General features: G+C 36.2%; 1 protein-coding gene across 1 annotated transcript; it reads right to left on the bottom strand.

Annotated features, from left to right (window-relative positions):
* Nucleotides 1–36,383: 36,383 nt before the first annotated feature.
* LOC145674021 (frequenin-2-like) lies at nucleotides 36,384–68,574 on the bottom strand. Its single transcript, XM_081743847.1, has 6 exons — nucleotides 68,489–68,574; nucleotides 65,718–65,766; nucleotides 57,340–57,429; nucleotides 53,013–53,091; nucleotides 40,113–40,201; nucleotides 36,384–36,545 (listed from the first exon to the last, which is right to left on the bottom strand). The coding sequence occupies exons 1-6, from the start codon at nucleotides 68,572–68,574 to the stop codon at nucleotides 36,384–36,386; spliced, it is 555 nt and encodes a 184-aa protein (XP_081599973.1).
* Between the last annotated feature and the right edge of the window lie 3,515 nt (nucleotides 68,575–72,089).

Genomic DNA, 72,089 nt, shown 5'->3' with positions numbered 1-72,089 from the left:
AACCCAATTTACTCCCATTTGGGTACGTACTTGAAAAATCCTTATCTCTTGTTTCCGTGACAAAATGTGTTCTCTCCAAATTTCACGTTAATATCTATGATAGTATGGCTTGGGCAATGATGGGGCGCCCACTTCTACTCTTTTACATCGTAGTGTAGTTTAGCTGTAAGCGCCCGAGGTCAATGGGTGTTGATTCAGAACCTGGATAAACGGAGATGGCACCCGTCGTTGATCGATCCATTGACTGGATGGAAAGAAAGGAAGACGAGTGTTTTTGTTCCGTTACCCGGGCATTTCCGTTACCAATATTGCACATTATATTGGTTATTTTCAATTACCCCATGCCGTAAACGTCGCCAACACCTAGTGGCCCACTTGCGGGTAAATGTCGATCGTCGATATAGCGACACGTCGAAGGATTGCCGCTAGTGTCCCACTGGCGGCAGGGTTTCGTCGAGTCGAAACAGATATCTCGAGTCGGGGTGTTGAAGTTACCATCGCGTAACAGCGAGGACTTCTTTTTAGTCCGCGATCCTTCGATTCGTCGCGGAGAATCGCGAAGGGACCAACACGAACTATCGCCAGTCATGTGCATGCGGCTATTAATATGTATTATTTTTTTCCTGACGAATTGTTCCTAAAGTGAGCTCCGGGGGTCAAGAATAACATCATGAAGTGAAAAATCTTGAGATAAGTGCGATAATTGAATGAATTCAGATGGCAACTGTCGTCGATCATTAGAAAGTGAGTATGGGAGAACTATGAAATAAAGTAAATAGACACGCATCATTTTGTTATAAAATTACATGGCGAACGTATTTTATTTTATCCCAAACAATTATCGTCGAATATACACGGTTAAAGGGGCACTCTGATTAAGCAAATTAAAAAGACCTCAACGATTTATCCCTTTACAAGCGACGTTTCATTTATCGCCTTCGTGGCGAAGTCGGAAGGACACCCGGCTAGTAATCATAAGATTGGTGGTTTGAAGCGCTTCCCGGATACTTTTTTGATACTTTTCCCGGATACCAAAAGTCATTTAATTGGACTTTGCACTTTTGCCGTGATGATCAGGCACACATAGTTGCATTCAATTTTTATATAATAATTCATATATTACAGGTGATTCAAAAATATATTTTTCCCACTAGTTAGCTGCTCTAAAAACTCACAGGGCGTGTGTCTCGAAAGCTAAGTAGTAAGTCCTGTTACAATTACAAATATCAATATCCAAAAGTACCTGAAGTTAAATATGCTCATCTCAGGTAAGTAAAAAATGAAATAGGAAAAAAACGGAGGCCTTGAAAGTAAAACGTAGACAAATCCACCAGTGTTCAGAAGATGCTGTCTCCAATGCAGTGAGCAGTGTCGGTAGGTCAGAGTGAGTCGATGGGTCAGAGTGGGTGATGGTGGGTCGGTGAGTCACAGTGAGTCATGGTGGTTCGCAGTGGGTTACATCCTGTTGACCCACAACCCACTGACCTACTTACAAATCTTGACCCACTCCATCGATTCATTTCCGTTATGTCTAATTCCCTTTCTGCCTGAAGGCCCTCCAGCACTTTGTAAAAAATATTTTGAATGATCTTATCTTTAAGCAGAGCGGGAATTCCCGTTCTGCCTAATCTTTGGAGACAGAGAATTTTATGCGGGAAGGGATCTCTTGGGGAAATGCAGCACCGAAATGCTTGACTCCTAGCTCTTTTTATGCAGATTGGAACTCATGTATATAACGAAGGCGGAGACAAAATCCAAAAGGTCAAAATTCTAAGGGAAATTCTAACGAGATGGAAAAATACAAGGAACATAATCATAGGAGTATGCATTGTATGTACCAGTGCACCTTGTATGATAATTTTCCCCTTCAATTGTCATATATTCCAGAATGTTATCTGTATTTTTTCAATTTGCTGAAATAACGTTTTTTTTTAAATGGAAACCCAATAAAACCAATATAATAAAATGTTAGATTGGCTTTGATTACTTTCACACACACCCATATGAAAAGTTCTGGGTACTTCTATTAATTATACATACAGGTATATTACATTTGAAATATGTTCAACATATTACTGTACGATCATTCGTTTTCATTACGAAAAGTAACTGTGATGTTATTTGATTTTTTGAAGACTTTCATCCTCACGCTACGTAGCATATAACAGTTTTTTTTTTTTAGTGTTGTATAAATATTTACTTATTTTAATTCTGGAATATTGATCAAAACTTTTTTTAGTAAAGATCAAAATGTGAAATATATAGCTACTTACTAAAACAGTGTTACGTGTTTTATTGGGTTTTCAGTATTTAAGAACATGTTGTTTCACTAAAGTGAAGAATTTCACAACATTTTTACATGCATGAAAGTTGAGGAAAAAAATCATCATCCTTTTATTGGGTTGCATCTATGATTCTGACCCTTGAATGTTGTCTGTTCTGTCAGAATTTTCCTTTCTTTTGTCCTCTTAGATATTTTCCTGCGTTTGTAATAATCAGTTTAAGAATTGTAATAGATTCTGTAAGAAAAATAGCTATATCTTCTAATTTCATCATAAATTTAGATGTTATTCTACTTATTTCTCTCGAAAAAATGACTAAGATACAATTCTGATATTAGCAGTGTTATTTGCATCTACTTTACAAAAGATGAGTGTGATTTAAAAAAGAACTGCAAGGAAATAGAAAATTGATTCTTTGCAAAAAAAAAAAAAAAAAAAAGATTTGGCATTGTAACTGAAACGAACACAACAATAACTTACCTTGGTCTAATATCTAATATCAAGTCATTTCACAGCAAACCTTTATTCGGATTTCCACTAACTTGTTTCCAGCATGCTGAGGTTCGCAGTATTTAAAATATACTACAGTTTATATGCTCAAGATATGTTTGGTTATATTTAAGCAAACAATGTAAGAGGATCCCTAAGGCAGCCCTTAAGAAAGTCTTAGTTCCCTACATCACAACTCCGTTTTTGGCATCACCTTATCAGCTGATTTGTATTCTGTATATAGCAGCAATACAAAATATCAATATCACATATTGAAATACTTGTATGTTTTTTGTCAACTTTCAATCAAATCAAAAGGTCAGATAATCGGGAAGGGAAAGGAATTTGTAAGATTTTGTTTCAGTTTGCAACTTTTGAAGGTGATTGCCTCCTGGGTTCACCAGTAGCAAATCAGCGTTCAGAACATGAAGTCTCTATGTCAATGTTGGAGGTAGGAAAGATGCCAAAGGAACCGAAGCTTAAATATAGGCGAGTTGAACAGAAAATCAAATCATTCAGAAGAACGCTGGAATCACGTGTAATAGGCTTGGTGGCTTACATAGATGTGGTTGCATACTGCTTACATTTAGTTAAAATTTAATGATGAGATCTTTATTTAAATTGTATTGGCTATATTAACAATATGTGGTATTTAGTATTGTTAGTATTTACATTGACAGTATAAATGAAATGAAATGAAATCTTTAAGTTTTACGTCCCACGATAATGCCGGCTAGGCTAAAGGAGACGGTGATGATGAGAAATGAATGAAATAGTGGAAAGTGGGAGGAAATGGTAGAACACCGAGAAAACCCACACATACGGTGTTTTTCCACCACAAAGCTAACCTGGCTCGAGCAGGGATCGAACTATGGACCACATGCTCCAGAGGTGAACGCTCTACCCCTGAGCCATCGCGTCCCTACTTTTTTTAAATAATATAAGTACGATATATTGCGTGTAGTACAGAATCATGTATAGAGGACAAAATACATGATCATGTATAGAGGTGATGCCGGAAACAGAGCTGTGACGTAGAAGACACAGGCTCTTTTTAGAAAAACAAAACAAACCGAATTATGCATCCTCTTGCATTGTTTGTTTAATATATAGCCAAACATATCTTGAGGATGTGAACTGTAGCACCTTTTATGTACTACGAGCCTTAGAATGATGGAGATGAACTACTGGAAAACTGAATAAAATTTTGTTGTGAAATGACTTGATATTAGATAGAATAAGTTTATTTTATGTTCGTTTCAGTTACAATGTCAAATGACTTTCTTGTAACTGAGTCAATTATTTTTTTTTTATTTATTTCTCTGTAAGTATTAAAAAATCACATCTTTACTAAAGTAGACGTGAATAACACTGCTAATAACAGAACTGTATCCTAGTCATTTTTCCAAGAAGAACAAGTAGAATAACATCTAAAATATATGATGAAACTTGAAGAAATAGTTATTCTTCTTACAGAGTCTATTAGAATTACTAAGGAAAAATTCTCTAGAAAACATCCCTTACTGTACAGAATTCCCCGTCTGGGTAGATTAGGCAGAACGGGAATTCCCGTTCTGCTTAAAGATCATTGAAAATATTTCTACAAAGTGCTGGAAGGCCTTTAGACAAAACAGGAATTGGGCAGAACGGGAAGACACCACTCCATCTCTGGTCTCAGTGCCAAAGAAACTTTTTTTTTTAGTTTAGCGTCCCATAATTATGCTCCGAGGCTAAGGAAAAGAGTATGATAATGAACAAAATGCTAAAACGAAGAAAGTGAGAGGAAACAAGAAAACCCACACAGATGGTGTTTGTCCACGCTTTTGTATATATATATATATATATATATATATATATATATATATATATATATATATATATATATAGTTTTAAACCTGTTCAAAACTGTGTTAAATCTCTACTTATTATGAAGTCATGTTTCCGACGACGAGTGTTCGTTACATCTCACTCTATTATCAAGCGACAAAAATGTTGAAAAAATGACCAAAACATATTTAGTATTAATTGATAGTTTACGCTGATGTTGTTCGTTACAGGCAACAGTGCTTATAGAGACCTCTTGGGTCTGTGTGGCCTATGTAACCATTGGAGGTGAAGCTGAAACCCCAGAAAGCCAAATTGCTTGTACGCTGATAATACTGTTCTCAGCTTGTCTATTGGCGCTGCTGTGGTTCGAGATTCTTCGCCCAGATGAACAAGTGGAAATGGGACAAGTGGAGCAAGTGGAACAAGTGAGTATATTAACATACGACTGTAAAGAAGCACACTTATTTATCAATGCCGAGCGAAAATTGATGTTCTTAATCTTTAGAACAATTGGTCACTATTGTATAGGTATAGTAGTGAAGAGCTAGAAGATAGAACTGAGTTGAGTTGAGTTGAGTTGATTTTAGTTTAGCGTCCCTTTCAGCAGCGAGGCTATATGAGACGTGGACCTACTGATTAACGTGGAATCCGAACCACATGAAAGATAGAACTGAATATTTGGTTCATTCTTGTAAAACTGTGATTTCTAATTGAGTGATCTGTGACGTCACAGTATGTGGCTCGTCTTCTCAGTGAAAGGGGTAGGAGTTGGGAGATAATCTGGCGTTGATAAAGGACAATGGTGACAGGAAAACAGGAACATCGATAAAGAATTCGTTCTTTTGCACTATACTACTCGTGGATAGATAGCAACATGTACACTGCCAGCACATTCTCTCCTACGTCATCCTCTCCTCGTTTCCTCATTGTGTTTTTCTCTCCTTTTTTCAGATTCTAAAACCACTTTTCTACGTCTTCCCCTCCCATCCTTTTTTCATTGTTGTTCTCTGCTTTTCTCAGATTGTAGACCCGCTCTCCTAAAACTCTCTCCTCCCCTTCTTTCCTCATTGTGTTCCTCTCGCTTTTCTCAGATTCTAAAACCGTACTTCTACGTCATACCTCCCCTCCTTTCCTCGTTCTGTTTCTGTCTATCTTTCTCAGATTGTAAAACCGCTCTCCTACGTCATCTCCTCCTCTCCTTTCTACATTGTGTTTCCCTCTGTTTTTCGCAGATTGTAAAACAACGCTCCTACGTCATCTCTTCCTCTCCTTTTCTCCTTGTGTTTTTCTCTGCTTTTCTCAGAATTTTAAAGAATGCTCCTACGTCATCTCCTCCTCTCCTTTCCTCATTGTGTTTCTGTTTTTCTCAGATTGTAAAACAACGCTCCGACGTCGTTTTCTCCTCTCCTTTCCTCCTTGTGTTTCTCTCTGCTTTTCTCAGATTGTAAAACAACGCTACTACGTCATCTCCTCCTCTCCTTTCCTCCTTGTGTATCTCTCTGTTTCTCTCAGATTGTAAAACCGATCTTCTGCATAGTTCCCTTTCCTCTTTCCTCATTGTGTTCCTCTGTATCAATCTCAGATTGTAAAACGCTCTCCTACGTCATTCTCTTCCCTTTTTCCTGTTCGCGTTTCACTCTGCTTTTCTCACATTGTAAAACCGTTCTACTACGTCATCCCGTTCCCTCCTGTCCATATCGTCTTTCTGTCTGTCTCTCTCAGCTTGTAAAACCGTTCTCTTGTGCCCCTCCCTCTCCTTACCTGATTGTGTTTTTCTCTGCTTTTCTCGGATCTCAAAATCAAGTTCGTTTGTCATACATTGACGAGATGGAAATAACTGTTGTAGAATGTCTAAAACAATTATTAGCCCAGTCAAATCAAATATCTAACGTGAACGCAATTATACTATTTTTCTTTATATGGTTGTTGCAATTATTTTCCTCATACCCCACTTATCGTCACGACTGATCCAACATTAGATAAGGCCGCCATCTTGAAAAAATACGGGCGAAGAGTTACCTCCATCCGGGTTGTGACTAGTTTCTCAAAAGTGCTAAATTTAGAAAGAAAGGGAAAAGAACAATTTAAAAGAACAGAGAATTTTATATCAAATAGAGTTTGCTTTTCAAGATTTTTGTCAAAACTTGCCATTGTGCAGAAATGATACACACTTTCCGGTAAATTGTGTTTAAGAAATTCCTGAGAATTGTCAGTTTCATGGGAATGTTCAAATACATTTAAGATTAACCGTAATCATTCATCTGCAAATGATGTTTTTATAAAGGTAACCAAGAAAGTTCTGTCGCTGTTTTAAGAGGTCTGTGTTCAATTGGCCCTCACACCATGAGTTGAATGCGAATTGAGATAAGGCGAAGATCAGTTGTTGGTGTGGGCATATTCAACATACTACCTGGTTGTGCCAGTTCAGTTATACCGTGAACTTGCGTAAGGACAAAGTGAACATGGAACCTTCACAGAGCGTCATAAGGGCGTGTATACTATACGGGTTCAAACTGGGGTCAAACGCCGCTGCAGTGAGGCGGAAGATATGACAGGCCTTTGATGAGGGTGTCGCGACTACGCGGACAGTGCAGCGGTGGTTTAAGTTTAAGGATGGTAACGAAACACTAGAAGACGCATCACGTGCCGGAAGACCAACACATGTACAAAATGAAGATCTTCAGGCAGCAATTGAGGCGAACAGTGGCCAGACATGTCAGGAACTGGGACTACAATTCAGTGTGAGTGGAGAAACTATTCGGCAGCACCTCAATCAACTTGGGAAGCACTATAAGTTGGGTCGATGGGTCCCACATGATTTGACTCCAACCAGAAGGCAACGCGAGCAGACATCTGTGTTTCTTTGCTGTCTCGTCTGAGAGAGGAGCCATTTCTGGACAGTGTTGACATGTGTTGAGATGTGGGTACTGTACGAAGCTCCATGACGCCGTCATCATTGATTAGCATCCCATGAACCGGTTCCAAAACACCAGCATTGCACCAGAAGAACGTCCTCCTGTGTGTTCGGTGGACTGCTCGCGGCATCGTGCATCGGGAACTGCTACCAGCTGGTCAGAGCATCGATGCAACTGTGTACTGTCAGCAGTTGAGCCGTGTTCAAGAAAAACTCAAAACACTGGAGCAGCACTTCTGAATCGCAAAAAGGTCCTCCTGTTACAGGACAACCCTAATCCTCAAGTGGTTAGTATGACCCGGGACATCATTCTACGCCTTGGATAGGAAGCACTATTGCATCTGCCGTACTTCCCGGCTATTGCACCGTTCCATTGTCACCTGTTGCATTCCTTGGACAATCACCTTAGAGGAACCGAGTTCAAATCCCTAGTAGAGGTGAAAATGCACTTGATACCTTCTTCGCTTCACGGTCCACCAAGTTCTACAGCGACCGAATCCATCGTCTTCCAGAACGTTGGCAGAAGGTCGTCGATGTTTATGGGACTATTTTTGATCTTCCAGATACGTCTTAGGTTACATATCGATGTTCGAAGGTGATGGGTGAAAAACCGAGAGAACTTTCTTGGTTACCTTTGTATTATCAAAGATGAATTTTAGGATAATTCTTGCTTCGGAGAAATATTATCAGTATATTTTGTGTTCTGCCATTTTAAGAAAAATGAAAACTCTTATGCTATTAATATCTTTGTATAATAATAATAATAATAATAATAATAATAATAATAATAATAATAATAATAATAATAATAATAATAATAATAATAATAATAATAATAATTCAGTTGTTTTAAATACAATTTTCCCGCATGTGAACATAATTTCTGGAGTTTGGGGAATTTAGGGGGAATTTTAAAACTCTATTTGATAGAAAATTTTCTGCTGTTTTAAATTGATTCAGTTTTTGAGAAATTAGCCAAAAATCGAATGAAAGTTACTCTTGTCTGACATTTCTTCTAGATGACAGACTTAGCACAAGTCGGATAAGTGAGAACTTTTAGTATATTAATAAGGAGTGAATTACAACATTCCTTATGAAAAAAAAAACAAGAAAAACAAAAAAAGATATTATTAATTATGTCCACGAGAACCAAATATAAGCGAATTCTACTTCGACTGGCCTTAGATCTTAGAGAAAGCTTCGTACTGGCCAATGATATTAGAAGACGCTGGTTTTATTACGAGTACTGTAGCTTTTGTTCATGAAGTTGACTTTGCTAACGTTCCCTGAGCAATGACGACGCCAGAGTTTAGCAACGGGCGGAGGACCTTTGATATTACGTCTTTCCATCCGAATATATTGTATTGTAAAATAGATGAAGTAATATAGAACTACCCTCAACGGCGGGGTTTCTCAACCTAGGGGGTAGGACCACTAATGGGTCGCGAAAGTAATACATGGAGGTCGCAGAGGAACGTAAAAAGATAAGTGTAAATTAGAATCTATATTTTTAAATATTATTTTGTTGTTTTTTTTTTTTATTTTGATAGACGTAGGGTAAAGTAAGGTATATTCGTGGTATAAGTAATTTCGTGATAATTTTTTAAGCAACTGTAGCAAAGATACTTATACCAGTAAAATTTCTATTTCTTGCCACAAGATCGAGCATGGATCCAGTTTCATGCGTAGGCCGGCGCCGCTGAGTCATGTGCACAAATAGGTTTCAAGGGAAACAAACAAGACAGAGGAAGGAATAATGTTTACATTGTGCGGAAGATTGTGTCACGTCTGTTATTTTCATGAGATAACAACGAGAGCAAAACGAGACACGTAAATATTGCTGTTCAGTTTCATAACTGATATATCAATTTAATTTTCTGCGGTAGTAGTATGTCTGTGTGTCGCTTTTTAAACATTTTAGACTCTTGAGAACACATGTAAATTTCTTAATGAACATTTGCATCTATGGACAAGTTGCCAAGTAGCTTGAAATCAGGGCTTCGTTTCTGCTAAGAAGGTCAAATTTTCGTAGTTATCGTGTTATAAGATAGTAGTCTAATAAATATAACGTGTAATTATCAGTCTGATTCTTGTGTAGAGGCTATCACGAAATTACCTTACTGTAACGAAATTGCCTGTCCTTCATGACAATAAAAATGTCTCGTCCACAGTATTCACATATTAAATTAACTGCGCGCGCAATTGAAAGCTCCATCAACGATAAATAATTGCCTAAAGCTTAGGTACCGAGTTCTGCCGCTAGAAGCGCATAGAGCGAATATTCCTGAGTCAGTACCGAGTGCCGTCGCTGAAGAAAGATTTAGATTTCTGAGCTCTCAGCATCTAAATCCATGTTAACCCGTCAAGTTTGAGGGATGACGCCCCTCGGCGAGCACACTATACGGGGAAAGGGAAGGAAGAAAGGATTGGGGAAGGAAGGAAGCGACCTGGGACGCATAAGTTAGGTACCACCCCGGCATTTGCCTGGTGTGAATGAGGAAAACCCAGGAAAAGCTCATTCAAGGTGGCTGGCCTGAAAAAGTGTTTTACACTTTTTCGACCGAGTGCCCCCACTGGGAATCGAACCCGGGCGCTGAAGAAGGTCAGAACTAGTTTCGCCAGAGTTTATAGTGACAACTGTTTTGTGTGATCGTCGTTTTCGTAATGACTGATTTTCGTAAACAGCGTGCGGCGGTGAAATTCTGCTTTTTGCTCGCAAAAATTGGAATAGAAACTCTTGAAATGTTAAAGACGGCGCACAAGAACGATGCTGTGGGGAAAACTCAAATGTTTGAGTGGTTTTACCGTTTCAAAAATGTTGAAAAAATTCGTTCAACCATCAACGAAGATCGACAACAGATCATTGAAGAAATTGTGGAACTGTCGGGAGTGTCTTGGAGTTCAGTGCAGCGAAATTTGATCGACGATTTGGGAATAAAAAGAGTGGCTGTCAAATTCGTGCCACGACTGCCGACTGCTGAACAAAAGCAAGGTCGCGTGAAAGCATGCTGTGCTTTGAAAGAAGAGTCCTGAAGTGATCCAAGCTTTTTTTTTTCTAGAATGAAAAGAGTCATGAAAGGAAAGCGTTTTTCTGATGTTTCTGAGGCGTTGTGAAGCATCAGAAAAGATGAATTCAAACAATGTTTTGAAAAATGGAATAAAATATTCGACAAGTGTATTAGTGGAAGTATAGAGTACTTTAAATTATTGAAAATTGATTGAGAGTTTGTGTTTAAAATCTGAATAAATAAGTTGAAAAAAAATAAGTTCGGTACCTTTTGGTACTCCCTCGTATTTTTACTTCTTTACTTATTCTTAAATTCAGCAAATAATATTAAAGAAATAAAGAATTGTTTAAAATACCCTCGTCGGTAACGAAAAAGAGTCGGTGGAAAATTTTGACATTGTTTTAGAGAAGCACAGAGTATACAGCAACTATAAGGAGATAAATAATTGACAATGCTCTAGACGGCGTCAAGGGAATTAGAAAGATTTAGCACTAATTGGCAATAGCTGTGTTCTGTTTGATGACAAATAAATAATTGAGGAATAATTTCGTCGACAATTAGGGTTTTATTCGGGATCCTTTGTTATTCTTTGCAGAGTTATTGGTGCGTAGAGCTTACACACATATACAACCGTAAGCGAAAACCAGCAATAATCAAAGATCTTATTACAAATAAGAATTACTTATAGCTGCAAGAGGCTGTGATAAAAGGGGTCATAGTATGAAATAGATTAGGGATATCTCCTTTACGTATACAAAAGTAGCTGCCACTAAAAATTTATCTGCCCCTACGTTTGACTCCTCCCTAAGAAATTAAAGCTGGCGTCATCACTGTCTCTGAGTGTATTGGTTTGTATCTCTTAGATATTAACATGGGTATTACTTCTATTACTATCATTCATTATTTAAACTGCATATTTACTTCTACCTATTGTTTTAACATTTGCAGGACGTTGTCTGTCTTGTTAACATTTCAATGTACGATTGTTGTTTAACTTGGTAGACACTTTGTGAACTATAAATTTAGGCACTGAGGGCCTTATGCAGAATCGTTTTGACGTGTGATTAGTGCCATACTAAAGAGTTCGAGCACCATATGTTTCCTGCAGTAGTCAGACCTTTAGTATGACGCTAATTGTACGTCAAAACGATTCTGCATAAGGCGGTGAGTATTCACTGTGACGGTGACAAATAGTCTCTATGCTGACTTCCTCATAATCTGCATCAACCAGTAAAAAGCTAAAATGGGTCACTCTAGCCTCAACTCTCCTCTCAAATGGACAAGAAAGCACGGTTTTAACCGCTCAAGCCGGTTCGACGTACACACGTACAGACCCTCATAGTGCTTGTAGAGGCGATTCGACGTACATGAATACGTCCCATGTAGCAATGACGAAATGATGCATATTCTGCCATCTGTTCTTTTGCCACATGAATGAAAACGCATGCCATCCAAGAATAGACTACAATGTGCTGTCAACTGTTGGTTTTCCTTCTTATTACATGAAATTATTCAATTTTGAGACATTATGCGAAAATTACTGTTTTACTGATTTAAAATTACCGCCTCTCGCTGCAGCAGATGGGTATTTAACTCCTGGCTCGGGAAATCATTTTAAGCAAGAAAAATTAATTAATGTGCTATGTGCCATAAAATCAGCTTAAAAAATATTTAATTCAAGCTTTAAATTTGAAGCAAAGGAAGATGTCTCATATATAATTTGAAAATTCCCTATTTGCATCAAAATATTAAAAAAAAAAAAAAAAATACTGCCCTGCCAATGGTCAAAACGAGCCAACCTTTCGTAAATTTCTAATTGTGTTTCGTATACTTATTTTAGGAAGCGAAATCCAATGAAACTGTTTTTAGAGATATCCATTCAAGAGGGAACGAGAAATATCTCAAATTTGGGATAAAAATAAGTTAAAATATCCAAACTTTGAGGTCATTTTTCTTGTGACTCCATGAACGGATGTGGTTAAAAATAGTTCGTGAAACGTGTACAAAATACCCAGTTAGAAATTTATCCAAGCGAGAGAAAAATCTTTCAGTTTAACGTCCCACGCTTATGTTCTTCAGGCTAAGGAAGACGGATGATTAGGGCAAGTGAATGATAATGAGAGAATTGGTGGAATGAGAATGTGGAAGAAACGAGAGTTTCCGAGAAAACCCATGATGTTGTCCAACACAAATTTACTTGACCATGGGTTGAACCAAAAACCCCACATACTAGAGGTGCACTCTCTACCATTATGGATTCGACTCTAATGTCCGTCCTTTCCGTTCATTTTTATATGTCACTCCTTCCATTCTCCCTAAGTGTGCTTAAGTAATATGTGCAGACCCATATTTAGGTAAGTGCTATTCTGTGCTCGAGCATAGGGCGGCAAAATTTAGGGGGCGGCAAAATTTTGGATTTTTGTAAATGAAATGAAATGAAATCTTAACTTTTACGTCCCACGGTTATGCTGGGCGAGGCTAAAGGAGACAGTGATGATGAGGATGGATGAAAAGATGGAAGGAAGAAAGTAGAAGGAAACGGGAGAACCCCAAGAAACCCACATACACGGTGTTTGTCCATCACAAAGCTCACTTGGCGCGAGATGAGATCGAACCAAGGATCTCATGCACCAGAGGTGAACGCTCTACCACTGACCCACCGCGACCCTCAGAATGTTTTTAAAAAAATCTACAACAAAGTAATATTTAAAACTAGCAACCCACAGAGTCCCGATCAAGCACGAGAAAATATATTAATGTGATTAATTCGCTCTAATTACAGTAGTCACTAATCAGCTAGCTTATCTGCTTATTTTTAAAAAGTCATCCTCTCCCACCCTCACCCAAACGGGTGAGGATGACCTTGAACATCATGAAAACTGATACCGTTAAAACACTGACCTCGACAACTATGAATTCAACACCAATATCTGTCGTTTTTCGATTACTTTTAAAATCTTGCCCCCTCAATGTTGAGTGCAGTATGACCTCGAAGTTGAATTGGATTAAAACTGTCACTATTCATCTCAGCGACCCCTGGTCGTTTTCAGGGGGAGGGTGGCAAATTTTGTGCGGGGAGCAGCAAATTATTTATAGCATAGGGATGCACAATATATTAAATACAGGCCTGAATATGTGTATCTGGTTTGGTTGTAATTGAGCCAGGCTTTTTCCGTCCGTCCGTCCGTCCGTCCGTCCGTCGATAGGTATCAGAGCTAAAATGATTACAAATATCGAGATGTGTATTTTTGCAACGGATTTAGCGCACCAAGAAAAGGTTTTATCTCCACCGTTAACCCTTTAGTGAAACCGGAAGTTGTTCAAATTAGCCATTTCCCGTTTCAAGGTTTATCGCCATAGAACGAAAACGGTAACAGATAACAAGAAGCTGTTTTTTGCAGACGATTCAGCACCTCAAGGCAACATACCATGACCATCCGCAATAGTCTATCAAAATCAAAAATTGTTCAATTTTATTATTACTTCCGGTTTCAATGTCGATTTCCATAAACGAAACATAAGAAATATCGAGATGCAGTTTTCTGCAATCAATTCAGCGTTCCAAAAATAGATTCTATCTCTTGCATTAACCTTCTTTTGTATCTGAATGTGGTTCAAATTAATCATTTTCGCTTTCAGCATCTATCACCATAGAATAAAAACGGCAAGAGATAGCGACAAATTTCCTGCAATCGATTCAGGGTCTCGACAGAACACATAATCACAACCAGCAACACTTTAACGAAACCGGAAGTGGTTACATCCACTACTATTTCCGGTTCCAATACTGATTTCTATAGAGCAGAAATAGTAAGAAATATCTAGAGGCCGTTTTTGAAGCTGATTTAGCTTCCCACGAATAGATTTAATCTCCTCAATTAATCCTCTATTCAAATCCGAAGTGGTTCAAATTAACCATTTGCCCATATAATTGAAATGGTAACAGATAGCGACACACTTTTTTTCTGCTACCGATTCAGGGCCTCAGGAGAACATATCGTCACTACCCACAATACCCTACCAAATTCAAAAGTGGTTGAAATTTACTAGTACTTCCGGCTTCAATACTAATTTCCATAGAACAAAAATGGTAAGAGATACCGATTTTTTTTTTTTTTTTTTTTTTTGGTAATCGATTTAGTGTACTAAAAATAGGTTGCGTCCTCCCGTGAACTCCCTATGCAAACTGGACTGGTTGAAAATTAACTATTTCTCGCTTCATCATTTATCGTGATAGAACAAAAACAGTAAGGGATGTCGAGTAGGCTTAATGGCTTTTTGATATCAATTCAGCGTCCGAGGAACAGGTTCTATCGTTGATGTTATTAATCTATTGCAACCAGTAGTTACAGATGTACTACTTGAAGTTTGAGCATTGAATTCGCATTGTTCGGAAGTCTACCACAGTTTCACACTGGGAAACGAAACTTATTTTTCTACGAGGTGTGTTCAAAACGTATAGAACCTCTGGTTGGCAAGAATACATTTATTGATTTGGAAATCCGAAACATTAATCTCCTTCAAAGTAGTCTCCTTGGTAAGTCACTCACTTCGCCCAGCGCTCCCGCCATAGTTGGAAACAATTCTGGAACGCATTTTTTTGGAATGATAAGCAACCGTGCTGTTGCATTTCACATGATGTTTTCTCTTGACTCAAATCGGGCCCCTTTCAGTGGCATTTTCAGCTTGGGAAGTAACCAAAGCCCCACAGAGCCATCTTGGATGAGTAGGGAGCCTGACGACATACAGAAATGTTGTGTTTGGTGATGAAAGCCTAAATCAAATTTGGCGGACACTCTCGTCATACCCAAATTCTCATTCAAAATTGAATGTACCGATCCGATTGAATGGTTTATCCTTAGATCGCCAAGCTTTTGACACAATTTGATGCAGTATCGCTGCTCAAGTTGTTCTGCCATCTTACAAAAAACTGAAATCTGACGACCACTCACTGCACGTCTTCACTTGTTGGCCGAGTGAAAGTGACTGACGCTTTCAAGGAGCGGGAAAAAATTTCTCGACTGCACATGCGTGTCCCCTCTACATCTACACTGAAGAAAGCCTCCCGCGCTTCATTGATTTACGCGGGAAAAAATAAGGTTCTATACTTTGAACACACCTCATATATATAAAAATATAAATATATACGAGCAACGGCTTTTGAATTGCCCTATAAATTTCCAATCCAGCTGAAATGCTAAGCTTACCAAAACTTAGAATTAAAATAAAATCTTTCAGTTTTACGTTCCACAATTATGTCCTTTAGGATAAGAGAGACGGGTGATTTAAGAAAGTGAATGATGGAAGAATTGGTGGAGTGAGAAAGTGGGACAAAATGGAACTGCTCTGACAAAACCCACGGACATGATGTTGCCCACCACAAACTTATTGGGCAGGTATTGACACAGAAACCTCACGAACCAGAGGTAAGTGCGCCACCATGTCTAAACTTGGGCTTAAATATAACTGTCACCTAGCAACTTAGCTATGGATTCGAAACTACTCTGAGTAATTTGAGACATCTTCGTTTCCACCCATTCTCAACCCTCTTGCGGTGGAGGCCAAATTTGAACTTTAACCTTATGGTGTGTGTGACTATTCATCTTAGCAAAACTGAAAACTATGAATTTGCCACTAATGTTGGACGTGTTCGATTATTTTTAAGTGTCAGCATTTTTTCCCTCGTAGTGGTGTTTATAAAGGTTGAACTTGGAATGAAACGACATCGGGTGTATCACTATCCGTCTCGGTGACCGCGAAAATCGCGTAAGACTCCCTGAATGTTGTTAAATTAGTATCAAAAGAGGTCTCTGAAAATTATGTATCACAATTTCTCGACTTGAAACTAAGTAGAGAAGTTCTGTAGCAATGGAACCGCCGGAGCTGCCGGAGAAATGAGAGAGCGACACCGAATAAAATCGTTTCGTTGTGGTTTCATAATGTTAGTCTCAAATCACATTAAATGTAATCTCAATTTTGAACTCCAAAGGCTCAATGCTCTTTAGGTAATATGTTGTTTAGTCAGTTGTGGTCTACGAGAATCTATTCGATTCCATTGGGAGAAGAGCGTTTAGTCATTGAGAAGCTCTTATGTTTCATTATAATTAAAATAAATGTATTAATCTATACGTACATACTAGGGATCGCCACAAAGTTCCGGTTCCGGCGGAACCGGCTCCACGAGGAACCGGTTCTCGGAGATACGGTTTTCAGAACCGGTTCCGGACCTGGATCCAAAATCCCGGTTCCAGAAACGGATCTTAGGAACCGGTTCCAGACCTGGGTCCGAAAGCCCCCAAAGACCCGTAAAGGAGGCACAAAGTTCACCTTGAAAACACTGCAAAACGGACCATGCGCTTGTACCCTCTCCGCACAGACCCGCTTGTGCCCCCACAAAAAAAAATTGGTCCACCAGTGGGTGTTTAGCCAAATGACTTGGCCAGTTTGCCTGTTTAGCCAATAAGTTTGCCACTTACCCAGTTTATTTAGCCAAATAAGACAAGCGACCGCCGCCTGGGCAGCTGTCTGTCGCTTCCACCATTTCATCTAGCACACTGTTCACAGCCAGCCAGCAGCTCGAGTTTAGCGTAGGGATGGCCATTATTTTCGGTTCCAGCGGAACCGGTTCTTGGGGATCTGGTTTTCAGAACCGGTTCCAGACCTGGATCCGAAGAATCGGTTCCGGAACCGGATTTTCTAGAACCGAACCCGTTCAGACCCGAAAACCGGTTCCACCAGGAACCGGTTCTGGCCATCCCTAGTATATACCTCTATATAAGTGAAAGTGACTACAAAGTACAATAACTCCTGAAACATCCGACTGATCTCGAGCAAATTTTCAACATTGATGAGTTTCAGGCCTGGGATGGGTTTTATCATTTCACTTTGACAGTGCAACTTAGAGGAGGCGGAGGAGGGATATATATATATATACATGATCAAAAATGACCTTGGTGTCGAATCCATAGTTTTCGAGATCACTGAGAGGAACAGTGACACTTCCGATGCTGTTTAAAGCCAAACTCAACCCACAATAGTAATATCTAATTTTTTTATTATATAGATTACTTACTATTTTGTGATTTTTCATTATATTTTCTTTGTTTCTATCGATTTGAGAGCGCTTCAGTAATACCAAAAAGTGAGTGACCAACGGAACATATTTACTAATTTTTCTTGTTTCAATCCAGCGAAGCGGGTAATTGACGCTAGTAATAAATATGATTATAGAGACAATTAATGTTGTTAGTTTGATATTTCTGCTTTTATACGCATATTGTAATAATTATTTTTCTGGAATATCTTTCCAGGGTTTTGATGTGGTGGATCCAGGGTTTTTGATCAGCCAAGGAGGATGATAAACATTTGTTATGTGAATGAAGAATGTTATAAATAAGCATGGAGGAAACTCTCTTTGGTGAACTTTTTTAAATAAAAAAAGGTAACCTTATAAAATGTATAAAATTGACTTCCCTTTCTTTTTCCTTTTCTTTCTTTCTTTCTTTCTTTTCTTTTTTTTTTGGTTGTGTGTGTTCCGAAAGCTCATATGGTTAGCATATAAGCCAAGCAGCAAATGCTACAAAACGGTTTTTCCCTAATTCTATCCAGTAAGGGTCTATTTTACTAAAGATATAGGGGTCTACCACATTTCCTTGACCCTCCGTTGCAAGCGCTGCTATCGGCTGAAGAAAAAATGAAATGAAATCTTTGAGTTTTACGTCCCACGATTATGCCGGTTAGGCTAAAGAAGACGGTGATGATGAGTAATGAATGAAATGGTGGAATGAAGAAAGTAGGAGGAAACGGGAGAACCCCGAGAAAACCCACGCACACGGTGTTTGTCCACCACAAAGTTCACTTGGCGGTATCTGCTGAAGGAATTCCACTCGCTTTCTCTCGCTTAACAACAGCTGAACCCTTATTGGCTCAACGCGTGGGTGTGTGAGGGTATGAGCTTTAGTTCACATTTTTGCCACGGCTCAAGACATTTTGGCAGCACAATACTCAGAATGTTCTAACGACCACGCTACTTTGTTCGTCTTGGAAACAAATTTATTATTCTAAAGGAGTTCGGCTATGAGCTAGAAGCTATGAATCGCATACGTGAATTTCGTTATAAAAAATGAGTTAAGTTGATTTTCAGCTTAACGCCCCTTTCAGCAGCGAGGCTTTATGAGACGGGACCTACTGATTAACGTGGAATCCGAACCACATCAGCTCCCGTCGGGAATCGAACGCGGATCTCCCACGCTTAAGGCGCGTATGCTAACCGATTAGCCACGAAGGAGCTCAAAATTGAGATCCGGATCGAATAAGTGCTGTCGATGGTCTCTAATTACGTTAAATTCATGTGAATTTGTCTTCTTGTGTTTCTGTAGTAAAATATTTATGTCTATCCATAATCTGTTTCGTATTTTGCAAAAGGAAATATATTTCCGATATGTCACGGTTAGCTACAAAAGAGTTATGCAAACATTGACTGTGTTCAGAAAAAACTGTGCATGATTTGCTAAAACATTAGTTCATTTCAGTTCGGTAATAACGAAAAGCAGATTAAAAGCCACTCTCCTACGAAATTTTGGATACACTTGAAGTTCAGATGGGAATGAGTTTTCGTGATTTATTCTCTTTGGAATCTGTAGAACTACTTGACTGTGAAAAGTTTCAGGATTACAATAGTGATTTTCTTAGAAAGAAACTATAGAATCTTCTTAAACTGTATCCCACCTTCTACGGTAATCAACTGCGGAATGAACTGACAATTATCTTTTACGACGAAACTTAGTATCCTAGACCTAATAATTTACTTCAATACATCTGATCAAACGGCCTGCAAGAAGTATACCTAGAATGTCTTCGATTGCTACACTTAAATATTCCAGTTACTACAACACCATGTGAGACAAGCACATGGGTGCCCTAAAGAAAATTAAAACATTCCGGAGGAATATAATGAGTAACGACAGACATAGTGCGTTATCTTCAATCGCTACAGAAATGAATTCTGAAGGATATTAACCAAGAATATATATCTTTCAAGAAGAAAGTAATAGACATATTTGATGAGAAGAAAAAATGGCATTTGGAATTAATTTACAAGATGATATACGTAAGTAATTTGGGTATTATTATTGAAAAATGAAATGAAATCTTTGAGTTTTACGTCCAAAGGTTATGCCGGTCAGGCTAAACGAGACGGTGATGATGAGTAATGAATGAAATGGTGGAATGAAGAAAGTGGGAGGAAACGGGAGAACCCCAAGAAATCCCAGGCACACGATGTTTGTCCACCACAAAGTTCACTTGGCGGGGGAGGGTATTATTATTATAACATTGGGCCTACCTTCTTGAAACTATCACCCTGCTCCACTGCACAAGGGTCATATTTGCCTCATATTGTGTACTGTAAGTGTATTGAAAACTTGAAGTCGCTTCGGAGCATCCTTTAACACTATTCAAAAGCTCCCTCGTGGCTAACTGGTAAGTGTACACGTCTTTGGCGTGGGAGACCAGGGCTGAATTCCCGGTGGGAGCATATGTGATTCGAATCCCACGTTACGCTGTAGGTCCACGTCTCATATAGCCTCGCTGTTAAAAAGGATGGTAAACTAATATATATATTCAATTGAGTTCATTTTTCTCATGGGTTCCTTTAGTCTGGTATGGAACCGTCTTAGGGGCTGAGACTCAAAATAACTTGGAAGTGGTAATCAGTACAAGCCTACTTTGACAAGCAAACTCTTTCACGTGGCATATATACTGCTAGTTCTTACTACCGTGTAATACTGCTAGTTTTTAAGTATTCAGCATAGCCCAGTATACTTACATTTTTCTAAATAGTAATAATTAAAATCTCTTTAAGTCTTAAAAGAAAATGCTTGTTAGTTTCTTTTTTTTAATAATTGAAGACTATGAAGAACGTGTTATAATAATATATATATTAAGCTATTAGAACCAAATCATAGGGATGCGCAAAACCGTTTTTTTATTTTTTTAAAGAACAGAAAATGGTTTGTACAAAAATTGAAAAAAACGGTTCGGTTTCTCACCGAAATTGTTTCTTTGATAACCAGTTTTGAAAGTGAAACCGATTTTTTTATAGAAAACGAGCCGGTTTCAAAACAAAACCGAAGCGTTTTTTTATAGAACCGGTTTTTGACAGTTCTCAAAGAAATTTTGTTTTTTCTAAAAGCCGAAAACCGAAAACTCGCCTTTTTTGCCCAACACTAATTTATACTTGTGCGAGATTGTTAACTATAATAGATAGTTTTTTCTTTTTTTTCTTTTTTCTTTTTTTTTTTTTTTTTTTTTTTTTTACAAATATTCAATCTAAGAAAGCTACAAGTTCATATCATATCTTAAGGACCACATGTGGTCCGCAACCACAGCTTGAGAAGTGCTGCTATATCATTACCAACGCCATGAAATATGCGTTGCGAAGACATCTGTGGAAGATAAATACTACAAAGCTGAAAGTATTAATCAAAATAACAAGGAAAGAGAGGGAGATTATATATCGAAGTGGAAAATGGTTTATACAAAAATCGAAAGCACTAATGACGCCTATTACGAAACTGTAATAAAAATTTTCCAAATGCATATACTGTGCGAGTTATATGAATATAGAGGGTGTCCAATAAGTTCGTTGTCACCCCTAGAAATCGCAAACGGTAAGCCAGATGTCAAAACAGGAAAACACGAGTTTGATCTTGTTAAAAGTACAACGTATCAAAGCAAAAAATGTTGTTCCAGGGCAACCCACAGGGTACCAGGCGGGGTCCAACTCAAAATTTTCAAATAGCAAGAGGGATCAAGTAGCATATTGTTGTAAAGTTGTTGGGAAATGAAATAAGACGGAACAAGTCTTGACTGTCTATCATTACCCTGCGCAACATGGCGGCCGGTCAAAATGTCAGCAAAAACGTCATTGTCTATGGCCGCCCCCCAAAACTGAAAGGGTGAGACAGGTGTTAAAACAGGAAAACATGTGCTTCATTATTCAAAAGCACAATGATTGAAACTAAAAATATTGTAGCAGGGTCCCAGACGGGGTGCTACTCAAAATTTTCAAATAGCAAAAAAGAGCAAGTAGCATATCATTGGAAACCTGTTAGAAAATGAAAGAAAATGGAACAAGTCTCGACTCTCTAAAATTACCCTGCGCAAAATGGCGGACGTGTAATGTACCATTACAGTTGAGAGTAATGGCAACTTTTTTTTACTCACCCTGTAACTATTATTTTTTTTAAAAAAATTCGATTTCGGTTTAATTACACGATTTATTTATCCTCTTTACTTCAAATTAATGCAATCAATCGAAAGGTCTTTTTAGGAATCATATTTAGTTAGCGATTTAGGTTGTTTGATTTTAGCCCCTTATTTCTAAATTGCATCCAGTAGACATGGTTCTCGGTTCTTATGAGCGTACATTTCAATGAAATAGCATGAGATCTTACTGTTCTGAAAATTACAGCTTGCTATGTCAATTAGAAACCAAAATATCCACTGAAATCAAGAATGCCTATTTTCTTAATAGAAGTAAGCGTACATGGTGTTACTGTTTGTTTCAAACTAAATATTAAATTCTCTTTTACCGTTGCTGTAGAGATATTTCATTGTTGCTTTAGTTTTATCAGCAAATCAGAAATAAAATCATCGTTGACAATTTAACTTTCAGTGAATGCACGCATGCATTTTTTTTTTCAAAACTACGAAGTAAATATAATTTTGGTGTTTCGGAACAAAGAGTCCGTGCTTCGATGAATATTATCGTGTAGCAGTTTAAGCGTGACGGATTGTGATAATTATAGATTTATTAGTGTATAATGTAATTTGTATATGACCTGCGTGTAAATGTATGTAATAGGGTGTCCGTAAAAGATTACTTCGCGTGGAAATGAGTAAATAATGAATAAATGTAATGATATAATAATAATACAGTTGTGATATAAAATATGAATGAGATGATAGGACATCTGTACTTAAATGAATAGGCCCAGTGTATATTATATATTGAGAATATGAATATGTTTACTGAAAATCTCTCGCGTTTTGACTTCTACACTGATACATTCATCCAACCGAGTTTGCTATTGGATAGTAATGTGTAGTTGGGAATTATATGATACTTCACATTTAAATATCTCATATTAACAGCTCCGGTTCTTAAGAATTTCATCAGATAGGGTAGTGTCATGTAGGAATTACTTTTGAAGGTTTACGGAACTGATAATTAAGAAAAAATAACTGCTATATCCTATGATAATCGGAAAGTACAGGTTTGGTCAGTTGTACCTTTAACATTCATTGACTCTCCGAGATGTTTTTCTTCGTTACTTACCTTATTTACTGTGCAATGTTCATATGGCTGATGGATCGGATAGAGCTATCAAATTAAATTAGCCGCTACTAAAAATGTTTAGGTTCATTGCGTACCCGGACGTCGACCCCCAGTCTTCTTAAGTATTTTTGCTTCTTTTCTTAGTTTAATTAGATTATGGAAATTAACGACGTCCCAGACTTTGGCATGTCTGCGCAGGGTAGCCATCGGTGATGTTTGGTCACTGAAATCACCGATCCAAAATTCAATTTATTTATTTTTTTTATTTTGGCAAATTACTCGTTAGGGATATCTTTGCTATTACTCTAGTTTCATTACTATTCTGGACTTTCTTAGTTTCTGAGAGGTCGGATGATTTTTTCTTTTTTGAAATTCCAAATTAAGAATCTACACTACCTTCCGGCATGGTTGAGGTCTTCAATGGCGTTGACCGGATACGGTGTGTGGTGGGATTTCCCTAAAGCCTTTGTCTTTCCGAAAATCCCATTGAGGACACAGACTCGTCTCGTTGTTGAATATATTTGTTTTTCGGCTATTTGTTTGGTAAGCCGAACCCCTTTTGGCATAAAAGAAAATATTTGGTTATAGTATGTTGTATACGTAAATTCGACCACTTATCTTTCGTAGTTGTAGTGTTCTGTCTCCTCTCTTTTTACCTATTCTTTCTTCTACTCCTTCTCTAAAGTTTTTTTTTTAATTTTCAACCTCCCCCCGGTTCTGAAACTCATGAAAACATACAATGTTCATATCACTTATTTCGATCGTATGTACTGACTGAGACATCGAAGGATACAATTCGTGGAGGTATTTCCCGGTATTTCAGAACAACTTAGGACCGTCTTCGCGATACTCAACCCACCATGGGAGGGGCTGACGAGAGGGTACACTACGATTTCAGATTCCCAGAAGCTTGATTATTATTCATCGATCGTACAAACTATACCCATTGATTACTGACTTCTGTTTTTTCTTTCTATTGATTGGTTATAGGTGTGTATGTATTAGTAGTTTCGGCCCACTAATTTCAAATAATCTTTATTTTTTCTTTCTCTGTACATACATTTATATATGTATGCTTACATAGTTTGAAAAGTTACGTGCCTGTTCTATTTCTTGTATTTCCACTTCTTGTGTCGACTTATTAAATAATATCAACCATTTCTCTATACGCGGATCTTAGTAAATTGAGTTATTATTGATTATCGGGTTTATATATACATTTCAATGTTGCAACCTTATTAAAAGAAAAGAATTTCGTTAGTCGGGGTTTTTTGTTTTGTTTTGAGCCAAGAAAGTGTGAATACTTATTGAATATGAAAAGATAATGTAGAAAGTTAAGTTTCTACGAAATACTAAGATTGATACTAGAATAAAATTTATTATATTGAGTAATATGAATATATATATGAGCGAACATGTATGTAAGGTCTAGGTATTTACCCTGGTTGTTTTAGGTTGCCATAGATTTCTGACACCCGATACTGACCAACTATTTGTGTTTGTAGAGTATTACTACGTAACTTGTAATAAATAACATCTTACGGATTTGTTATTAATGTTCGTAACTATTAATTTTTTTAATACTATGTTACATTTGGCATGTAAATAGAACAAGTAACAGATCGTAAAACTAACACTAATCCGTATCCAAAGTTACTTTGTGAAACTGTATCGAAATCAGTGAATTATGAAACAGTGTGCCCCAAATCCTTCCCCTACGACCGGAAACATAACTATTTGTCATTCGTCAGTTCAGTGACTCGAATCTCTTGACTCCACGATATAAACCTGAAATAAAATGTAATGATCTCAAATTGAACTGAAATGCGGTTAATAATGTAGTAATTTGAATACAGGACCTAGGATAGGTCCGGAAATCTAGCTCCATTGAACTATCGTATAATAGAAAAATGTCCCAATGTTTGGAACTGGATTCGACATTTTTAAATCTCATGAAATTTGGAAATTTTCATAAGAAATGCGTCAAGTGACGAAATGATATATATATATAATGTGAAGCAACTATTTAAGGAAAAACGACTAACTACTCTCATGGACGCCAATCATAGTGTATAAAGAGAGTTGATAAAGGAGTTATTATCGACGTGAGAAAATGACTCATAAAATTGTCGAAATTTCTTCTCTTGGGACAGAGACTCAATGAAAATGCTACCAAAGTGCTTTTTCTTTTTAAAAAATGATTAACCAATTATCTTTTTTTTGTTGTTCCTTTCCTCTTTCACATTGATATGTATTCTTTGTACTGAATCTTAAATATGTTCAATGTTGACCTTTGACTTTTTTTCTCTCTTCGTCTTTCGTTTTGTCCATTTTCTTAAACGTAATCCAACTCTTAATGTATCTACAAAGAGAAATGTGTTATTCGATATCAAAAAGTAACAAATTTCTATGAATGTCTATAACTAGATTATTATTACTATTATTATTATTTTCTTTTCATGTATCGAAATTTCTCCTGTGCTGTCAAATTAAGTTTTCTTGAAATGTAATAAATGTCTATAGAAATGTAAATAGGTTAGTTTAATTCCACTAAATGCAACCCGAAGTATACATTGTCCTGTATGAATGTGTGTGTGAGTGAAATGTAGGTTTAGTATTAAGTGCACCAATTCTTTTGACATATATGTGTGATTTACTATAATTAATGGTAGTTGATAATTAAAGTCGTTGAAAAGTTAATAGTAACTCAACTTAAGTTGGCTCTATAAAGGAAGCAAAAAAGGGACAGAAATAGCCTGAATGAACGATCATCCTAGGAGAGCTTTGACAGTCAAAATCATCGACAAATATGTGTGTTGCTTTGATTTTTTTTGTGTGTGTGTGTGTGTTCTTCTCTGTGGTCAATTATAACATGTCATCAACTTCATCGTTTATGCTTCAAGTACTGGATACTATTCAAGAACTTTCGGAAATATTGAATAAACTGTTAAATTAAACTTTCTCATCTATCTCAGAGCTAGATTGGGATAGTTCGGTAGTTGGGGCTACATGGATCTAAGTCTCGGGAGTATGGGTTAACGTGTCTACCTTTGATCACCTTAATACCAAATATTCACCCAATAGCTATTGGAAATAATCCCAATTCGATAATTATCCACTTTCCTTTACAATATTTCTCAAAAATATCCAGTAACAGTTTCCCTATTTCCTCATCTCCTTACTTTCTTTTTTCTTTCTTTTCTTCTTCCTATCCCACCTTTCTTTTCTCTTCTTTACTTCTTCTAATTTTAATAAAACTGAAAAGGGGGTCGTGACTGCGAATTCTATATATAATAAACACGGTCATGTATTTATTTTATTTTATTTTTCTTGAGAAGTCCGATATAAAAATTTTCTCATTTTTGTTGAACCTTGTATGTTCAAAAGTAAGAAATGGATTATATATTCCTATTAAATTAGATATAAGCTGATAGCTTCATGAATATTCCCCCACCAGGGGTGAAGGGTTCCCACTCACGACTTATTTCCATGCACGATACAGGGTTTCCCCTCTTCTCTTTTGTTAGTTTATGTTTCTCTTTCTTTTTTTTCTTTTCCCTTTTCAGTCGGTCAAAATGTACATCCACATTTCGATTGTCCGAGCGCATTCGCTTTCCATTTTGCAATCGGCACTTGTTGTTAATGTGAGATACTTTCACGTATTCGCTGTTTCTGGTACAATAATTGTTTTGTTTGAATCATTTATACTTGATAATCCAGACAACGAGCGTAGTACCATTATTATAAATTATATGTTACCTAGTCAGTTCTATACTCAAAAATGTCAAATATTATTTCTTTTCTTTTCCTTATTTCTTAAGTTAATTTTGTTTCATTAAGAATTAAAGTGAAAACAAACTAAAACCCGATTACAGAAAGAAGAACTAAAACACAAGATGTTTGCACAGTGTTATCGTAGAGCGTCCAGACTTGTTCCATCTTCTTTCATTTTCTAACAGCTTTCCAATGATATGCTACTTGATCTCCCTTTCCATGTGACAATTTTGAGTAGGACCCCGTCTGGGACCCTGGGAAAAATCTTTTTACTTTCAATCATTGTACTTTTGAAATGATGACACACGTGTTTTCCTGCTTTGACATCTGTCTCACCATTTCGGGTACTTTCGGGTGGCCATAGATTTTACAATGACGTTTTAACTGACGTTTTGACCGGCTGCCATGTTGCACAGGATAATTTTAGAGAGTCGAGACTTGTTCCGCCTTCTTTCATTTCCCAACAACTTTCCAACGATATGCTACTTGGCTCCTCTTGCTATTTGAAAAATTTGAGTTAGACCCCGCCTGGAACCTTGCGGGTGGCCCTGGGACAACATTTTCTGCTTTGATACGTTGTACTTTTAAAATGATCAAATACCTGTTTTCCTATTTTGGCATCTGTCTCACCGTTTGAGATTTCTGGGGATAGAAACGGATTTTCTTGACACCCTGTATATTCATATAGCTCGTACAGTATATGCATTCGGAAAATTTTTATTGCAGTTTCGTAATAGGCGTCATTAGTGCTTTCGATTGGTGTATAAACCATTTTCCACTTCGATATATAATCTCCCTCTCTTCCCTTGTAAAGTATAGGTAGAATTATCAAGCTTCCGAGGAAGTAATAACAGAATGCTACAAATGCAGTCATCCCTCATTTTAATGGATAAAAAAGGGGCAACAGCAATCCGGTTGTTCTTTGAGTTCGGGCATTAAATCTGCATTGGCTAATATTCATGATTCTATTATGAAAGAAAGTGGAATAGTGAAGTACTGTACATTTAATGAAGCACACTATACAATCTGACATCGTAAAATAACTGTGCACTGCAAATATCAACAGTTGTAGTTTAAAATCAGGATTTTTAAACTGAATGCGCGGCCCTGGTTTTTGCCCGTTACTTATGATACTTCTTAAATTTAGGTCCCCAAAACTAGAGGCCAAGTGTACAAGAAATGAAATCTTTAAGTTTAACGTCCCACAATTATGCCGTTGAGGCTAAGACGGATGTGATTAAAGCAAGTGAATGATGATGGAAGAATTGATGTAACTAGAATGCGGGAGGAAACTGGAGTACCCCAGACAACCCACGAATACGATACTGTCCACCATAAATTTATCTGGCTGGGGATCGAACCAGAGAATACACACACCAGAGGTAAGTGCTCCACCAGTGAATCACCGTACCCCCGTGAGCGTACAGTCAGCGACAACAGTTCTTTCCGTTTGGTAAAATTTACTTTTGGGATAACGGTGGTATGGCTTGAACGTACAACCGTGGTATGATAGTAACGCACAGAAAATCCCATTCTATTTAATTTACTGAAAACTGTACTCAAATTGTCCTTTCGTTCTGAAGTTATAAAGGTAACTAGGAAAGTTCTGTCGCTTTTTGTGGAGATCAGCGTTCAGTTGGCCCTCACACCGTGAGTTGAATACGAATGGAGATAAGGTGAAGGTCAGTTGTTGGTCTGGATATATCCAACATACTACCTGGTTGTGGCAGTTCAGTTACACCATGAACTTGCGTAAGAACAGAGTGAATATGGAACCTCCACAGAGCGCCATAAGGGCGTGTATGCTGTGCGAGTTCAAACTGGAGTCAAACGTCTCTGCAGCGTAGCGGAAGATATGCCAGGCCTTTGGTGAGGGTGTCGTGACTACGCGGACGGTGCAGTGGTGGTTTAACAAGTTTAAAAACGGTGACGGAACACTCGAAGACGCACCACGTTCTGGAAGACCAACACATGTACAAAATGAAGATCTTCAGGCAGCAATTGAGGCGAACAGTGGCCAGACATGTGAAGAACTGGGATTACAATTCAGTGTGAGTGGAGAAACCATTCGGCAGCCCATCCATAAACTTGGGAAGCACTACAAGTTGGGTCCCACATGATTTGACTCCGAGCCAGAAGGCAACACAAACAGACACATGTGTTTCTTTGCTGTCTTGTCTGAGGAAGGAGCCATTTCTGGACAGAGTGTTGACATGTGATGAAAAGTGGGTCCTGTACAAAGTTCTACGACGCCGTCATCATTGGTTAGTATCCCATGAACCGATTCTAAAACAGCCGAAACCAGTACTGCACCAGAAGGTCCTCCTGTGTGTTTGGTGCAGGTTCGCGGTATCGTGCATAGGGAAAAACTACCAGCTGGTCAGATTATCAATGCAACTGTGTACTGTCAGCAGTTGAGCCGTGTTCAAGAAAAACTATCACAAAGGGGTCCTCCTGTTACAAGACAACGCTAAGCCCCACGTGGCTTGGATGACCCGAGACACCATTTTACGCCTTGGATGGGAAACACTATTACATCCGCCATACTCCCCGAACATTGCGCCGTCCGAGTATCACTTTAGCTATTCCTTGGACAATTACCTTAGAAGACGCCAGTTCAAAACCCTAGTAGAGGTGCAAAACTCACTTATTACCTTCTTCGCTTCACGACCCACCAAGTTCTACCGCGATGGGATCCATGGCCTTGTACAACGTTGGCAGAAGGTCGTCGACGCTGATGGGGACTATTTTTGATCTTCCAGGCACGTCTTAGGTGACATATCGATGTTCGAAGGTGGTGGATGAAAAAGCGACAGAACTTTCTTGGATACCTTTATATTTATGAAGCTATTTTCATCAGAGCGAAAGAACTTTTGTCGTTGTCTGTACAAGAACAAGTTGTACGCATTGAGATGAAAATTGTTTTTTAAACAAGAAAAGAATGTCAATGGAAGGAAAGGGTGGGTGCAGAGGGGCAAAATTCACTCTCTTAAATTTTGATGAAGAGTCACTATATCCGCTTGATCTTGTCTTGTAATAATTTACTCTTTTAGGACATAATTTAATCTCAATTATAAAGTACGGACGGGATGTATTTATACAGTTCGGTCAAAAAAAAAAAGTATTCCCACCATGAATTTTGATTGAAAAACGGGGGCCAAGGAGGCTCAGTGGTAGAGCGTTAACCTCTGGTGCTTGGGGTCCCGGGTTCGATCCCAGTCCAAGTGAATTTTGTGGTGGACAAACACCGTGTGCGTGTGTTTTATCGGAGTTCTTCCGTTTCTTCCCACTTTCTTCATTCCACCATTTCATTCATTTATCATCATCACCGTCTCCTTTAGCCTAGCCGGCATAACCATGGGACGTAAAACTCAAAGATTTCATTATTTTAAATTGAAAAGCATCTTGTAATATGATCTTCGTTCAAGTTTGCGTTTCTATACGGACTGTTTTGGTAATTGGGTAATGTTGTTTTATTCTTAAATCATTTGTAGGAGTTTCTACTTATATCTGATACAATCTACTAATTTTCTCTGTCGTGTGTTTGTTTAGGGGGAAAATGTACTTAACTATAATTTTTTCGATGCTCAGAAATATGCATTAAATTAGAAACTGCAGCTTATGGAGGTCAAAGACATGCCATTTAGTGTAGTGTGTAGATACTAAATCGCAGGAATATGTTTGAAATTCCAAAAGACTTACTCTAGGTGGCGCCATTGTGCGGTTCCTGCCATTTTTCAGTCAGTTTCTTTTAAAGCAGACACTGGTGGGAAAAGAGTGTATATAGACAACTTTGAAGACTGCTGTTGTCGTATTCTAAATACGAATTGGGTTGTGCGAAAAAAAAGCTGTGTTTGCGTTAATACTCGTTACATTCAGTAATTTGGTCATATATATTTAGTTTCTACACCCTGTAAAAAGGAAAAGGATATATCTCTATGAAAGCAAAGTATGATTTTGTGATTGAGTTGCGAGAACTATCAAATAAGGAAATCGCAAGAAGATTAAATATTGACCGCAAAGCAGTGGGTAATGTTTTAAAAACATCAAACAGAAACTGGAATGATAAGTTTACGGCATCAGAGTGAACGTAAAAAAATGTAAACCTGAGATTTTGTGGAACAAGCAAAACGATTGCGAAGGAAGAGAGAAAAATAAGTGCAAGGCAGATTGCTGCGAAGAAAAAAGAGGACTTCGGTGAGAGTATTTTACACCAAACAGTGTTAAGACATCTTTGAAAGTCATTGAAAAACAGAAAAAGGTCATTGAAAGTGTATTGCTGTGGGGAGCAGTGTCTTCCAAAGGTGTAGGAGGAATCAAAGTTTGCCCAGGTCTAATCGATTGCTTATCATACTCTGCGATACTAAAGAAGGAGCTTTCGAATACAGCTAGGGACCATTTCAGTGGTTTAAACCTAGCACAATTAATTCTTTTAAGATGAGAATGCATCATACCACCGATGTAATGTCCAAAAGTGTGCGTCAAAATTGAGTATCCAGAGGTTATGGTGGCCGGTCAAATCACCTGATATGAACCCTATCGGAAATTTGTGGGCTATTTTGACTTCCAAATTGAACAAACTTTTTTGTAGTAACACAACAGAATTAATGAAAAAATGTTCATGTTTCGTACCATGAAATCGAGCCTGGTACATGTGAGAAATTTCTTGCATCAACGTCAAAAATTGTTCAGGATCTTAGAAAAGCTAATGGATGAGGAACAAAATTGTTGAAACACTGTTCATTTCTATGATAAATAATGTAAGCTATATTGTAAAGCAATAACATAAAGATATATTACATATAAGTAAATAGCCTCTCAGTAAAGTCATGAACAAAGCTTTTCCAGAAAACATACGGGTGGGGATTTTTTGGACCGAACTGTATGACTGTACCCTAGAATAGATTGAAGACAGATGTGATTTTAGTGTACAGTATAGCTACAACTGTACGAAGTCTAGTCATCCGAAACGCCAAATATCCAGACCAATATCAGGAAATAAAAAAAATGTATAAAAAAACACTTAGAAGTACTTATTGAAATACCAAGTAGCTATGTGCAATTGCTTGTAAAAATATAATGTCCTTGAAGTTTCTCTTTATAGTTGATGTGTATATTTTAGGATAATTGTAACTCGTTGATTCAGGGCCATTCCACGCGAAAGTGAGCCTGAATCCAAATTTTCGAAAACTGTCAAAACCAATGCATTTTTACGTATATATGAAGCAAATAAAACGAAATTTACTTTTTCACAAAGAAAAGCTTATTTATACTTAGAATTCACGTAAAATTTTAAGTCTAAGTTGTTAATTTGTAACATGTCAGCTGCGAGGAAATTTTTTATTCTTGTTATCGGCAACATTTTACGATATATTGTGCATGTTTGGCTGAAGTAACTTCGAACTATTCAAGATGCTTCTTTTTGCTACAAGCTGCAGTTGAAAAAGTGTTTACAGGATAAGAAATTGTTTATAATATCTTTAAAGATATAAACGTCAACTTGAGTGTCCTGCCCGTGACAGAAAACTACCAAAAGTTATTGTACCGAATTATTAAATTTGAGAATGTGGTTCATACTTAGTAGAGGTAACAATTTCCACGTGTACTTCACATTTACTAAATTTTGGACTAATGCTAATAATATATTTTGATTTATTTCAATTTGAAAACTTGTCCTGCCCGTGACAGTGGGAATGCCACTGGTGGGGAAGTTTGTGTACATTGGTTATTCATGGTAGAAAATGTTCCTATGTGTACTAAAATAAAGTTTTCTAAGCATGAACATTATTTACTTAAATAGAGGATTGTCTATTACTGTCAGTATGATGTTTTAACTTAAAATAAGTGTCATATAAATATCATTAGCGTCACCTTTTTGTTCGTTTCAAGGGAGAAGTGGATGGGATTGGAGTACGTACAAAAAGGCCAGTATGGAACTTTGTGAAACAAAAGAAAGTAATTGTAGAATGTGCTGCTGATTTCGTAGTAGATTTCTTCGTTTCAAAATATATCTGTTTTACTACTATCATCAGCAGAAATTGAAAAAAAAAGACGCTTTGAATAAAAGACGGGAAAATGCTCTTGTCAATTGAATATCTAGAATCAAAACAGTTTTTTTTCTGCCATTTGACAGCGAAAATTTGGTAGTTCGTCGAACTTTTAAATCAGAGCTTCATCCGTATAAAATCTTTAAATTTCTAAGAGGCTTTTATTCAGATTCTGAAAATGATGATTCCAAAAGCCATGAAGCTATCCTGAGCGACAACTTAGGTTTGCATGTTAACAAGGCTTGTGTTAGACCAACTGTTGAAGATATAACACAAGGAACATTTTTGTTTATGGAATTTTTCTCTACTGGACAGAAAAAGAAAACATAGACATGCAACTATCGCAACCAATTTAAGATATACTTTATTTCTCAATTCTCATATTCTAAGAAAATGCCAGAAATCACTTTATTTTAGAAATTGTAACTGTACTTTAAGTCAAAAACAGGTAATGTTGAGTATTATGTCTACATCCTAATTATAAAAGAAAAAAAAACAGTCTGTCCATCACGCTATCCTACAATGTCATACAACTTTGCGTAAGAGTATTGTAAAGTCGGTTGTAGAAAGACAAGGAATACCATTAGAAGTCTTTGTAATAAACGACAAATGTCTCAATGCTTCACACCAATTTCTAATAATAAATAGTATGTCTAATAGAAGTTGCTGAGTTTTCTAAAGCAACCTGTTGCGTCATAACTTCTATAATAAAGAGTCAACTTTTTACTTTTTAACTTATTGTTAGGTAAATTATGCAAAAGGAAAAATATGAATTTCAATGTAAATAGCATTTACTATGAAATTCGTGATATAATGTCTGTAGTATACCCATGTGGAAAAATCAATATAGTACATCAAAGAGTTTTAATGACTTAAATTAAATACTTTTGCCTGAATGTAAATCATGTTCAGAGGATTGCATATGAACTACGGAAACACAGCATGTCTTCTGGAGTATTTTCACTGTCCATTGTTTCTGTATATGTTAGTTTTTCGGTGAAGCTGGACGAGTACAAGACATGATTGTCATGAGATCCTTTAACTTTAGCGCTTTTTAATGGGTAGTCCATGTGAATAGAGTAGTGGCATTTATTTAACAAACGTAGTCAGATGTGGTTTTGTTCATTATGAATACGATCCACGTTTCAAAACATCTACAAATAGTATTAGAATTGTATTTAGAAACGACGATGCACTTGAGGAAAGCTGTGAGGAAGAAGAGACCAAAAGCGTCGAAAAATTGAACATGGATGCTGCTTGTAGCCATTCGGTACTCCTCTTTAAGGAATTTTTGAGCAACATGATTGTGGTACTCGAACCACCCTACTCGCCTGATTTGTCATCCGTAGACTTCTTTCTATTCTCCAAGTTGAAATCCCCTCTGAAAGGTCACCTGTTCCAATCCATAGAAGAGATAGCAAAAATTCGCTACAATACTTCTAGGCTATTCCAAAAAGTGAGTTGCAGGGTGCGTTCTAGCGGTGGACGAAGCTCTGGAAACGATATACAGTATAGTTCCAAAAACTCGGTCTAATGTGGACCGAAGGGTGGCCGAGTTTGTGAAAATCAGGGTTATGGGGATTGGGGTTACGAAAGAATAAGTACAAGTATTTCCTCAGAAAATACAGTACTCTACTTGTATGTATTGGTTGCTTGAGAATACAACAGAGAATAAACAGCCCAATTACCCTTAAGCAATGGAAAGATAAGTACTTTATTAAGCCATAGAGCCTTTACTATATATGAAAATAAAAATTAATGAATACACACTGTACAGTAATTTATATGATAAGACACACCTCCGAGCTCCTTTGTGGCTATGCGGTTAGGGTACTCGGCTTTAGCGTGGGAGACCTGGGTTCGATTCACTGCAGGAGTTCATGTGGTTCGGATTCCAAGTTATAATCAGTAGGTCCCGTCTCCTATAGCCTCGCTGCTGAAAGGGGCGTTATACACAAAATCAACTCAACTCAAGACAGACCTCAGAAAAATATCCGGCAATGACCTTGAACGAGTCTGAGAGCCGCTTTTTTTCTTTTTTTCCTTGCCCTCTCAGGGTGTGGACGAGTTATCCGGACTGCCGATGACGATTTTTAGGGACGCTACTGTATTATAATGGAAGGAACTATTTTGAAAAAGATAAATCCTGAATAACACACAAACGGATTTATACATATTTACAAAATTTGGTTTCTCTCTGGATAGAACTCATATAATACTAAGGAAAAAGGATACATACACAGACGGAACTAAATTTACAAGAGATTTCTAACTAATGAAACACTATTAGTGATATTGTTTTAACTGAAAATATTGCCTGACACAGGTAGCGTTCTTTCATTTTTCTGTAGATGCTCCTCTAGGTCTTGAAAAATAATTTACTTCTTTATAGTGTTTAGTATTAGTGTCTAGTATTTGTAATGCAATTTTATTAAGTTGAAATCAGTAATAGTTTCCAAAAACTTCTGTCGACTTATATGCTTTGTTTATCTTTTAATATTTTATTACATCAATAATTCAATAAATAAACATTTTTTCTTTTTAAATTTTTATACAATTCAAGCATTCCACGGAATAACACTGTTTGACATATTTGAACTAATTCGAGTATGTTCCTGTTCCTGTATTGCTGCACTCAGAGACAAATTTGCCAGCATACTAGTGCCATCTCTTGACCAATTCAGAAGCGAGAATTTTCCGTATATGTCAGTCGTGTTCCGTACACTTGATTCCATTGGTAAATCAACACATCTCAAAATGTACCATACAGCGTTATTCGGTAGGATGCTTCAATTACCTTCTAGCTTCTACTAACGTTCGCATGCTTCCAACAACTGAGACTAAGCAATTACAGGGTGTTACAAAACTCTGTCACAATATTATGGAAACAGATTCCTCACGCCAATATAAGAGAAAAAGTTCATATGGACCTGTGCTCAAAAGTGGATAGTTTCGGAGTTACAGGGTGCCGAAAACGTGAAACTAGTGAACTATCCAAATATCCATGTTTAGGAATGCTCCAATACTTTCACACCAATTTTTTGAGAGCTACATGGAGAATGATCAAGTACCCGCAAACAGCCTCTCTAAAAATGATTGTGCAAGTACCGGAGGTTCTGAAAGATGGATATTTGGATAGTTCACATACTAGTTCTTAAAAGTGTTATCTTGACCCGACTACGATCCGTCCTATAGTAGTGGAACTATGGACCTTTAAAGTCCATTTTTTCACGTTTTCAGCACCCTGTAACTACGAAACTATGACTTCCGGCCACAGGCCCATATGAACGTTTTTGTTATTTTGATGTGACAAATTTTTCAAATGTCCTATATATCTATCTATCTATTGAACATATATCTAAACAATAGCTACAACGCTTATTGATTTTAGATGCAAGACCCTTACACTTCGTTTGAAACGAAAGAAACAAATAATAAAAATCAAACAATAAGAGATAACTGAAATTCTTTATGTAATCAAATTGTTAGCATGGGCCTCTGATTTATAATTTTACATTGTCGTTATGAAAAGCAGAGTCTGGTAGTATGTATACAGTAATAGTTCACATCTATATATTTATGTTTCACTGGAGCAAGAATCAAATCACATTGTTAATTCAACTTTTACTGCGAAATTTCAAATTAAACTGAAAGGTATCATGAACTGAGCTATGTTGTAACTTGTTTGGCACCATTTTATTTTTACATAGAACCAAAGTTAAGGGCGCTCATAATGTGTGGGTCGCATCTGCTGCCCTCTATAAATTCTTCTTCTCTGAGTTGTTCGTCACCATCTTCGTCCATAATCTCGAATATACTGTCTACTTTCTGTCTAATGAATTCAGGCCCACTGATTGTTACACCCTAAAAATGCAGAAGCAAAATATTAAAGGAACAATTACAAAACACATACCTTCCGAACATATATATACACACACACACAAACACATGCAAATATACGAGGGCCGTCCAGAAAGTAAAGAACGATTGCGCATCGCGCGCCAGTTAGCACCTTCCTTCACCTCAGTGTGAGCCGAGTCTCAATTTTGTGTGGTCACACTACTTGTTTTAGTAGCGATTCAAACTGGCGGCGCAAATCGAAAATACCGCCAAATGTGAAATACGGAGTGTCGTTCGTTTCCTGAATGCGCGAAAAGTTAAACCTATTGAAATTTATAGGCAAATAAAGAATGTTTATGGTGATAGTGAAATGAATGAGTCATCAGTGAGGAAATGGTGCATTATGTTTAATCAAGGAAGGACCAACGTGCATGATGAAAATCGGAGTAGGACGCCGTCACTCCGAGCTTTGGTCATCCTGCTTACAACCCTGACTTGGCACCAAGTGATTTTAACTTATTCCCGAAACTTAAGGAATTTTGGGGTGGAAAACAGTTCGCAAACGATAAGGAACTAAAGGAAACTAAAGGAACTAAGGAACTAAAGTGACAGCCTGGCTCAAATATTTGGCTGCAGATGAGTACAACATCGATATTGAAAAATTGGTCCCACGTTATAACAAGTGTCTTAACAACTATTGCACATACATAGAAAAGTAGAGGAAAGTTCTGTGCTTATATCTTTTGTTTTTATTTAGCCATGCCAAAACGTTCTTTACTTTCTGGACGACGCTCGTATATGTATATACAGTATATAGTTATAAACTGTACACGAGTAGTGTGAGGGGTTTGTAGTTCAATTTCAGCACGTGTGTGTCTTTGTTGTACAGCATCATCTACAAGAGTTTCCTCGGAATTCTGGTTCTATCCTATGGTTTGTAAGAGTTGTAGCAAACAACGCGTTTCTCTGTTTCAAGGGAGTCTAATGATCTGTATTCCAAAAATGTTTATATTATACTATCATAATTTGCTTTCAGTATGCTAATCACTGAAATATCTCACTCGTACATTAGAATATTGATACATCTTCGTACATAGAACACATTTTTTTAATCGAACAAAATGTGATTTTAGTATAAAAAAAGCAAATTTTTATTCTCAACAAATTATTTAATATTATGGTACGTTTTGAACTCATCAATTGAGCTTTTTCCAATTTATCGATGACAACACAAACTTCAATAGCTAACAAACAACTGGACACATAGAATTACATTTACCTAGATTCAGTGGCGTATTTCGATTTTGTTTCGGGGGGGGCTTTGCTAACTTTATTCTTGGAAATGTGAACATTCTGTAAGATATTTCATTTACTTTAATACAGTAAATAAGATTTCGGGGGGCTTAAGCCCAAAAACCCCTCCTTAAATACGCCCCTGCCTAGATTATTCACAGATGGTATTAGTATCAAGAGAGATAAAAATATATATCAATATAACTAAACTAACTGAATTTATTAAAATTAAAAAATATAGCCACGTGTTCAACTTAAATTTGAAATACATCTGGGAGTTAGCTTAGTATCATATAGTTATTACCACTCATTACTCACAGAGAATAACTTGTTGCTAGCTTACCCAAAAACGATGCTCTTAATAACTAAAGTCTGGTATTAATGGCAAAATGCTATAAATACTATCCATTGTAATTTTCATATTTTCACCATATCGAGGCGGTACATCTGAACGAGATTTACGCTGGAAACTTTTCTAAATACCCTTTTATATGCCTTAATTCCTCGACGAACGCAAGCTCTACTACAGAGTAAAGGGCCTCGATACAATATAAAAGGATAAAAATACCATATTAAAGGTTATGCATTTCCATTATCTCGATATTTACCTTTAGAAAAATACATCTGTAAGGGAAACTAATTTGTAATTATAGAACTTCAGAAACGAAATTTGAGAAATTATCCAATATTATGCACTTATATGTTATTATTCGTGTTCCATAAACGCATATAGTACCTTGAATATCTCGTCGGCTTAAGAAATCTAGAAGCTTGAATCTAGAAACTACCTTTAAAAAATATTATCAGGGGTCTTTTCTAAATCCAATCATCTACAATAATTAATGCTTCCAGAGTGTCAAATTGCTACAATTAATGCACAAACTCTGAACGATCTTATTCACGAGTACCGTAAACTGGGGTTACTTGGAAAGTTTTCTTTTCATACTACCACTTGTTATTTATTGCAATTAATTTTTCTTCCTCTTGTGATGTTTCTAGAGCTTAGTCCATGTTGCTTTTTCCTGCAGTCATAACAAAATTTTACGAGACTGAAGCCTCCCAGGAGCCAAAATGTGCTGTTTACAAGTAGCCCCGCTTTATGGGCTACTTGGAAAATATATGTCTTTTCATAGTAGTAAGAACTGTGTGAAAGATGGGACTATTTAGAAAGAACCATTTGCAAGATCACATTTTCCTGAGAAGATTGATATGCAATATGTCTATGTTTCCTTGACAGTAATGTGTTTCTAGGCTGTTTTAAATAAACAAGATACTTCTCTTGCACAACCTTTTAGATAAACACAAAAAATTGTTGAACCAATCTAAACTAACTAAAGTGGTAAACTTCTCTTCCTGAAGGCCTACAGAACCAGTAAAAAAAATTTTTCCAATATGTTTTTATAAACGGTAGTTTTTCAAACAATGCAAGGGAAATTTTGGCAAATGCCAAGACACGCATAAGCTCTTGAGACTTTTTTGAGACACTAAAACATGCCCTACAGAATTTTATGAAATTTATGTATGTATCAGATCAGTAATTGCCTTACATTGGTTTAAAAATTACCTGGTACCATTTTTACAAGTGTACATTTATGTTAACTCTTTGAAAAAGTATCATATGGTACTGTTATAATAATAATAATAATGTAACACAGTACAATAAGGACAAAAATTCTCATATTAAAATTATTTGCTACAAAGTCATATGGAGAAACAACTTGTTCTCTGCCGTTGTAGGTAGGTTCAGGCAAAACTTCAATAATGTCATCGTTGTTTATCCCCTGATCAATATTATAATTTTTAGTAGAAAAACGGAAGGAAATAAAAAAATGGCCACAGATTGTCCCAGAAATGAAGTGGAAATGTAAAACTAATTAATCTCATTAGGAAACTTATGAAAGCAATGATATTTAGCACAACCAGATAAAATATCACTTTTCATTACGGAAACACAAGCATAATTTACAGAAAATTCAAAAAACACAAAAAAGTGTCAATTGTTGTGAGAATTTTTAGACCAGTCTATAAACAAGACACATCACTTATAACCATCCATGTTGTCTCTTTTAGGTCCCTACTTTTCATTGGTCTAGAAGAAAAGGACGTGTCTGTCATCTCTTTATTATACTATGTAACACAATAATATCAGTTTTCCAAGTAGCCACAGTTTACGGTATCGATAAAGAAAACATGATTGAACATTACAATCAACTTAGTATTTATCTGCGTCGGGATGAGTGTATGCTAACCGAACTCTTTATCTTTTAAAATGCATGAATGTGACACAACCATACTTACAGCCATCTCATACATGGCCTCCAGAATTTCGCACATCTCGTCTTTTGTAATAAAACCATCGCCATCCGAATCATATACCATGAACGCAACTGAAAAGAAAAGGAGGCGAGATTTGAAAAGAAGACTGCACATTAAAAAAACATAAGTTTATATAATAAAATAATGTTAATCCTCGTTTTCTTTCATAGGTAAGTGGTACAGATTATTTCTTACTGCAAACTACAAAGAAAGTAAATTAATTAGGCCTATTTATGTACATTTGGTCGATTTATACCTAAATTAATACTATTATTGAATTTGAGCCCTACTATACGTACTATATTCAGAACTATCAAGTTACAACAGCGTTCTCCAAAAGTTACGCAACCTTATGCAGAATTTCATCAATTGTTTTGTTTCGTCATGGAGCACTCATAGATTATACCTTGCAACAGTGTATACAGGGTGTAACAAAAAGGTACGGCAAAATTTAAGGGGTGGATTCTTTATGGATAGACAAGTAAAAAAGTTTAAATGACCATATGTCGAGAAATGTATCGTTACAGAGTTATAGTCACTGATCGCCTGATAGTGTGAAATAGTTACATTCTGGACGCTCTTCAATGTGATTCAATTTAAACATCAATAGCTCAACTTAGAGTCAAGCTAAGAAGATAATTTTGGTATCAATGTCTTCCTGAAAGATCAAGCTTTCCACTGATATGAATTTTCACAGTTGGACACAGAGTTAAGGGCAAGTTATTAATGCATCCGGAATGTGAGTTTCCAGAAAGTCTTTATAAGTGTTTCCCGTCAGCCTCTGCGGGAGTGTGTGTGGACCTAGTAAAGTGTCACCGACAATACCGCACCACACACTGAGATCAAACTGTTATTGTCTCCTGGGACTGATCGCATGAGAATTATCGTCCGCTCAAACATGTACATTATGGTAATTGAGTGTGAACTGAGCCTAATCTGTAAACACTATTGCGGATGGGAAAATGAGATTAACGGCACACTGCTGGAGGTATCACTGGCAAAAGCGTACTCACGGCAGATAGTTGGCTGCTGACAAAGACTGCACTCGCTTCAGATGATATGGATACAGGCTCAGTCGATAACATACACGCCATATCTGTATGTGGTCTATCCGTAGTTCATCCCTCAGGACGTTATTATTTAATTTTAATAATTGTATGTTAAAACTATTTTGTTTATTACAAACTAAATACAACTATTATTTAAAAAGTAGTTCACAGGATACAAAAATAACATGACCCATAATCAAGTGCAATTGAGTTCGTTTCTCTAGTCGCTGCCTTCACTTAGATTGTGGGGAGAATTGTTATTCCGGGAACACTGTAATTTCTATGGACGGCAACACTGAAAATTCTTCAGGTTCATATTTTCTGTTGTAAAATAACATTATCTATGATTGTGGTAAGTTGCATTTCATTATCTCTTTCACTTATGAATAAACAAGCAAAAGAAAAAATGAAACATTTTGTATTTTTTGTATGGCAGGCTCTTAACGCCAATGTTTCAAGCCCATTATGAAGAGAATGAGTGCTTCTTACAATACAGTTGAAAGAAAATGTGATATAGATGTTTCTGGAGTATTGAAAACACCATATATTAATAAACTTTATAATATATGTGATAACGAAGATTCATAAATGAATAATTTTGGTAAAAGATATCAATTGTACGTAAATGTATTTATATAAGAACAACATTATAACTGGATCTAGAGCCTGCTGTGTTGAATAAATAAATGTTAACTGAATATCAATTTGTCCTGCTTATAACGATGCGTAAAACTTATGTTACAAAATCAATGGAAGTAAATGTTTGACTATTTTTCTCTCATCAACTGTTGCGTCAGAGTTGCTTGTTGTTTACACTAAAATTTTCAGTTTACTTCATCTAAATTTTAAGCATAATTTCTTGGAAACTATCACCTGTTCTGCCACTAAACAATTTACGATCACACACAGATTTTCGTGCTAATTTGCAGGCAATTTCATTAATCTGAACCGTTACAAGCAAAGTGTTGCAGCAAAAATTGTACTACACAAAGCCATCTTTCCATCGTTTGCTCTCTTGAATAATGGTATGCGTCTTGATATTAAATTTGTCGTGAATACAGTGGAGTCCCGATTATCCGAGTTTCATTTATCAAGGTCCCGTGTTATCCAAGCTTAATCCAAACAAACAAAAATTACAACACTAATCCGGTTCCAACGATAAGCAGTTTACAGGGTTTTGTTTCACCAACAAAGTAAACATAAAGCTGGCATAAAGATGACGACTTCGCCCAACATTCACATAATTAAGCTAGCGAGCTTTAATTATTGCACATCTAGAGTTTGAGTTTGAGAAGGCACTGTTCTGCGTCAAACAGCAAGATGGCAAGGCACCAGCTGACATTATGCTGTTGCTACGTCTGTGCAATATAGAGGGCAAAAACGAGACAGTTTAATGAAGAAGAAGATTATGAAAGACTTTTTTAAAAAATAGGGCTTTATGTGTGAGCTAAACAGTATTTTATTTGTGTTGTGTTTTGTATTGCGTTTAACTTATGTACGTATCAATATCAAACCGCATTTTATTTACTGTATTATGACTAATTATTTATGTATGTATGTATAATTTTATGTACTATATCGTATGTTCAATAAAAACAAAAAAATAGAAAAATAATGAATAATGCAATAAAGAGAAATAGTCAATAAACAACAATAATAAATACAGTACAAAATTTTCTATGTATCCATCCGTATCAACCGAGTTTTTGCTTATCCGAGTTAGATCCGATCTATATTAGCTCAGATAATCGATATTCTATTGTACAATACGAAGCAAAAAACCTGCAACATGAAAATTTAAGTTCATTGTGAAACAACGGCTAACAACATAGGCAACCAACTTAACATCTTTGTGGCACTGATCACGCCAGGATAACCTTCGGCTTCGTCCCCCTGCACACTTCGTTTGGAGCAAGAAATGCATAGACCACGTGAATACAAACCACAAATTTCTCACAAGATGGAGTAATAGATTGAGGTTCTTCTCATTTCTCTTCTCATTTTACATCCTCAGTTTTAAAGAGAGAGAAAGAGAAAAAGGTCAACGTGATAAAAATTAAATAAAAAGGAATATGCGAAATATAAAGGAAAAGAAAGCATGCGCATATGTTGACAAATGACACATGCACTTCAAAGGAGACCACCACAAATTTTGTTATGAATCATATATAATAACTGTAAGAATCAATAAACCACATATACATAATTACACACAGTAAGTGTTATATAACACATATTTATTGAAAACAAATAAAAATGCTCACAGAAAGCTGAAAATTTCTTTAAAATCTCAATCATAACTGAAAGAAGAGATTACTTCTCTATTGTTTTTCTTCGTAGCATCCATATACATGGAGAAATGAGAAAGAGAGAACATCTTAAGAGATTCGCACGTATACAACATCGGACACTGCTAAATGGAAAAAAAAACTTACAGTCTTTGGATGGGATTCGAACGCGGAACTTTAGTCTTAGAAATCCCACACTCTACCGATGTAGCTAGTCTGACACTAATTCCCTATTCCTCCATCATTCCCTATGAAAGATGGAATGGAGTCTGCAGCAAACTACGTTTTACATGTCCATGACAGACCGCCTATAACCTATGTCTAATTGGTACTTTAAAAAGCTAGCTATACACGTGCATAGAAAAGTAAAAGCAAATGAGTAGTTAGTACAGATCACTTTGTCTGTCTCACTCTATCTCTGACTATAGAAATCGAGGAAGAAGTTAAAAAGTATAGAGATGAGAACACAGGAAGAACAAGCAAAAATAAAAGTTGCAGGAAACTGAATATCAATGAGAGAGAGAGAGAGACATAGAGACAGAGAGAAAAATAGAGGGAACGGAGCAAATGATTTACTATACATCCGAAAAGAAGGTTCATAACTGTGCTATACATTTAATGTATTGAATACTCTGTTTCTTCTAAATTGCTTGCTAGTTGACAAATATTAATTTATAAAAACGTAGCAAATAACCGCGTTGACCTGTTTTCTTACTGTTTCAGTAATAGTGAAAAATGTGGTTTATGCAAAATAATAAATTACTAGTTTTCCCACAACAAGCATGTAGTTGTTGTTGATGATTTTGAGTTTAACGTCCGTTCAGCAGCAAGGCTATATGAGACGTGGACCTACATATTAATATGGAATCCGAACCATATGAGCTGCTGCCGGGGATCGAAGCAACCATGTAGTGTTGGTAAGAAATTTCGAAACAAAAGAAAAAAACTGATCAGCAAAATACATAAAACGATAATCGTGCAAACTATTACTTAAACAGAATTTATTGTAAAATCAATACATCCATGTGGCGGTATACAGTCGTAGAGAAATTAGAAAACTTAATATTAAACTGTCGATCACATCGTTTTACTTATTTGAATTCAATGTCGTATAGGTTCGGTTTTAGCTCTAGATTCAGCGTTCTCACTTCGATTCTTAACTTGTTGGATATATGCACTAATCGAAATTATAAAAGTATACGAAATTTAACTAGCTAAAAGAAGAGAATATCATAAAAATCCGGATTAGAGTACAGTATTACAATAAACATGTGTATTTTGTTTAGAGTTTGCCAGTCATAGCTTATAGGAATTATAGAAAAAAGATTCGTTGTGAAAGCACAAGAAAAAAACAAACAGAGAATAGCCACAAACCTAAGGAGGGTTTGAACACGAGAAGGCGAAGATAGTAGACTACACTACTAAACCGCTCGGCTATATCTTCATTATCTAGTACGTTTTGATAAATATTGTCTAGAGTGTTTGCACTTTACTTGTTTCTCTTTTGTTGTTTGTCATATAATGTATACGAGTGCCGAATAATAGAATAGAACTGTTTTAGACGAGTATGAACAAATTTTCCGGATAAGTCGTAATCTTATATGTATCTAAATTGCACAAACAAATCAAATTAAATCTGTAAAGTGCTTCGGGGGTTTTGATGGAAGTAAACTGTTGCATACTTACGAGTTTGTGTTTATGCTCACCACTCGATGGAAGTTATGTTCTTGAAAGATAGTAACTGCTACTATATTCTAATGTATTGGATTTTAAAACATTGGAAAATATTTTGTTACTAACAGTGAGTGAGTATATTTGCGTGCAACAACAGTAGATTACAGGCACATCTACTTCTTCTGCGCATGCCTTTCATAATGCGGCGTAATGTATAGCAATATTGTGCATTGTCCTATATTCAAAGACGTTCTAGCACTTTTACTTTGGTGTATAAGAATGGCGCAATATGATCATTCTGTACGTGAGAGTGTTATCGCTCTTATTGAACATGCGGGATTGAGTGTTCCTGAAGCAGGCGCTCGATTAGGCGTGCATCGTGCAACAGCGTTCAGGTGGTGGAAAAAATATGAGGAAACTGGAAGTCTAACTCGAAAATCTGGAAGTGGTCGGCCACGAGTGTCCTCACCGACACAAGACCAACGATTAGTTGATCAATGCTGTCGACAGCCTTTCATGTGTGCCCGACAACTGCGGCAGTCTACCGCCTTTCCAGGTGACGTAACTACAGTCCGACGGTGGCTTCGGGCCACAAGCTTAAGATCCTTCCGGGCTGCTGTTAAGGAGAGATTGACAGATCACAAAGTCAATAGACTGGCGTTTGCAGAGCTAAATATTGCTCGTCACTGGGACACTGTTGTCTTTACAGATGAGAAAATATTTTCCACTGGAAACTTTGGGCCGACAAGTGTGTATCGCCCATCTGGAAGACGATTTGATCCACAATATATGGCCCGTTCAGCGCGAATGGGTCATGTGACGATTCCCTGTTGGGGATGGATATGCAAGGCTGCAGGTAGAGGTGGTATCCATCGAATTACAGGCCGGCTTAATGGTAAAAAATATGTTGATCTTCTCGATTTAATGCCCCCTGAAATAAAAGCACATGTTGGTGATGACATACTCCAGCTACAACAGGACCATAGTTCCGTGCATGATTCAGCTGTGCTTCAATCATGGATCCAGAGGCAACCTGATCTCGACCTAGTCGAATGGATACCTAGAGATGCTGATTTGAATCCCATTGAAAACATGTGGGCTGCTGTTATAAGAATACTTCGTGAACGTTGGTCTGACAATTCACCGCGAACAGCTGAAACTTTGTGGGAGCAAGTTGAAGAAGCTTGGGGACTTTGTTGCACTCCACGTTTCATCGCTCGCCTTGTTGATTCAATGGGTCGGCGATTACGTAGAAGCCGTAAGGGAAGTCAATGGTGAATATTTCCGATGTTAAATATAATACCTTCTACACCCTTCCCAGCCCTTTTCAGGGCTACTTAATTGCAACCAAATATATGAATATGAACGCGTACTTTCCTGAGTATCGCTGCAATACTTTCACTATTAGAATCTGTTGATAACGTTAGGGGTGGTCCGGACGTATCCTTCCTGGAGTAGTGGTTAGAAGACTAATTTTTCATTCAGGAGACTCGTGTTCGAAACTCAGTCCCATACCCTATTTTTTTTTCAGTATGTATTTTTGTTATATGGATTAATACACTCCACAATATACAGGCAATCACGATAATATGTTTAGGGTTTGAGAATTGAGTTTTGTCCATATGTTGTTTCAAAATCTTGTATCAAAAAATACGACAGTGTATTCTGAGAGGTTGGACTTGCAGGAACCGAAATTCATGTAACTGAAAGGTTACTCATAAGATTATCTTTATTTTTGAATACAATATTGGTAATGCAGTTGACTTTGAAGTACATTCTTGCTGACGTCTTAATAATAACACAGCTGGGTATATACAAAAAGACAAAGAAAGTTCAGAACACACATTCTAGCGACGAGTAGTGTTCTGTTGTATGTCTCGTTTCTACATAGCCTTGCTGATGAAAAGGGACGTAAAACTTCAAGCAAACGCTAGTTAAGTCAAACTTGAGTATATTTTATTCGTGATACCTTCACTCGTTTGTCATAGTGAAACAAGAGTGAGTGCCATGCATAGTCAAGTGTTTTACAGTGCTAATCAGTGGAATGTTTACTGTTAAAATCATGGGTTCAAATCATACTCCGGTCGTGTTTTTCTTTATCGATCCTTTATTTTTTATGTAAAATACAAGACAAATGAAGTGAAACCTTTAAGTTATATGGCCCATAATTATGCCGATTAGGCTAAAGGAGACGATGATGATGAGAAATGATTTAAATGTTGGAATGAAGAAAGTGGGGCGAAATGGGAGAACCCCCAGAAAAGACTACAATCTTATATATAGACTAAAATCATATTGATGAAAGTCAGTAAATAGTTGCGTAATAATTATACGCCAAGTACTCTACGAGTGGAAAGCATTATTTAAATGATTTTGACAATGCATAAAATTGCGATTCGAATAAAGGCAGTTGTCCAGAAACAAAATATGTTCTCTACTAGTATGATTTCTTCCATATGTTTCGGGAGTGGTCTCATTCAATGATGTCATCGTATCTAAAAGCTTCAAAAGATGGTTAGCCCAAACATAAAGAAAGTGCTCTTTGTGAAAGATTTATTACACTCGAACACGCACCATATATACAAGTATGAATACTTGTTGTTCATTATTACATGTTAACTCTTGGAAAACTATTGCATTCCCGGAATAGTAATATAAATTAAATAAACGAAATAAAGGTTCATACCCACATATATATAAACGCCAACAATATCATAAAGAAGAATTTTCATAGATTTTTGTCGTCCGATTTACCTTATTACAATTACCAAATTATTGACATAACTCCATACCTGAATCCTAAACATATTATCGTAATTGTCATTGTATGTTGTGGAATGTATTAAGCCGTATAACAAAAGTACATACTGAAAAATAGGGTATGGGACTGAGTTTCGAACACGAGTCTGCTGAATGAAAAATTAGTCTTCTAACCACTACTCCACGAAGGATACGTCCCGATCAACGCTAACGTTATCAACAGATTCTAATAGTGAAAGTATTGCAGCGATACCCAGGAAAGTACGCGTTCATATTCATATATTTGGTTGCAATTAAGTAGCCCTAAAAAGGGCTGGGAAGGGTGTAGAAGGTATTATATTTAATATCGGGTATATTCGCCATTGACTTCCCTTACGGCTTCTACGTAATCGCCGACCCATTGAATTAACAAGGCGAGCGATGAAACGTGGAGTGCAACAAAGTCCCCAAGTTTCTTCAACTTGCTCCCATAAAGTTTCAGCTGTTCGCGGTGGATTGTCCGACCAACGTTCACGAAGTATTCTTATAACAGCAGCCCACATGTTTTCAATGGGATTCAAATCAGCACCTCTAGGTACCCATTCGACTAGGTCGAGATCAGGTTCCCTCTGGATCCATGATTGAACCACAGCTGAATCATGCACGGAACTATGGTCCTGTTGTAGCTGGAAAGGCATGCGCAGAAGAAGTAGATGTGCATGTAATCAACAGTTGTTGCACGCAAAAATACTCACTCACTGTTAGTAACAAAATATTTTCCAATGTTTTAAAATCCAATACATTAGAATATAGTAGCAGTTACTATCTTTCAAGAACATAACTTCCATCGAGTGGTGAGCATAAACACAAACTCGTAAGTATGCAACAGTTTACTTCCATCAAAACCCCCGAAGCACTTTACAGATTTAATTTGATTTGTTTGTGCAATTTAGATACATATAAGATTACGACTTATCCGGAAAATTTGTTCATACTCGTCTAAAACAGTTCTATTCTATTATTCGGCACTCGTATACATTATATGACAAACAACAAAACAGAAACAAGTAAAGTGCAAATACTCTAGACAATATTTATCAAAACGTACTAGATAATGAAGATATAGCCGAGCGGTTTAGTAGTGTAGTCTACTATCTTTGCCTTCTCGTGTTCAAACCCTCCTTAGGTTTGTGGCTATTCTCTGTTTGTTTTTTTCTTGTGCTTTCACAACGAATGTTTTTTCTATAATTCCTATAAGCTATGACTGGCAAACTCTAAACAAAATACACATGTTTATTGTAATACTGTACTCTAATTCGGATTTTTATGATATTCTCTTCTTTTAGCTAGTTAAATTTCGTATACTTTTATAATTTCGATTAGTGCATATATCCAACAAGTTAAGAATCGAAGTGAGAACGCTGAATCTAGAGCTAAAACCGAACCTATACGACATTGAATTCAAATAAGTAAAACGATGTGATCGACAGTTTAATATTAAGTTTTCTAATTTCTCTACGACTGTATACCGCCACATGGATGTATTGATTTTACAATAAATTCTGTTTAAGTAATAGTTTGCACGACTATCGTTTTATGTATTTTGCTGATCAGTTTTTTTCTTTTGTTTCGAAATTTCTTACCAACACTACATGGTTGCTTCGATCCCCGGCAGCAGCTCATATGGTTCGGATTCCATGTTAATATGTAGGTCCACGTCTCATATAGCCTTGCTGCTGAACGGACGTTAAACTCAAAATCATCAACAACAACTACATGGTTGTTGTGGAAAAAGTAGTGATTTATTATTTTGCATAAACCACATTTTTCACTATTACTGAAACAGTAAGAAAACAAGTCAACGCGGTTATTTGCTACGTTTTTATAAATTAATATTTGTCAACTAGCAAGCAATTTAGAAGAAACAGAGTATTCAATACATTAAATGTATAGCACAGTTATGAACCTTCTTTTCGGATGTATAGTAAATCATTTGCTCCGTTCCCTCTATTTTTCTCTCAGGGGGCGCGGTGGCTCAGTGGTAGAGCGTTCACCTCTGGTGCTTGGGGTCCCGGGTTCGATCCCAGCCCCCGCCAAGTGAACTTTGTGGTGGACAAACATCGTGCTCGTGGGTTTTCTCGGGGTTCTCCCGTTTCCTCCCACTTTCTTCATTCCACCATTTCACTCATCTCTCATCATCACCGTCTCCTTTAGCCTAACCGGCATAACCGTGGGACGTAAAACTTAAAGATTTCATTTCATTTCATTTCTATTTTTCTCTCTGTCTCTATCTCTCTCTCTCTCTCTCTCTCATTGATATTCAGTTTCCTGCAACTTTTATTTTTGCTTGTTCTTCCTGTGTTCTCACCTCTATACTTTTTAACTTCTTCCTCGATTTCTATAGTCAGAGATAGAGTGAGACAGACAAAGTGATCTGTACTAACTACTCATTTGCTTTTACTTTTCTATGCACGTGTATAGCTAGCTTTTTAAAGTACCAATTAGACATAGGTTATAGGCGGTCTGTCATGGACATGTTAAACGTAGTTTTCTGCAGACTCCATTCCATCTTTCATAGGGAAGGATGGAGGAATAGGGAATTAGTGTCAGACTAGCTACATCGGTAGAGTGTGGGATTTCTAAGACTAAAGTTCCGCGTTCGAATCCCATCCAAAGACTGTAAGTTTTTTTTCCATTTAGCAGTGTCCGATGTTGTATACGTGCGAATCTCTTAAGATGTTCTCTCTTTCTCATTTCTCCATGTACAGTGGCTCAATAAAGAAGTCGGACATATACATATTCACACATTCAAGAGAGAATAGACATTCCAAGTGTAAGCTTCAAAGAACAAAAAATATTTTTTTAAGTACTCTATATTATTTACTTATGGAAAATAGAAACATCAATGACAAAACTCAATTTCATGACTACAAAAAGTACAAAAAATGAAAATACAGCTAAAATCCATGTCAAAAAAGAACTCGGACAGGTAGCACCACTCTCTTTCTTTTGGGGCTTAATAGGGGAATTTCCAAGAGTTTGTCTACTTGACAGTTTCAGGTATCCAAGTGAAACGAGTTGAAGTCGCACTGTTTGTACGTAGGTAAATTTGTGTGTTTAAAATTTAAAATGGGAAGTCAACTTGGGCGAACTTCTTTAGCAATAAGAGAACTTATTTTAAAATATTATAAAGAGGGAAAACCAGTTCGTGATACTGTGGAAATAGTAAATAGGTCACACTTCAAAGTTCATGACATTATTAGACGTTTTAAATCAACAAAATCACTGCAAAATAAACCAAAAAGTGGTAGACCTAGAGTGCTTTCAAAGTCAGACGAGCGATGAATTGTACTATAGGTTAATAAAATCTCCAAAACAAGTGTCCTAAACTGCCCAAACAAGTATAAGAACATCTTAATAAAAGTTTGCATCCCGAAACGATAAGATTTATTTTAAGAGAAGCAATTTACTTGGAAGAGTAGCCCGTAAAATACAGCTCGTGAGCAAGTGCAATAGACCAAAGAGTATTAGTTTTGCAAAAACCTATAAAAGTAAAGATTTTTCGTTTAAGAGCACTGTGTTATTCGCGGACGAAAGCAAATTTAATTTGTTCCGCTCAGGTGATCAATGTTACATCTGGCTAAAACCTAATGGAGAACTCAGAACGAATAATCTACGATCCACTGTGAAACATTGAGGTGTGTCGGTAATGGTTTGGGGCTGTATGTTCTCTGCTGGTCCAGGTAAACTTTGTGTAATCGATAGTATTATGGACCAAACAAAGTATTTAAACATTCTGAAGCAAAATTTGGTACAAAGTGCTGAAACATTTGGAATAATAGACAACTTCCAGTACTACCAGGATAACGATCCTAAGCACAAAGCACTCAATGTGCCTTTGTGGCTCCTGTATAATTGTCCGCATGTGCTGGAAACACCTCCGCAATCTCCTGATATTAATGTTAGTGAGCACTTATGGGCTTATTTGGAAAACCAGTTAAAATAACATACTATTAGAACAAAGGAAGACTTGGAATCAGCACTTCAGACTGAATGGGCAAAAGGTGATCCTTCCTTCTGCAAAAAACTTGTAAAATTCATTGCAGAAAGATTGAAAGCGATCGTGAAAAATAAAAGGATTGACTACAAAATATTAAAAATATCTAAAAACATTCTAAAATTTTGCTACAAATTAAGTGTCCGAGTTCTTTTTTGACATGGATTTACGCCATGTATTCACTTTTTATATTTTTTATAGTCATGAAATTGAGTTTTGTCATTGATGTTTCTATTTTTCATAAGTAAATAATATAGAGTAATTAAAAAATATTTTTTGTTCTCAGTAGAATACTCTTGGAATGTTTATTCCTCTTAGAATGTGTAAGTATGTATATGTCCGACTTCTTTATTGAGCCACTGTATATGGATGCTACGAAGAAAAACAATAGAGAAGTAATCTCTTCTTTCAGTTATGGTTGAGATTTTAAAGAAATTTTCAGCTTTCTGTGAGCATTTTTATTTGTTTTCAATAAATATGTGTTATATAACACTTACTGTGTGTAATTATGTATATGTGGTTTACTGATTCTCACAGTTATTATATATGATTCATAACAAAATTTGTGATGGTCTCCTTTGAAGTGCATGTGTCATTTGTCAACATATGCGCATGCTTTCTTTTCCTTTATATTTCGCATATTCCTTTTTATTTAATTTTTATCACGTTGACCTTTTTCTCTTTCTCTCTCTTTAAAACTGAGGATGTAAAATGAGAAGAGAAATGAGAAGAACCTCAATCTATTAATCCATCTTGTGAGAAATTTGTGGTTTGTATTCACGTGGTCTATGCATTTCTTGCTCCAAACGAAGTGTACAGGGGGACGAAGCCGAAGGTTATCCTGGCGTGATTAGTGCCACAAGGACGTTAGGTTGGTTGCCTATGTTGTTAGGCGTAGTTTCAGATGAACTTAAACTTTCATGTTGCAGGTTTTTTGCATCGTATTGTACAATTATTTTTAAATCTTAATTTTTAACCAGCCTAACCTAGCATTCAAATATTTAGCACTTTAATGTATATGTACCTAAAAATTTATGTGTATTAGCACAATGCTAAAATTATTTGTTCTACTTACAGTGAAGTTTCTCATCTACAGTTCCACGCCCTGTTACTGACATAGCTTGTAGAAACTCTGCAAATTCAATGGTTCCATCCTACATAGAAGAAAGAAATATCAAAGATAAGAAATATCCTTAACAAAAATAAGTATTCTGTGATATATTAGAAATGCAACAAATGAGATTGTTTTAAATGTAGACAATGTATCACATTTGGGTTTAAAAGAAGTTAACTTTTTTCGACGTATAAACCATTATCAAATAAAAATGGAAGAAACAATGGGTATAATGGTGCAATTTTTTGATACCAGTATTTTCACTGTTACTTGGACATAATATTGTTATAATGTTTACTTGGCAGGAAGAGTTGAATTCAAAATACGTAAGCAGTAGATACAAATGTAAATTTTAAACATATACACCATACAAAATGTACAATAACTGTTGCAATGACTGATAATACACCAGAACTAAATTTAAATCAGGGAGAGGGTGGCTTAGTGGTAGAGCATTTCCTCTGATGCTAGAAGCCCCTGGTTCGATCCCAGATCATGTGAGTTTGTACTGGACAACAGCGTTACCGTGAATTTACTCAGGGTTTTCCCGTTTTCTCCCAGATATTGATTTCACTAATTATTTCATAAGCATCCATCCATTTCAAGCTAAAAAAAAATAACATAATCGAAAGACACTAAACTATACATATTAATTATATTTTAATTCTTTAACAAAAATAAGCTTTCAGTCATATATTAAAATCAATAAACGAAGATTGCTTTTAATGTAAACACTGTGTTATATTTCTATTGCAATGTTCTGTAGGTAGAGTCTAAACAGTACATGGGAATATAACCCTTCACTCTTTTATTATAAAAGTCTTATAATATTTTCCAAAGTTTTTGTACATTTCTAAGTCTCTTTAAAATGTTTCGAGTATGTAGTAAGAGTGAAGCCCCTCGGCACACAATGTGAACTTGGGAAAATAGAGAATATTTGTCTTAGCCCAGAGCTGCCTCAGACGGGATCAGTTATACTCCGTAGCTCATAGCAGCCCCTGAAGTAGGTATCAAAGCATATCTCCGTAGCCATGAAGGTCTCAGGAGAAGGGTATTGTAAGTGTGCGATCAGTACTAGCACTGATAACTTCTTAGTTCCGTCGTCCTCTTTTATAACCATCTTCTTGGAGGGAGGACCCATGGGGAAGCAGTCGGCTTTCTTCGTAGTTTTCCGAATTCTCTTCGTTTCATCCTAGAGGTGCAGTCTTCTTCTGTAGTCTCCACAGTTTGTTTATAATTGCAAAAGCACGTGTTTGTAGTGAAAACATGTGGTCTGCAGTACGTGTGGGTATACAGATCCTTGCAATATATATAAAAATTAAAAATTAAATGTAAAAATATTTGATGGTTAACTCCTTCTAAACCGCTGGACCGGTGATTTTGATGACTTTTGATGCAATACTGGATCATGGAATAACTTAGTATTTTATCAGATTAGTTTTACTAAAAGGGCGTATCCTAAGGGAGATAGATGGCATTAAGCAATTTATGATAAAAATACTGTTGTTCATGAGCCCGTCAAGTTAGAAAGATGAAACTCGGTATATAAGCTCCTCATTAGAAATAAGAGGAAACATGTAACAGCGTTTTTGAAAATTTTAGTTTTAAGGAAAAGGGGACATTTCTATAATCAATATATTTATTCGCATATGTATATATGTATACAGTATAAGTCTGGAACACCTGGAGCAATTTCAACCGAACTAGGCATATCTACGACTTACAAGTTTGAAAATATACTGTGGGGGTAATGCAATCCTGTCACAATTATAAGGATAATGATAGGTTATCAGTTCATATAACCCTCTTAGTGGTATTGAATTGTTTAGACCATCCACAATTCCTGTTCCTTCAGAAAAGAGATCTTTACAAACATTTAGAGTCTATCCGTCGCACACAGTATTCGCTTGACTGCAGAGTAGGTGGAAATAGATTCAACAAATCACACGCCGGCGATTGCTACTCCCTAAATGTATGAGCCCACGAAAACAGTGTAAATATAAATGCCAATGTTGTGCCATCCTTTGGATAAATTGGGAGGCTTGGTGATTCATAGAGCCATGAAACATCAGGAAGTGACAGCAGCCCAAAAATGAAGTGAGAAAAAATTAATAAAAGAAGTTAGAAATTGGAAAAACGGATGAAAAGAACCTTCAATTAAAGTAACATCTGAGAATATAAGAAAGAAGAAATAAAAAAAAGACTTGGTCATGCTCACTTTTCAGATAGAACTCTTGTACGTAATTCAAAGTCGTTTGGTGGTGCAAAATAGACTACCACGAGAAGCCTTCTTAAATAATCGGGTAGCGTATCGACGATGAGGTGGATCAATTGATATGAGTTAGGACTAGGGTTGAGAATAGTGTATCTATTGAAGAAACTATGATTCATGAAAAATAGTATGTGATAGCAGTAAGAGGGGGAGGAATATAAGCAAGATTATGAACTTGTGAGAACTCTCATAATCGAAGAACTAAATGGTATGAGTGTAAATCTAAAGGTTGATCATCAAGGTCCCTTATCACAATTGTACCATGAATTGCTACATCAGGTGGTGAACCGAACTGAAAATTTAATTACAAAGAGGTTAAGTATGGGAAATATTAAGGAAAAGAAAGTAATTAGTTTAGATATAAATGTTCAGTTTCAACAATTAAAGAAAAAGCTTGAAGTTGACGAGCTAGAAAACAATGAATTGAACAACGTTGTCTAAAAATTCTGCGTTTGAAATGGGGAACGGGGCAATCTGTACCATTAAATGAAAGACTGAAATTGACTCACACATATGCACGCCCAGACTATAATAACATGTACAAATGTGATATTGGAACTGAAAACTCTTTTTGTTACGACAGAAATGAATAAGAGAGCTTTATTATTATTATTATTTAATGTATGTTACGGAAGGTAAAGGAGATTCAAATATTTTGTTCAGAATTTTCGAGAAACATGTATCCTAAGTTTGACACTTTGTGTATAAATAAATTATATATATATATATATATAGGATGAGGTCTTTAGCTAAATGCTAAACCCTCAATCTTTAGGACCACCAGTTGACTTCGTCTATCCGAAACTACATATTTAATAGATCCGCAGGCGACCTCCATATCTAAAGGCCTTTTTCTCCTAAGAACGTGCCATGCCGTGGAGACAGGAACCCTTTAATCATCAAGAATTTTTTGGTATCAGTGTTTTGATTGTTACTTGTACGTAATATTGTTAGAATTTACACTTGACAGGAAACATTGAGTGCAAAATGCGGAAAGAATAAATACAGATACATATCGCAGAAAATCTACAGTAAATATTGCAATGACATGAAGGATTGGAAGAAATAAGAATAATTTTGAAGTTCACAACAAACATTACAGTTAGGGTTGCCAATTTTGAAAATTAAATTACCGGCATCCTCTCAAAATTCCCTATGATATAGGCCTAAGTGTGAAATGTCTCTATTCGGACCCACCTATAGGAAGAAAATGTACTATCGTGGACAAAAGTGCATTAGCATCTATATTCTGCATAGCCTTAGTACATTCACTAATAAACTTAATACATACATTGTGCTAAAAATGAGAACCTGGAGTCGGCATTGATCATTTTTATTGTATTTACCAGTAAATGCCAGTTTTTTAAAATTATCGAAACAGATGAACAGAAGTATACTAAATCTTAGGTGATAGTTTTGGAAATGAAATTTACTTTTTAAACTTGTACTTCAACCGCAGAAAATTGCTTTAAGAAGTCCTACGGAGGGAAGTAGGACGTTTAAGGAAAGTTGTCATATCCAGCAGCTAGGAACGTGTAACTAAATAATGCAACAAACATTATACTAACGAAATACCTAAGAGTTATTTGTCAACAATTGATGAGCAATTTAAATTTATCGCTATATTTATGACAAATTATACACCTCTGTATCTATTGTTGAAAACAATGCTTCACTATAAAATCTAATTATTATAAAATTTCTTGTGAAATAAATTTTAAAAAGTCATGGATTTAAAAATTATCGCTTAACATATAATACAACAGAAATTTGTATTTGTAAAGGCACTGTTGAAAAATGTCGATGTTGGATGTTTTATTCTGGATTGTGGATTTCAAAATCCCGGTCATAAAGAGGCTGGTAAGAAGTTTGAACTGGTCACCGGCCTTTAAACAACAGCAATATTTCCGGCCAGGCCGGTGAAATTCCGGACAGTTGGCAACTCTAATTACAGTTAACATTTCTTGTGCAATCAAAATTATTTTATGAACAAAAATTAAAAGAAATTGTTCTTACCCCATTTGTATCAAGAACACGAAAAACTAATTTGGCAAACTTGGTGGGATCGCCACTTGGAAAGTTATCTTTGTACAACGCAATAAAAACCTGGAAAGACAAAAAAGATATATAAAAAAAAAATCTCAAAAATAAGTGCAACTCGCATCCACAATATGTAGTTAGTATACATCTATTCATCTACCCAAAATATAGCTACCCCAAATTCAGGATAATTTACTGAAGGATGAAATTTGAAAAATTCTGATTTTCTCGAAAACGGCTCTACCGATTGTGTACATTTTCTTCATAAATTAATATTTCATAACCACGTTATAATATCGTATAAGCCGTTTGTGTGGGAATTCCAGAAAGGTTAGTTTACTATTGAAATGAGTTTTTCCCGGACGACTTTCTCAAAAACGATTCCGGCGTTTTGGTTCATATCTCACAAATAAATGTTTCATTAATAAGCCTGCAGAATGTTATAAATAATTATTTTATCATTACAAAATTCACCACAAGTAGTGGATTCTTGTCAGTTGACTTTCTCGTAAGCGACTTAAATAATTTTATTCATATTTTATACACAAATGTTCCATTTATAAATCATTTTTTGTTTAAAAAAAATCACAAAAAGCAGTTTGCTGTTGAGGATTTCTTTTTCGAATGATCTTCTTAAAAACAGCTACGAAGATTTTTATATTTCACAAATAATTATTGCATTAACAAGCCTATGATTTGGTATGGGATAAGTTACTCCCTTTTTTTTTTTTTTTTTAAACGACACAATTCTGCTCATATTCCATAAGTAAATGTTCCGTTAAGAAACTTATAATATGGTATGATAAATCATTTTGCATTAAAAGATTTATGCAAAGCATGAGCGCCCGAAGGGGAGGACAGGGTGGGGCCAGGGCCCTTCCCTGACTCATGAAAATGTATACGTAATATAGTAAACCACATGTATTAAATACCAGAAATACCAGGCGTAATATAGCAACCATGGAGATGGGCCCCCTCTAAAAAAATTTCTTCGGGCGCCCCTGCTACAAAAGGTAGTTCTTTTTAATGTAAAATGATTTATACCATATTGTAAATGTGTTTCGGGGATGAGTTTCTCCGGGGTGATTTTTTCAAAAACGACTCAGTTATTTCTTTTCATATTTCATAAATAAATGTTCCATTAGTAAAGTCACATTATGAACTATACCTTTTTTATTCATTAAAAAGCACATGGAGTAGTTTGCTTGTGGGGTGAGTTCTCTTTGATAAAAAAAATTCTGAAAATGCCTATTACATTTTTGTTAATATTGCTTTACTAAATATTTTTCGTAATCATTAAAAATTCATAATATTCAATGAAAGAAGTGAGAGCGAGAAAGTTTAGCGCGGCGGCGCGTACCCTTTACTGTTATTGATTTTGTGATATATCTTCTATATATGCATACAATCCAGTTATAAATGAGTATCATATATTGGATATGTGAACACTAGGACATTTTCTACATCATACATTTGTATTACTTATTAAATTAAAACTTTTATCTTTCGAATCTAATATAAATAAAATAAAGAGTTTTTTTGTGTGTCTGTCTGTCTGTCTGTTTGCGGCTTGGGGACCAGATGAGTGGATCAAGAGTTACCAAATTTTGGTCACGGATACCTTAGTCCAGGCCCAAACAAAGACAAAGAGTTTTTTTTTTTTTTAAATTAGAACCAAGGGGGTCTCAGCGTTTACCGGAATATGTAAAAGTAGTGGAAAATGACCAATATTGTTTTCCTTCCGTTGTTCAGTTTGTTTACATAGATATCTTATCTGATCCATGCGAAGAATGGGCGTTTCAGCTAGTTAAAAATATTTATAGAGTTTATATTTCCAGAACAAAAACTCCAACAGTGCTATATGCTGTTTGATAATGCATTTAGCGAAAGAGCTTTTTATCTGGCATCGTTTTCAATTGTACCGAAAAAAATAAATAAATAAAACTTACTGTAATTAAGCTTGCAACTGGCTTTCAATTATGGCAACGGAAATTTTGAGACTGACGTAACAATCCTTGCCATATCTCCACATTTACACACAGATGACTAAATAAACACTAAAATCTGTCTATAAAAAGCTGGTGAAATTGGGACCTTTGCTTCAGGTCCTAACATACCAAATTACCCTCATCTAGTTTCTTAGAAATCCTCAGGATAGCAAAGAAGGAAAAATATTCCTTCGTATAATATCTTTCCTTGATTACCAACGATAAAAAATACACTCGGAACGCTTCACGAATTTGTATTATTTCGTTTTAGGTGGTATTGCGAAATTAGAGATGATGCGAAATTTGACGTATTTGCCCTACGTACTATTAATATGGACACCCAACCATGACCAGGACTTGCACACACAATCATATAAGATCAACCTGAATGGCAGTGTGTTAATGTTCGTTTGGTTTCCTTCCAAGTTATGAATTGAAATTCATAAAACTCTTGTTTCCACGCCCTTTTGTGTCTTACCAAAAGCTGCTTGGCAACGAACAGTCTCGAGAAACACCTGGCTGGTCTGTCGAATAAAAAAAAATAATAAATAAACAAAAAAAAAACATTGTTCGTTGCAAAAAGGAAAAAACGAAGATTATCGATTTCAGAATATTTTGCTTCCGCATTTGTAATAGAAAATGAGAAATGTTACGAAGAAATAAATTCAGGTTAAAATGCACTGTACACTCGGTGGAAAAAAATCTTGTAACCGTAGATTGGTTACCTACTTCTCTTGCATCTTGAAGTTCGTATTGTCTGACACAATTGGTACATCTACATCTCATATAGTTTTAGAAACACTGTTCAATCTAAAATAATCACGCATCTTTAAGAAAGAGGTTAAAAGGACTATCTGTATATGATTTGGACTATATGAAGTTTTTAATGAAATCTATTCAGAAAATTAATAACATGTTATGTAAGGTGATCGAAAGGTGTATATAATCTATATATATATATATATATATATATATATATATATATATATATATATATATATATATATAAATCAGTGGCGTAGCAGCTGCCCCCGCAATCCCCGCAGTGCGGGGGGGCCCCGAAGTCTTGCGATGAATAAAGTTTTAAAGAAGTAGAACTTTCCACCTTACTTGTGTCGGCTTTACAAGTGGGGCCCCTTCTCTATACTTTGCGGGGGGGCCCGCAAAAGTGTGCTACGCCACTGTATAAAATTGAAAATCACTATGTTTGTGACTCTACATCTCTTGAACCGCCCGACCGATCTCGATCAAATTTATAACATGGATGAGGTTCGAGGCTGGGCTGTTTTTAGGCTATTCACTTTGATGGTAGGACTGAGGGGAAAGGGAAGGGATATAAAAAATAAATAAAACTTAATAACTCCTGAACCACTCTACCGATCTTGTTCAAATTTTCAACATAGATGAGGTTCAGGTCTGAAATCGTTTTTGTGATTTAAATTTGATGAGGCAACATAAGGAAGAAAAAGAATGGGGAGATATATAAAAATCAATTTTTATGAGACTGAAAATGATTATTTTTGCAACTTAATAACGCTTGAACTATCCCACCGATCTCAATCAAATTTTCAAGATACATGAAGTTTGGAACTGGAAACATTTTTATAATTTCACTTTAACGGTAGATCCTAGTGAAGGGGGAGGGGAGGGGGCCATATAAATAAAAACCAATAAAACGTAATAACGTTTGAACCAAACAACTAATCTCGATCAAATTTTCAACATATATGAGGGTCGGGTCTTGGGTGTTTTTTATCGTTTCACTTTGACAAGCCAACCTAGAAGAGGGAGAGGAGGGAGATATATGCAAAAAATTAAAATAAAAATGACTGCTTTGTGACTTTATCACTCTTGAACCACCCGACCGATCTCAATCAAATTTTCAACATGCATGCGCTTAGGTGAAAGGATTACTTTAGGCTATTCACTTTTACGATGCAGCGTAGGGGAGGGTGAAGCGGGACAGAAATTTAAAAATGATCAAAAATGGCCGATATTAGAGTTGAATCCATAGTTTTCAGGGTCGGTGAGAGAAACAGTGACACTTCTGATGCTGTTTCAATCCAAATTCAGCCCTGATAGTTAAGAATGGGGGGTAGGGTACAACGTAGGGGAGGAGGAAAACATTTTAAAATGATCGAAAATGACTAATATTAGTGTCGAATCCATCGTTTTAGGAGTAGCTGAGATTAACAGTGACAATTCTGATGCCGCGTGCCGCAGCAGGGAGGAGGGGAAGGGGGAGATATATATAAGAATGGTCGAAAATGACCAATATTAGTGTCTAATCCATAATTTTGGGGATCATTCAGATGAACAGTGACATTTTCGATCCGGTTTAAATCCAAAATCAGCCCCGCCACTTAGGGAGGGGGAGAAAGAGATACATAAAAATAATCGAAAATGGCTACTATCAGTGTCGAATTTATAGTTTTCTGTGTTCCTTAGATGAACAGTTATACTTTCGATCTCGTTTAAAGCTAAATTCAAACCCGCAACTTGGAGGAGGGGAGAAGAGATATTTAAAAATCATCGAAAATGAGCGATATTAGTGCTGAATCTACATTTTTTTGGTCGCTGAGATGAACGGTGACACTTCCGATGCCATGGCCCGCAACATGTGGGAGGGGGAAATATATATATGTATATATATAAATGGTCAAAAATGACCGATATTAGTGTTGAATCTATAGTTCTTGCGGTAGCCGAGATAAACAGTGACACTTCTGATGCTGTTTAAATCCATTTTTAGCCCCGACACTTGGGGGATTAGGAGGAGTGACATACATTAAAATGATCGAAAATGAGCAATATCAGTGTGCATTTAAATTATTTATTTCAACCCAGAGAAGCGGGTAATATATGCTAATACATGATAAAAATAAACGTTAGCAAGACAGAATCGATGTTGATTGGAACGAAGCGGTTGGTACTAAATTGAACTACGAGGAGAAAAAGTAGAATAGATGAGTAGCATTTTCATATCTAGGTAAAGGTTATTACTTAAGACACGAAGCAATGACAGAGGTCGCGGTATAGTCAATCGTAGAGCATTCACCTCTACAGCGCGGGATCTCTCGTTCGATCCTATCTTCACGCCAAATAGGGTTTCTGGTGGAGAAACACCGTGTGCGTGGGTTTTCTCGGGGTTACTCCCGTTTCCTTCAACTTTCTCCATTCCACTATTTTATTCACTCTCATCATCATCGTTTTCTTTAGCCTACAAGAATAACCGTGGACGTAAAACTGAAAGACTCCATTCAATTTTCACTGAGCAATGATAGGAATCGCGAAATAAGCACTTGGTCTGTGAATAAAATGTTAAAGCTTTATGTTTCCTTTAGAGTGTTGTACTCTATGGGGAAGAAACACGATTATTATGGAAGAGCAAAGATGGCTCAAAAAGAATAAATTTAAGTTAGTTGTTTGGTTTGGACCACGACTTAGTAATACTTTACAGAACTAAAATAACAATACAGTGGTGGTGGGAAACGTATTTCAATATACTGGTAAGAAATAATAATACATTTGACGAGGAAAAAACGTAGATTAACGACAGGAAATTTTCTTTTTTTTTTTTTTTTTACTATTCCCTAGAGTTTTAAAGTTTTTTTTAAAGTAAATAATTTATTCACCTTCATTGGGGTCTTGTACCTATGTTAAATACTCTGACCATGTTATCTTCATTTATTATGAATAGATATAACTATGTAACTACAATATATTGCAATTATTGCAATAGATGAGAAATACAGTATTCTTTTTTCTTCATTGTCGTATACACGACGAGAAGATCTGCTGCTACAACTAATATCAAGAAACAAGAAATAAACAAAAAAAAAATGGGAAGCAATTAAATATAATTTTATTTGTTGTACTGTGTGAACATAAAAGTTGGCCGGCAATTCTTAACGAGAAACATAAGTAGTTACTTTGCTAGCAAAATATATTCAGTCACATCTACATATATTATTCTTACGAAGCTAGACTAGCCCGTCCGTATCCCATATAGAAGACTCATAGTTCGACCCCATGAGGAAGTCAAATTTGGTTCCAGTTTTCATCAATTGGGCTTTGAATTATCTATTTGCTACCGCTCCCTTTTTTAAAAAGTTTTTGAAAAGTATTGTATAATTTTTAGTTCATTTTTTTCTCAACCACTGTTGGATTCTTTTTTAAATTTTAGTTTCAAAATTTTTGAACCTTAATATTAAAGTTACAACTTATAGTCTAAAGCAGTGGTTCTTAAACTTTCCGATAACGCGGACCCCTGTGCACTCGGAAAGTGATTTGCGGACTCTCTTATAATGCTATCTGAAATTTCACATGGTATTAAAAATGTACTAATTAAAATTACCACTGACAAGAGAAAGATCAAGAAAAATAATGCAATAAGTAATTCATTCTAAAGATACATTACTGTTTCCTAGTGAACGAAATTTCAATTGAAAATACACTAACTTTCAAGAATGAAAATCAATGTCCTTTTTTTTCTTTCTTCATAAAATCCACTTATAAGCAATGTTCTCAAATGTGGGGTCACCAATGTGAGAAATGAATTTTTTTTCTTTCTTTTTTTTTCACAATTGAATCGAAATCTGAAATAAGTTTTGTTACCATCAATTTTAGGTCAGGTTCGATACTGCAAAGAGCAGAAAAGCTCTGCTCACATAAGTAAGTGGTAAGGAAAAGCACCTTCTTAGACAACTCTTCATACTCACAGGGCAGAAATTTAGTAAAGTTGGAAAACATTTAAATTTACAAACGTATATATAATTTCTAATTGTTTTCTTTTTAGTAACTGAAAAAATACTTCTTGCATAACAGCTGTAAGTTCCATTTTATTACAACACATTTTAATTTTTAAGCGTCGCAGACCCTCTGGCTGGACCCCACTTTGAGAACTACTGATCTAAAGTCATTGGCGCAAAATTATTTTTAAGCAATCTGATTGGTTGCTCGCTTTCAAATCTTTGTTTAATGTTTGTGAAAGGTTTTCTGTAAAGTTTTTAGTTTGGAAATATTTGAACTTCAGTATTATAGTTACAGCTCCAAGTTTAAGGTCATTTATGAAGAGTTATTTTTAATGCAATCTCACTGATACAATGATAATGATACTTTCAAATGCAATGATACTTTTAATGCACAGTGATACTTTTAATTTCCATGATGATACTTTTAATGCAATGATACTTTCAAATCTTTGTATATTTTTCTTTAAAAAAGTTTCAAAAATTTTGCTCAAAATTTTCGATTACTGTGTTAAAATTTTAGTTTTAAAACTTTTTAATCTTAGGATTGTAGCTACGACATGTAGTGTGATATCATTGATGGGAAAATTTAGGACATGAAATCAAGAGTGTTAAATTATTAAAAACGGTTAATATAACAATAACAATTTCATACTCTGAACTTCGGTCACAACTCATTGTCTGTCATTAGTGGAAAAATATTCTTTGTGCAATCTGATAAGATGATCACTTTAAAATTTAAATTTCAAAAATTTCAAATGTTTCGAATACTTTTATTTAAAATTGTTTTGATTAGTTTTATATTTTAGTCTGAAAGTTTGTTGAACCTTAGGATTATAGTTAGGACTCGTACTCTAAGCCCTGCTATATACTATTGGATAGATCCTAGGAAATATCTTACAATTTTTCCTAGAGTCAAAATCTCAAGGTGAATGGCGTCAGATCGCATGTCATTTCCTATGTTCTGAACGATCCTGTGAGATTTATCTTATTTAGAGCAAGCTCTATTTCGGAAAGAAAATTCGTAAAATTTCGATTTAAGCGACATCAGGTGAGAGAAAGTGAAAACATATTTGAAAACAAAAGATAGTTTATTAGGGCAATTGTATCGCCTATGTACATATATCATTTTTACAGGTAAGTATATTTTGCCCAAAACGCGATATCGTACATAGTACTATTCTGAATGCAGTAATGGCGTGAGGCATCATTTTTACCAGGATACATTGTGGATCAACACCCGACAATGTCAATCGTTATAATAAGGAAATTCTCTACGTGTATGACACGCAAACACAAGATTTCCTGTAAGATCTTTTATTACATTTTCCCTAAGAAATATCATAAGAGATTTCCTAGGATCTATCCTCTAGTATATGGCAGGCCTAAGGTCATTGGTGGAACAAATTTACAACTTGAAAGACGATGGTAATTATTTTCACGTTCTTCATAATTATGTAACACTAACAATTTCACAGTTTGAACATCTATTCTGTTTTGATAGATTCAAACCAACTGAGAGCTCAATCAAATTCTATCAACTCTCAATCTTGCAGACCTTGGAATGGAAGGAGTTTTCACAAATTTATCTTTGAAATAAAAGTAGAGAACTTACCTTCTCTGTGAGATATCCTCGAGGACAATCCTTTTTAAACCCTTTGTACCTGTAAAAAAATACTATTAGTGAATTGTTTTATTCCGAAATTTCATTTCAAAGTACAGATTTCTTAAAACATTACTAATCTTACCGTATAAAAATATATCTTATTTGCTTAGCATGTCATAGTTTGCTTTAAGAGGCCTCATCCCGGCGAAATTAAAATACCGTTAATTGTACAGTAATTATGTGATATCTTCAAATAGATAAAAGATAATCGAAATGTGGAACAAGGGCGCCCTAGATAATATTATTTTTTATGAAATACCGTTATCACGATTCACTTATCTGCTTTAGATTTCGAGCCATTTTGAAAATCGGCATTTATTTTCGCGTTTCTAAACGGCTGAAAACGGAAAGCCACTAGCTAACTTGTGATAACGGTACCTCACGTAAAATAATATTGTCTAGGACGCTCTTGTTCCACATTTCAATTATGTTTTATCTATTTGAAGATATCACATGACTACTGTAACATTAGCGGTATTTTAATTTCGCCGGGATGAGGCCTCTTAAGAAATTAAAAAGAGCTGATATTACGCAGACAAACGTTGCTGTCACTTGTGTAGTTGCATCAGAAATATGAAACCGGCGTTGTTATCAGTTCAACTCTATCTCACCTAACGGCTTATGAGGCTACAGATCCAGCGACGTAACTTGGCTAGTTGTCGCCCGGGGCAAGAATTCGCTTTAGCGCGCGCCCCCGACAAACCAAATCAAAACTGTGATGCCCCGAGTACACCTGATATTGGCATCACACAGTAATTCTCATATTCCATTTTTTCTTCAGTGGTAGTACAAAATTGCAGTACATAATTTAATTTTTAGTACAAGATAAAACACTAAACTATTTAGTATTGGATTGCCAAATAATCTGAGAGTAGCATGTTTGACATATTCTTAACTTATAGTCTTACCATAATAACTGCAAATCACAATGTTTTTGGAATTATTTCGGGATGTGTATATCTGCAGAATGAATCAACAATCTGTTGCTTTAGAATAGAATATTTAATCATGCCAAACAGTCAAGTTGTTGTCTCGAGCATTACACTTAGACTTTTTGCAAATCTCTTAAATCGATGTAAGTTAAATGAAAAATTTAACTTTACGGTCTCTTTTGGTTGCAAAGGTTTTTACAATGACCTCAAAAATAGCTTTGAATCTAACTTATGCTCTGTGAATATGATGCTAAGGTTGGTGAGTAGTTGATGTTCTGTTAAGTTTCTAAGATATTTTTTTTTCTATCTTTAGTTTGCTAAAAGTCCTTTCCTTGCCTTATAGTAAAACTAAATATTTTGTCCAGTTTTGCACCCCCCAATCCGGCGCCTGGGGCACAAGCCCTGTTTGCCCTCCTTAGTTACGTCACTCTACAGATCTCTCCTCAATAAGAATTTCCACCATTTTAGGCGAGATGCGAATTCCTATCTGGCCTAATCCCATCTCGCCTAAAATGCTGACTAGGAAATGTCAGTACTCGTGAGGGAATTCTTTTTACTAGATTGAAAGCCATCAGCGCTATGAAGTTGTGAAATCACAAAAACATTTGGAGAAATGTAGTAGTGTCATGACGTGTACACCACACAAAGGAGTTTGGTTTGGCGTGATATTTTCTCAATTAATATTGAAACCGGAAGTAGTAGTAGATTTCTATCACTTGCGGTTTTAGTAGAGAGATTAGAACGGAGATATATTCTTGGAATGCATAATTGATTTCAGAAAGCCGCTTCTCCCTACCTATTACAGTGTTTACTCTATAACCGTGGTCACCAAACTCATGAAGTTTCTGAGCTACCATACCGTTTTTAAATTCTACTTTGAGCTACCAACCAAAAGAACTACAATTTAAAAAAAAAAAAGTTACACATATTTATTTAATATAAATACATATCTACTAAATATGAAATCGAAGTACGTAAGTTAGCAAATGTCTAATATACACACGAGAAACATAACCGGCATACAATCACCTGTGAGATGAGGCTAAGAATAGCAGTTGCGCGGGAGAAACAAGCAGTTGTTGTAGTCAGCGCCCCCTGTCGTTAGCGTCCGCTCAGTGGAAGAATTAAGGTTAGCCAAACGGAGCGTAAACACGATGGTTTGGCGATCACTGCTTTATAACAATCAAACTCCAAACCGGAAATGGTTGATTTATGCTACTTTCCGTTTAAATAGAGGCATAAGAGAGGAAATGATGTCTATTCTTAGAACACTAAATTGATTCCAAGAAAACCGCATCTCGTGCTCTCTGTTATTGGTTTTGCACTCTGTAGATCAATTTTGAAACCGGAAGTTGTAAAGGATTTCTTTCATTTCTGGTTTTAGTAGAGAGTTAAGGAAGGAGATTACTGGTTTTAGTATTCTTGGGACGCTTAATCGATTACAGAAAACCGGTTCTCTCTATCTATTACCATCTTTGATCTATAGTGATCAACATTAAAACCGGAAATGGTTAATTTCTATCGCTTCCGGTTTAAATTTTGGCTCCGTCAAGAAATCCGATTCCTAACTTTTGACCCTATAGATCCTGGACAAAAATAATGGTAACCCATCAAGCAGATCCTGAGATTTTGCGTGTCCTGAACGGACACAAAGGATAAATATACGAGAATGATTCAGAAAGTAATGACTCCAAGCCCACTACGAACTGTTTACCAATAATGCACTGATGCTTAAGCTATAGAGTGTAATTTGATTTACCTTCCTATCTATTCGAATCTTGAACAAACCATGGCATCCAGTGGTGACGTCGGGTAGACTGCGAAAGGTTGTGCGCTGAGGAACATTCATCGCCGGCGACTAGTCGTGGATACATCATTACGGCCCGGAAACGAAGTGTCAGTCGATGAAGTACTGCCACACGCCCTCTCCTCCGCCAAAAAGTTCAAAGTTGTCATATCTGATAGCAAAGTGTTGTTGACATTCTGCCGCATCTTACCTATAGTCCGGATCTTGCGCCATGTGAATTTTGACTCTTCCCCAAACTTAAAGATCACCTTAAGGGCCAACGCTACAGCTGTGACGCGAAGGTGGATCCAGCAGTTCGGCAATGGTGTCGGCAGCAGCCTCCACAATTCTTTGCCGACGGCACGAAAACCCTTGTTTCGTGTTGGCAGAAGTGTGTTACCCGTAATGGGGACTATGTTGGAAAATAATGCCACCACTTGTAGCTGACATTGTAAGCTTTCCACTGATACCTGTATCCGTGCTCTCTGTGAAACACAAATAAAGATATCGCCTTGGAGGCATTAATTTCTGAATCACCCTCGTATAAAGGAGTTTTTGCAAATCTAACTCGTTAAAAATCCACACAATTTATTAATCTCTACTAGAGATCGTATACGAAATTCAATAACTTAATTTCAATCTGGATAGTTTTTTTCAACTACACTATCAATACGAAAGATTGATTTCTAGAATATAAATCAACTTATTACAGTTGTTGCTTTTTCATCAAATCGAATTTTTATTTCACTTTACATAATATTACTCTTATTCTTGAAGAGAGAGCTGGAAGTCGAGAATTTATTTGGGATCATAATAAGACTTGTGTCACAGTAGTGAGCATTGGGGATGCACTAATAAATTAATATTTGACTGAATTAAAGGAATATATATCTAAGTTTATACTCTTCACGTACGGATTTCTAATGGTCCATGATGAAAGCCATAGCATACTCAGTGAGATTTCCAACACATACCTCTCCTCCTATCCATGTCTGGGCCTCCACTTGTTCTAATGGTAGTTCTTATAAAAGTTTTTTTTACTATGGATTATAAAACGCCGTACAGAGGTTCTAGAAGCCTCTCTATTTCAAGTGTGCCCCTGCTGGTGCTGCTGTCGAAGTATGTTTTCCCGTACGTCCCTCGAAAGAAGAGGAACAAGTTGCTGTGACCGAGATCTTTCAATGGTTAGATGCAAGCAGGGTTGCCAGAATGAATTATTTCACACGGGCTTTGCTGTGCACTGTCTTTGCTAGCCATTCTAAGTAGCCTACGATCTTCACTCCCCAAAACCAAACGACTGAATGACAAATTGGCAACATAACCGAGGTCATTAACTTCTTTCCCCAAGCAAAGAGAAAGTTTTCTCCCTAAGAATGCGTCGGGGGTGGTGCTGAAGTATGTTTCACATATTTTCCGAGGGCACACTTGAAATAGAAAGGCTCTACCAAGAATAATCCTTAGTCTCGCTGTATTCTGGATTTTATTCAGAAGTGATTTGAGTTGATTTTGAGTTTAACGTCCCTTTGTCAGCAGCGAGGCTATATGAGACGTAGACCTACTGATTAACGTGGAATCCGAACCACATGAGCTCCCTCCGGGAACCGAATTATTCAGAAGTGACTTCCTAGGTTCAATTCAATAGTTTTCTATCATTGAACCCGTCAGTACACTAAGGAATGCGGAATCCAGACAGGGTGACATGGTCAGGATAGAGCAATGTACTCATAGAAAATACAGTAAAACTTCAGTGGATCGTTCTCTTCAAGTATGATATATAATAGGGTTATCATCAAGATCTTAAAATTTAGCACCTAGGCATTTTTGCGTACGAATGAATGAACGGAAATGTTGACGATTGACGAACAGACAGACAGACAGAAAAAAAATAACCCTTTCGGAATGTATAGACCATGAAAAAATTAAATCGGTTAAAAAATTGATTTCAATTGTTTATCATCATCTCTCCTACTCTTGCTCGAAATGAACAAGTGAGTAACTTGTAACATGCTGATTGAGTTCTAATAAATCTTGCATGCTGTAACGGAGACGATGGTCAAACCGTTCTAAGCAATGTTTTTGTGTCTTAGCCCATTATACATCGTCAACGGGCTGTAGTTTTCTATCATATGTTGTATCAAACTTTTGTTTGATGGTAATTTGATCAAATAAGTTGGCTAAAACTTTCTCATCCATTATAAACAATCAAATATAACGATGAATATCCTTGCTCATTTGTTTATATTTATTGATTGAATTGTTAGGTTACTTGAACGTACGTGTGTAGTTTTATTGTTCCACCTGGTGGTGTAACTGTGATCAATAAGGTTGTAGAAATGAATGGATTGACTACTCGCAATTACTTTAGTCACATTTCCTTTCTTTATTGCTATTCCAAAACATTTTTTTTTATTTTCATGTTTTCTTTCGTGTACACTAAGTACGTATGAATCTATATTGTATTTGTTAGTCTGATGCTTAAATTGCATTTAATTCAGTTAATTTTACAGTAACTTTTGGGCACTGATTAATAATAAGTAGTCCATCATAAAATGATAGTTTTATATTTGAATACGAAAGAGGATAGTATAGGAAATTAAATTCCGGAGGAATTTTTCACAGTGTACGAAACTAGTAATTTATATTTAGAAATGCGAAACCGTTACATATGCTCTAACCTATGTGATATATGCAACATCAAATGTTTTTGCACTGTCCTAATTTATGCACACACCTCTGTCACTAACACCCCTGCCTCTTGCGAACGCAACCCTGCACTAACTATCGGGTCCTCTGCTGTGCTCCTGCCCTGACATGGTTAAATACCATCCTCGCTTTTAATGGCCACCTAACATATGTGTTTTCTACAGTCTATTTTATGATATACGTCCGACGCGTATTTATATCGTAAGGAAAGTCCTTGTAATGTGAATCTGCAGCCATGAGTGCAACTACTATCCTAAAAAAAAATTCCAAGACACTACGAATGAATTTCGTGAAAAATAAGATAGCACATAATCATTCCACACACGTCAAATGAACGAATATTATCATTTTGTACGTAATTATCTGGGTATGCGCCAAAGTAATAACATACTAGAACGTCTTTAAAAAATCGTTTAACGCAAGAAAAATGTTTTTAAAAAAATGACGGTATATTCTTAATCTACACCAATTTTGGGAGGCCACTTGTGGTACTTAATCCTCATATTCTTTAATTTTATAGTCACGGAAAACAGGATATTGCTAATATTTATCAAAATAATTTCAACTACTTTCCGTGTCCTCGTTATACTCAATTTTAGTGGCACCGCACAGCTATATTCGTTTGTTTTCTTTGATGAGGAACATTGAACAGGAATAGAACATGCTTTATTTTAAAACAGTTGTATCAAACGTTGTAACCAACCCAAAAGTTGAATACAACTTGGTGTCTTACACGTTCAAATTCCAATTTGTTGAAACATTTGATACAATATATGATGGAATATTTGATGATGTATAACAGGCGTTATAGAACTGGCCAGTTTTGTAACCTTTTTGGGGCATTTTATCCAATTTTGATGTGGCGCGTTGTAGAAACGGGAGATAGTTATTTTATTATTC

Source organism: Thermobia domestica, chromosome 17 (genome assembly GCF_964235325.1).
Source record: "Thermobia domestica chromosome 17, izTheDome1.hap1.1, whole genome shotgun sequence".
Lineage (NCBI taxonomy): Eukaryota > Metazoa > Arthropoda > Insecta > Zygentoma > Lepismatidae > Thermobia > Thermobia domestica.
This window is presented reverse-complemented; position numbering and strand designations above follow the sequence as displayed.

Bases quoted from the DNA above. Each gene is read 5' to 3' on its own strand.
- LOC145674021 (XM_081743847.1), bottom strand. From the start codon at position 68,574: ATGTATCCACGACTAGTCGCCGGCGATGAATGTTCCTCAGCGCACAAC. The intron at 57,430-65,717 runs GTAAGTTCTCTA...TTGTCTTTCCAG, and splicing joins GAGGATATCTCACAGAGAAG to GTTTTTATTGCGTTGTACAA. The intron at 53,092-57,339 runs GTAAGAACAATT...TCTTCTATGTAG, and splicing joins GTGTTCTTGATACAAATGGG to GATGGAACCATTGAATTTGC.